This window comes from Triticum aestivum, chromosome 2A (genome assembly GCF_018294505.1).
Source record: "Triticum aestivum cultivar Chinese Spring chromosome 2A, IWGSC CS RefSeq v2.1, whole genome shotgun sequence".
In the NCBI taxonomy this organism is placed as follows: Eukaryota; Viridiplantae; Streptophyta; class Magnoliopsida; order Poales; family Poaceae; genus Triticum; species Triticum aestivum.
The window spans coordinates 331,785,163-331,857,251 of NC_057797.1; positions in this window are offsets into that span (position 1 = coordinate 331,785,163).

A 72,089-nucleotide genomic window follows, 5' to 3' on the forward strand; every position below is an offset into this window, starting at 1 on the left:
GAAGCAACACTAGATGGTTTATTATTAGGCTTCATTTGTTGCTCAAATTCTTTTGCCACAATCTGATTTTCACTCTTATTCGTCTCCTGTTTTGCTTTATTAGCTCTATTAATATCATCTTTCAAAACGGAATCAGGAGTCATAGGAAGCAAAGTAATATTTTTATCCTTATGAACAAGAGTATAGTGATTGTTTCTACCATGGTGTACAGAATTTTTATCAAATTGCCATGGTCTACCAAGTAATAAGGAACATGCTTGCATAGGTACCACATCACAATCAACATAATCAGCATATGTAGAGATACTAAAATGCACACGAACAGTACGTGTTACCTTAACCTTGCCGCTGTTGTTGAACCATTGGATGTAGTAAGGATGTGGATGTGGTCTTATGGTGAGAGAAAGCTTCTCCGCCATCTCCATGCTAGCCAAGTTGTTGCAGCTCCCTCCGTCTATGATGACGCGCACAGAACGTTCCTTCACAACTCCCTTGGTATGGAACAAATTGTGCCTCTGATTTTGCTCAGATTGTGTGATCTGCATACTCAAAACACGTTGAGCAACTAAACATTCATACCTGTCAGCGTCTTCAGGAGCCATGTATTGCGTCTCATGATCAGAATCATCTCCACCATGTTCTTCACATGTAATAAGAGCCAAAGTCTCCTCATCATAGTCACTAGCAGACTCATATCCACCATCCGCGGTAGCAATCATCACACGCGGAGATTTGCATTCTCTCGCATAATGACCTCCTCCCTTACAACGACGACAAATAATATCACTTGTGTGCCCTGTTGATGCTATGGAAGAAGAAGAACGCTGTGTAGGCCCCGCAGGTGCGCTCTTGGCAGATAATGGTGGTTGTGCCTGTTTTCTTGTATCACGGCTGGAGGTGGCACCTGATGGAAGTGCTGGTGCAGTTGAAGTAGAAGATGCACGTGGTGTCCATGATGAAGGTCGGCCTGCAGAAAAGTTAGTTCGCCCCAATGCTTGTCGATCCTGCACTTCACGTTCAGCTTTACAAGCAAGATGGAATAAACGAGTGATATTAGTATACTCCTTATAGTCTAGAATGGTCTGAATCTCTCTATTTAATCCACCCAGAAAACGTGCAAGCATAGCTTCATTCTCCTCAACAATACCACATCTAATCATGCCAGTTTGTAATTCCTGATAATATTCTTCTACAGAATTTTTCCCTTGTCTTAAACGCTGCAATTTTTGAAGCAATTCACGTTGATAATATGGTGGAACCCAACGCGTACGCATAGCAGTTTTCAAAGCAGCCCAAGTAGTTGGAATAGGATATAATCTACAATGTTCAGACCACCATACACATGCAAAACTAGTGAAAGCACAAATAGCAGCAGCAACTCGTCTCTCCTCAGGATATTGTAAACATGTAAATCGTTGTTCAGTTTCTAACTCCCAAGTAAGATATATATTAGGAACATATCTACCCTCAAATGGTGGAATATTCAATTTCAGTTTAGGAATATGGACATCATCTCGTACCTGAGGTGGTTGTGCAGGCCTACCATTACGAATATATACCTGAGGTCGACCTGCTGGTGGTGCTACAGGTGGCTGCACGTAGTGCTGATTTTGATCAACCTCATCCTCATAATCTCCCACATAATCATCCTCCTCCGCATCAGCAGCAGGAGCTACAGAAGTATCAATAGCAGCACCAACAGTTTGGCCAAACGCAAGAGGAACACGGCTTGCTCGGCGGAGGTCTGTTTCGCGACGTGGAGGTAGTCGTTGTTGTTGTTGTTGGAGAGGTGCGTTAGGTGCAGCGGGTGGTGGTGGTGGAAGACGCGCGAGCAATTCATTAAACTTGTTATCGAGCTTTGTTTCTAACGTCTTCTCAAGGCCAGTGATCTTCTCCATGGCCTCTTCAAAATTGTTCAGCACATCTTGCACCTGTTCAGTCATCATTTGCTGAAACTTATCATGAAGCTCCTTGTTCGATAAATTCTCCCAGTCAATCTCGTCGGCTTGTGATCCTGGCATGGTTAGCAGCAATAGAAACACACAAGAATATGATCCTACAGACTACGAACAAGTGGTGGTGGTGGGTGTCACAAATCCGTCAAGCAAAACTCAAATTCTTACCAGTTCTTACCCAGCAACAGGCGGTGATCGGCAACCGTTGTAGTCAAAACTCTCAAAGCTTGGATAGAGCGATTACCAGGGAGAGTCAAACGCACGACGTAGATGTATGTGGAGCTGGGAAGGCTTATAATATGGTAGCAAAAAGGGTCAGTAATAATCAATTCAGAGATGCAAAGTTGAAAAAACGCTCAACGACGGTACTGTGCTGGTCCTAGGCTAGACTGTGCTAGAGACGCGAGCCTAGAACACCAACAAAATCACGGCGCGGCACGTAAACAAGGGAGGAGCACACTCTGAATTTTTTTTTCTCTTTTTTTTGCACTTTTTTTCCTCTTTTTTTTTTTGCTCGGCAACAATTTTTTTTCGAAAAGTCTACAAATGGTCTAAAAACTGCCTAGCCAGAATTTTCCAGACTTAGTTTTTTTTTTGAAATTGGAACTATTTTTCTTCTGCGGATGGCTCGAAAGTTGGGGAGTCCTTCTCTGTCACGACTCAGAGTGTCGCGTGATCTGGAAATCGAGAACAATGCAACAATTACTGGACTCGGACTAGGACTGGTGGCGGAGATGAATCTGGTGGAACTCGGACTGGTGGTGGAGATGAATCTGGTGGAACACGGACAGGTGGCGGATATATGTTGCAGGTGAACTCAGATTGGCGTGATGGCGGCGGATATGTGGTGGCGTATATGGATTCGGATTGGCGGTGAATATGTGGTGGTGGTATATGGCAACAGCGACGATGATGATGCGGTGGTGATATATGGCAGCGGCGACGTGACAACCTGTGAACAGAACTCGAAACTCTAAAAGACTAGACGCTAAGACCAGCAACTGGACACGACGATGCAACCGCAAATTCAACAAAGCAAATACAGAAGAGATTATGCAAGGCTCAGATTGGTTCGGATGGGATGAACCAACCCTAATTTTTTTTGGCTTTTTCGTGGACTATAGGTATGAAGAACAGACTCGATCTAAACTACGAAAAACTGTAAAATCTCACCGAGCAACCTGGAAATCTGATACCACTTGATAGAGGCAAAGGTGTCCCGTCTTTCGATGAGATGATGGATATTGCTTTGGTGGAAGTCGACTTTGACGATCCGACTACGGACGTGCGAGGACGTCGCGCCTTAGCAATCGCTAAACCAACTCCGAGAGGTTATTGACCACGCCGGAGCACGATCAACCTGACCACGAGGGTCTGTTTCCTGCGAGCAAACGAAGAACAAGAAAGAAACTAAGATTGCAATCTGGATATTGCGAATATAAGATGAAAGCTTTATTGATCAAGGTGGGGTTCTGTGACGCCTTTGTCCGGTCGTTGAACACAAACGAAGTACGCGAAGTTGCAGCTATGGCGAACTTTTAATCTAAACAAAACCCAAAGTCTAAACGGTGCCCTAAGGGCTGTATATATGGAGGAAGAGAGGGGGAATTTCGTGGCCCTTGGTGGAGGGGTCCAAAATCAACCCTATCTCTTGTTTCCCCACACATACGGACTCTAAAAATAGCCTATACTTATGTATTTCGAAATTACATGGGCCTGGCCCAATAAAAAGGTGACGCAGCACCTATAATAGCCTCGGGACGAAATTTATGAAGTGGCATCTTGTATATTTCGTCCATGGCTTCATGCACCCATTATGGTGGCTTCAAAGTCCTGAAATCATCACTTGTAACTCCGTTCTTGTTCCCCTTGCGCATGCCATCATCTCCATGCTTGTTCTTGCTCCAATGTTCATCCTTCTCCAAGCTAGGCCCTTCATTTGTAAGCAAAACAAATGTATCCAATTTAGGCAGCATCATATTCTCATGAACATTAGAATCATTACCAAGAAACGAAAGTACCTGATAATTTAATTGGCGTGCGCGAGCTCTAGTAATTGGTCCCGTATATGTAGCAGTAGGGGCTGTGGGTGTAACAATGGTATTGATGTCCTCATCAACTTATTGGAGACTTCATATCTCTCAATCCGGGCATTTGCTTGAAATATTAACTTCAACTCCTGGAACATCTCATATGCTCCATGACGTTCAAAACGTCGTTGAAGTCCCGATTCTAAGCCGTAAAGCATGGCAGACTGAACTATCGAGTAGTCATCAGCTTTGCTCTGCCAGACGTTCATAACATCTGGTGTTGCTCTAGCAGCAGGCCTGGCACCCAGCGGTGCTTCCAGGACGTAATTCTTCTGTGCAGCAATGAGGATAATCCTCAAGTTACGGACCTAGTCCGTGTAATTGCTACCATCATCTTTCAACTTTGCTTTCTCAAGGAACGCATTAAAATTCAACAACAACAGCACGAGCCATCTATCTACAATCAAGCATAAACAAGCAAGATACTATCAGGTACTAAGTTTCATGATAAATTTAGGTTCAATTAATTTACTTAAAGAACTCCCACTGAGATAGACATCCCTCTAATCCTCTAAGTGATTATGTGATCCAAATCAACTAAACCATGTCCGATCATCACGTGAGATGGAGTAGTTTCATTGGTGAACATCACTATGTTGATCATATCTACTATATGATTCACGCTCGACCTTTCGGTCTCCGTGTTCCGAGGCCATATCTGTATATGCTTGGCTCGTCAAGTATAACCTGAGTATTCCGCGTGTGCAACTGTTTTGCACCTGTTGTATTTGAACGTAGAGCCTATCACACCTGATCATCACGTGGTGTCTCAGCACGAAGAACTTTCGCAACGGTGCATACTCAGGGAGAACACTTCTTGATAATTAGTGAGAGATCATCTTATAATGCTACCGTCAATCAAAGCAAGATAAGATGCATAAAAGATAAACATCACATGCAATCAATATAAGTGATATGATATGGCCATCATCATCTTGTGCTTGTGATCTCCATCTTCGAAGCACCGTCGTGATCACCATCGTCACTGGCGCGACACCTTGATCTCCATCGTAGCATCGTTGTCGTCTCGCCAATCTTATGCTTCCACGACTATCGCTACCGCTTAGTGATAAAGTAAAGCATTACAGCGCGATTGCATTGCACACAATAAAGCGACAACCATATGGCTCCTGCCAGTTGCCGATAACTCGGTTACAAAACATGATCATCTCATACAATAAAATTTAGCATCATGTCTTGACCATATCACATCACAACATGCCCTGCAAAAACAAGTTAGACGTTGATAGAGGCAAAGGTGTCCCGTCTTTCGATGAGATGATGGATATCGCTTTGGTGGAAGTCGACTTTGACGATCCGACTACGAACGTGCGAGGACGTCGCGCCTTAGCAATCGCTAAACCAACTCCGAGAGGTTATTGACCACGCCGGAGCACGATCAACCTGACCACGAGGGTCTGTTTCCTGCGAGCAAACGAAGAACAAGCAAGAAACTAAGATTGCAATCTGGATATTGCGAATGTAAGATGAAAGCTTTATTGATCAAGGTGGGGTTCTGTGACGCCTTTGTCTGGTCGTTGAACACAAACGAAGTACGCAAAGTTGCAGCTATGGCGAACTTTTAATCTAAACAAAACCCAAAGTCTAAACGATGCCCTAAGGGCTGTATATATGGAGGAAGAGGGGGGAATTTCGTGGCCCTTGGTGGAGGGGTCCGAAATCAACCCTATCTCTTGTTTCCCCACACATATGGACTCTAAAAATAGCCTATACTTATGTATTTCGAAATTACATGGCCCAATAATAAGGTGACGCAGCACCTAAAATAGCCTCGGGACGAAATTTATGAAGTGGCATCTTGTATATTTCGTCCAAGGCTTCATGCACCCATTATGGTGGCTTCAAAGTCCTGAAATCATCACTTGTAACTCCGTTCTTGTTCCCCTTGCGCATGGCATCATCTCCATGCTTGTTCTTGCTCCAATGTTCATCCTTCTCCAAGCTAGGCCCTTCATTTGTAAGCAAAACAAATGTATCCAATTTAGGCAGCATCATATTCTCATGAACATTAGAATCATTACCAAGAAATGAAAGTACCTGGTAATTTAATTGGCGTGCGCGAGCTCTAGTAATTGGTCCAGTATGTATAGCAGCAGGGGCTGTGGGTGTAACAATTGTATTGATGTCCTCATCAGACGTCCACTACTTTGTTTGTTGCAAGTTTTACGTGGCTGCTACGGGCTTAAGCAAGAACCAATCTTACCTACGCATCAAAACCACAACGATAGTTTGTCAAGTTGGTGCTGTTTTAACCTTCGCAAGGACCGGGCGTAGCCACACTCGGTTCAACTAAAGTTGGAGAAACTGTCACCCGCAAGCCACCTATGTGCAAAGCACATCGGGAGAACCGGTCTCGCGTAAGCGTACGCGTAATGTCGGTCCGGGCCGCTTCGTCCAACAATACCGCCGAACCAAAGTATGACATGCTGGTAAGCAGTATGACTTATATCGCCCACAACTCACTTGTGTTCTACTCGTGCATATAACATCAACATATAAAACCTAGGCTCGGATGCCACTGTTGGGGAACGTAGTAATTTCAAAAAAATTCCTACGCACACGCAAGATCATGGTGATGCATAGCAACGAGAGGAGGAGAGTGTGATCTACGTACCCTTGTAGATCGACAACAGAAGCGTTGACTTTGGTTGATGTAGTCGTACGTCTCCACGGCCCGATCGATCAAGCACCGAAACTATGGCACCTCCGAGTTTTAGCACACGTTCAGCTCGATGACGATCCCCGGACTCCGATCCAGCAAAGTGTCGGGGAAGAGTTCCGTCAGCATGACGGCGTGGTGACGATCTTGATGTACTATCGTCGCAGGGCTTCGCCTAAGCACTGCTACAATGTTATCGAGGATTATGGTGGAAGGGGCACGGCTAAGAATATGATCACGTGGATCAACTTGTGTGTCTAGGGGTGCCCCCTGCCTCCGTATATAAAGGATCCAAGGGGGGGTGCGGCCGGCCCTAGCAGGAGGCACGCAGGAGAGAAGGAAAAAGGGCCCCCCTCCCTTTCCTTGTCCAAGTAGGAGAGGGGGAAGGAGAGAAGGAAAAAGGGGGGGCGCCGCCCCTCCCTCCTTGTCCAATTCGGACTAGGGGGAGAGGGGGCGCGCGGCCTGCCCTGGCAGCCCCTCCTCTTCTCCACTTTAGGCCCATGAGGCCCATTAACCCCCCCCCGGGGGGGGGGGGGTTCGGTAACCCCCCGGGGCTCCGGTTTTATTCAAAACTTCCCCGGAACACTTCCGGTGTCCGAATATAGTCGTCCAATATATCAATCTTTATGCCTCAACCATTTCGAGACTCTTCGTCATGTCCGTGATCACATCCGGGACTTCAAACTAACTTCGGTACATCAAAACTCATAAACTCATAATATAACTGTCATCGAAACCTTAAGCGTGCGGACCCTACGGGTTCGAGAACAATGTAGACATGACCGAGACACGTCTCCGGTCAATAACCAATAGCGGAACCTGGATGCTCATATTGGCTCCTACATATTCTACGAAGATCTTTATCGGTCAGACCGCATAACAACATACGTTGTTCCCTTTGTCATCGGTATGTTACTTGCCCGAGATTCGATCGTCGGTATCTCAATACCTAGTTCAATCTCGTTACAGGCAAGTCTCTTTACTCGTTTCATAATACATCATCTTGCAACTAACTCATTAGTTGTAATGCTTGCAAGGCTTGTGTGATGTGCATTACCGAGAGGGCCCAGAGATACCTCTCCGACATTCGGAGTGACAAATCCTAATCTCGAAATACGCCAACCCAACATGTACTTTTGGAGACACCTGTAGAGCACCTTTATAATCACCCATTTACGTTGTGACGTTTGGTAGCACACAAAGTGTTCCTCCGGCAAACGGGAGTTGCATAATCTCATAGTCATAGGAACATGTATAAGTCATGAAGAAAGCAATAGCAACATACTAAACGATCGGGTGCTAAGCTAATGGAATGGGTCATGTCAATCAGATCATTCACCTAATGATGTGATCCCGTTAATCAAATAACAACTCTTTGTCCATGGTTAGGAAACATAACCATCTTTGATTAACGAGCTAGTCAAGTAGAGGCATACTAGTGACACTCTGTTTGTCTATGTATTCACACATGTATTATGTTTTCGGTTAATACAATTCTAGCATGAATAATAAACATTTATCATGATATAAGGAAATAAATAATAACTTTATTATTGCCTCTAGGGCATATTTCCTTCAGTAACATCATCAGTGGGCTGTATACACACAAGAAGAGGTGATCCATCAGAATTAGTTGCCAGGCACCACCGAGTATATGGGCGTTGCTCGTCCTCATGCTCGTGATCATCACCATCGTCATCTCCCCCTTGGTTATAATTTTTTTCAAGTATAGGTGGTGGGTTGTTCACAGGACCTTGGAAACACAAGAAGGTTAATTAGTAAAGGGAAACTTGCTAACCCACATGCATGTGGATGAAACAATTATAATTACGGTGGAAGACAAACGTATCGAAACTATGAGGATCCCATGCAAAAACAGTGCCACGAGTGGTGGCAGAAAACACAAGGCCCTCGTATTGAATTGCATCACAGTACTCATCCGTGTACAAAAACTGATTTTTGAGCAATATCCATCGAGTCAAGCCACCAAGGACGACAACAAGGTTGTCGAAGATAGCAACAACTTGATAGTTGTTGTAATTCCAAGAGTGGCTGGGAACTCGACAAATTGCTATCTTCCATAGAATACAATCACCATGATCGTATTTGAACGTGCGTACAATACCGGTGTGCTCAACCTCTGGGCAGTCTGCTGAGATTTTTGGAAGTGGAACCCGGTCACGAGTGTACACATTCACAAGTTCCCACTCGCAGTTGGACCCAATGTAAACAACCCAATCTCCATTTGCGCTCGCCCAAGCGTTGCCCTCAAGCGATGGCATCTTAACATCATACGTATCATTATCGAGCGGCATCAACTTGCACAAGGCGAGGCCTCCGTCATGCCGGCGCCAGTCATCAGGGTCACGGCGAAGAAGATAGGGGAGATCAAACCGCTCCTTGACTCTTGGGTTCTTTGTAATGATGTTATTAGTTGAGTCAAGAATGGGCTTGAACGAACCTGCCATCTTAGCTGAGGTGATGACATCGCACCGATCAATGAGTTCCTCCACCACGTCATCTTTCAGATCGGTGCAAGAATAACGGGGTCGTTTCCGGCCTGTTCCCTCCATGGAGAAGACGATCGAACAATGCTAGAAGAAAGGGCGAAGGGCTAAAGGAAAATGGAGGAGGGAGAGTGAGGGAGTCCTGGATTAGGGGGTCTCCGGACAGCCGGATTATATTCTTTGGCCGGACTATTAGACTATGAAAATACAAGATTGAAGACTTCGTCTCGTGTCTGGATGGGACTGTACTTGGCTTGGAAGGCAAGCTAGGCAATACGGATATGCTTATCTCCTCCTTTGTAACCGACCTTGTGTAACCCTAGCCCTCTCCGATGTCTATATAAACCGGAGGGTTTTAGTCCGTAGGACAACACACAATCATACCATAGGCTAGCTTCTGGGGTTTAGCCTCTCTGATCTCGTGGTAGATCTACTCTTGTACTACCCATATCATCAATATTAATCAAGCAAGACGTAAGGTTTTACCTCCATCAAGAGGGCCCGAACCTGGGTAAAACTTCATGTCCCCTACCTCCTATTACCATCCGCCTAGACGCACAGTTCGGGACCCCGTACCCGAGATCCGCCGGTTTTGACACCAACATTGGTGCTTTCATTGAGAGTTCCTCTGTGTCGTCGCCGTTAGGCTTGATGACTCCTATGATCATCGATAGCGATGTAGTCCACGGTGAGACTTTTTTCCCCGGACAGAATTTTGTTTTCGGTGGATTTGCAATGCGGGCCAATTCGCTTGGCCATCTGGAGCAGATTGAAAGCTACGCCCCTGGCCATCAGGTCAGGTTTGGAATCTTAAACTACACGTCTGATATCCGCAAAGACTTGCTCTTCGACGGATTCGAGCGTCTGCCTTGTGCGTCACGTGGTCATGATGAGTATGATTTAGCTCTACCATCAGACAGTGTTCAGGAGATCGCACCGGCAGCCGCTCCGACCCTCAATTTGGAGCCAGTTGCGCCGTCCATGGACGGGTGGATGGACCCCGCCACGGAGGCCTTACCCTCATCGGCGATTGAGCCAAACATCGACCTTACTCTGCACGAGAGCTGTGTTGACAAACTGCCGGATCTCTCTCCGGCCACGGACTCCGAACCGCCTGCGCCCGTTCCTAGCGAATCCGATTGGGCTCCGATCATGGAGTTTACCTCCGCAGATATTTTTCAGCGCTCACCCTTTGGCGACATACTGAACTCGTTAAGGTCTCTCTTCTTGTCAGGAGGATCCTGGCGAACTATGTCCGGCAGGATTGGGATGCGGATGACGAAGAAATTCGCGGCCCGCCCACCACCTACTTAGTAGCCACTGTTGATGACTTAACCGACATGCTCGACTTTGACTCCGAAGACATCAACTGTATGGACGACGATGCGGGAGACGAAGATGAACCACTGCCCACAGGGCACTGGACAGCTACCTCATTATACGATATATACATGGTGGACACACCCAAAGAAGGCAATGGCGACGAGACAGCGGAGGATGACCCCTCCAAGAAGCAACCCAGGCGCCGACGTCAGCGGCGCCGCTCTAAGTACGGCCAAAGCAAAAGTGGTGATACCAGCACAGGAGATAATAACACTCCAGATAGTGCCGAAGACAACAATAATCCCCTCCAGCAAGATTTAGAGCAGGAGGATGGAGGAGCCAGCCCTCCTGAGAGAGCGGCAGATGGAGAAGCGGAGGATGATAATTACATGCCCCTCCGAAGACGAGGCAAGCCTCGGCGATGACGAATTCGCCGTGCCAGAGGATCCCGTCGAACAAGAGCGCTTCAAGCACCGGCTTATAGCCACGGCAAATAGCCTTAAGAAAAAGCGGCAGCAGCTTCAAGCTGATCAAGATCTACTAGCTGACAGATGGACTGAAGTCTTCGCGAACGAGGAATATAAACCCGAGCGCCCCTCCAAGAGTTACCCAAAATGCAGGTTGCTACCCCGACTGGAGGAATAAGCGTATGTCGCGGCTGATCGGCCACCTCGTGGCCGTGATAGAGAGGCATTCCAGCCAAAAACTCAGCCTGCACTCCGACGCCATTCAAATAAAAAGGCATGGGGAAATACGCAGACCTACCAGACGTATTGGAGGACAAAGAAAAACATGCAAGATTGATCTACGGATCACGAGGGCGCGCCACTATGCAAGATGATAAACGTCACGCCGGATACAGTAAAAGTCAATCCGGCCGAGCCGAACATAGCGAGCAAGACCCATTCGAGCTGCATCGCGATATAGCCCAATACAGAGGCGCCGCACACCCCCTATGCTTCACAGACGAAGTAATGGATCATCAAATCCCAGAGGGTTTCAAACTCGTAAATATTGAATCATACGACGACACAACAGATCATGCGGTATAGATCGAGGATTTCCTCCTCCACATCCACATGGCCCGCAGCGATGATGATGAGGACATGACTACCTTGGATACGACCAAAAATATTGCATACATGCATATTTGTCAGGTGATTTCTAATGCAAACTATTTAATAGTCGATTTATGTTATCCAGAACAAAAATACTTCACACACTTTTGTGTTTTGTCTAATTGCAGGTGTATGGGACATTTGTACAATCCACATATGAAGATAAGGGAAAATGAGATGTTTAGGTTGTGTTCAAAAAGTCCTCTCACGTCACTTTTGGGCCAAGAAAAGATAGAGTCCAAGTCTCTCACGTTCTGGATTCAGATTCGGACTACACAGACATACCTGACTCGAAACGCCAACAACGTTTTCATACGGACTCCGAATTGGGTGATTCTTTTTCTGTTGGAAACTAGATTTCGTGCTCTTTCCATCCCAATTGGATTCACCTTCAAATTCGTTCGGAGCGTTGAGTTACGGATGAAACAATCTGACATTGCAGCAGAATCCGAGTGAAACTACAAGCCCAAAGGTGTTGCATCACCTCCACTTGGGCCCATGAGCCTTGTACGACCTAGGGTTAGTTTTAGGCTGCCTTGGGACGTGATGAGGACATCAATACAATTGTTACACCCATAGCCCCTGCTGCTATACATACTGGACCAATTACTAGAGCTCGTGCACGCCAACTAAAGTACCAGGTACTTTCGTTTCTTGGTAATGATTCTAATGTTCATGAGAATATGATGCTGCCTAAATTCGATACATTTGTTTTGCTTACAAATGAAGGGCCTAGCTTGGAGAAGGATGAACATTGGAGCAAGAACAAGCATGGAGATGATGGCATGCGCAAGGGGAACAAGAACGGAGTTACAAGTGATGATTTCAGGACTTTGAAGCCACCATAATGGGTGCATGAAGCCTTGGACGAAATATACAAGATGCCACTTCATAAATTTCGTCCCGAGGCTATTTTAGGTGCTGCGTTACCTTATTATTGGGCCAGGCCCATGTAATTTCGAAATACATAAGTATAGGCTATTTTTAGAGTCCGTATGTGTGGGGAAACAAGAGATAGGGTTGATTTCGGACCCCTCCACCAAGGGCCACGAAATTCCCCCCTCTTCCTCCATATATACAGCCCTTAGGGCATCGTTTAGACTTTGGGATTTGTTTAGTTAAAAGTTAGCCATTGCAACTTCGTGTACTTCGTTTGTGTCCAACGACCAGACCAAGACCGCTTCCGGATCCCCACCATTATCAATACCTCATATATATTTGCAATATTCAGATTGCTTTATCATATTCTTGCTTGTTCTTCGATTGCTTGCAGGAATAGACCTTCGTGGTCAGGTTGATTGTGCTCTGGCGTGGTCAATAACCTCTCGGAGTTGGTTTAGCGATTGCTAAGGCGCAACGTCGTGCACATTTGTAGTCGAATCGTCAAAGTCGTCTCCACCAAATCGATAGTTATCATCTCATCAAAAGATCGGGACACCCCCGCCTCTATCAAGTGGTATCAGTTTTCAGGTTGCTCGGTGAGAATTTCCAGTTTTCCTAGATTAGATTTATTTTCTTACCTATTGTCCAAGAAAAATCCACAAAAAAGAGTTAGATCTATTCATCCTTTGTCCAAGCCAGTCTGAGTCTTTACAATTTTCTTTTCATTGCTTGCATAGTTGAATTATCGGTTGCATCGTCGTGCCGAGTTGCTGGTCTTAGTGTCTAGGTCGTTTAGAGTTTCGAGTTCTGTTCAAATTAGTCACGTCGCCGCTACATCATTATCCCTTCCGCTGTCCACCACCCATCCATCAATTTCCTCCACGTGCTACCCACCGTTCATTGTCATAATCATAGTTGAGATCGTTCCCATCTTCGGTTGATCCAATCTACATCTTATCTAGTTTGTTTTGGAAAGAGGGAGAGAGAAAAAAAAGATAGAGAAAAAAAATGAGAGAAAAAAAAAGTAAAAAAAAAGTCAGAGAAAAAAAAAGAAAGGAAAAGAAAAAAAGTGTGAGAAAAAAAAGAGAGGAGAAAAAAAACAAAATTCGGATCTATCTAGACTCAATCTCGTAGTTGAATTCGGATTGGAATCTGTTTTGTGCACTGTTGAGTAAAACAGGCATAACTTCTTCATATGAAGTCTGTTTTGGCTCCGCGGGTACTCAAATGAAAGCTAGCGACGAGCCGCATCTAAATAGTTGCAGAAGCTAGTTCAGTATTTAGCACCTCAACATCATCTTCTAAATAGGTCTACTGCTATTGTGATCTTCACTTATATCTTGCTGTCCAGAGCTACTTCATATCCTTTATTGATGCTAGTTGTGCTACGACGTGACCTCATCAGTGTTCTAGGCTCGCGTCTCTAGTTTGGTCTAGCCTAGGACCAGCACAGTACCGTCGTTGAGCGTTTATTCAACATTGCATCTCTGAATTGATTATTGCTAATCTTTTGCTACCATATATAGCCAACCCAGCTCCACATATTTCTACACCGTGTATACGTACGTTCCCTTGGCAATCGTTTTACACAATCTTCGGAGTTATTTGACACCGCTGGTTGCCTGTCACCACCTGCCGCATGGTAAGAACTTGTAAGATATTGATATTTGCTTTACTGTGAGCACTTTACAACCACATCCTAGTAGTTCATAGGAACATTATTCTCGAATTTTGGTTCTTGTTTCTACTAATCATGACAGGTTCCAGAGATAGAAGTTCTTGGATGACGGACACATCTTCACCATCACGAGAGTTGGGACAACACACACAAGCATATGGCCAGGTTATCTCTTTACCATCATTTGAGGGTAGATTTAATCCTGCTATTTATCTAGCTTGGGAGCTTGAAGTAGAACAAGTTTTTAGTCACCATGATTTTTCTGAACTTGAGAGAGTACGAGCTACCATTAGAGCATTTACTAGTTTTGCTTCTGTTTGGTGGAGTGTACATTGTAAGAAAAACATTGATAACCAACCCACAACTTGGAAAGTTTTGAAAGCTGTAATGAGACAACAATTTTTTCCTCCTTACTATCGTCGTGAATTGCGTCGCAAATTGGAGCAATTAAAACAAGGAAGTAACACTGTTCATGCTTACTACCAAGAGTTCAAATCTTATATGCATCATTGTGACATAGAAGAATCTGAGGATGATACAATGAATAGATTTTTTGGTGGTTTGAAACATGATATTCAGGCAAGATTTCAGTATATTCCTCGTTGCATTACTGGTATGTATGTCCATGCTTGTACCTTTGAGAGACAAATACAGGAGGATGCATTGGGTGACTACAACAACTACTATTCCAGTTCATGCTCAGCACTGCTGGTTGGTTACTCCACTATTGCACCTACTAGAGCAGCCCTACCTCGGATTGTGAGCGCGATATCATCTCAAGAGTATGGTACATTGTCAACGTCCGTACCTACATCAGCTACATCTCTGCGAGGTAACAGTAAAGGTCTTGATGATATAACTTCACATGAGAATGAAGCATGCCTAGTTAACTTGAATGCATCATGTGTTGAGTTACCTATTGATTTGAGCACACCACCTATTTTAGAGACTCTTTTTACTGTCATGAATGCGTCATGTGATCAAACAACTGAAATATCAACAATTTTGAGTGCACCCATTGAATTAACTGTTGATGCAAAAGAACCAATGTTTAATCATTTTGATATGACCTCTAATCTTGATGATGATTCTATGTCCAATGACTTATTACATGTTTGCTTATTTAAGCATGTTGTAGCATGTAAATTTGATGCAAGTAAGGTTTATTCATCGAAGTTAGGATGGTTTAATGATGAACATTGCCAATCTTTTGAAGTGAATAAGAGCTTCACTTATATGTGCAAACTGAGTTGCAATATTTTCATGCCTTCTACTTCTTGTGATATTTTTTGGCTTTAGATTTTATGAACAATGAAAGTTACTCATGTATACATGTGACATATGTGCAAAAATCAAGGGAAGTTAAAATGGATGACATATACATATACAACATGTACACCTTGTCTCTTTTGTTAGCCACATTTCAGATTAAGCAATGCCGAGGACGGCTTTGTTTTCAAAAAGGGGAGGATGATGAGGACATGACTACCTTGTATACGACCAAAAATATTGCATACATGCATATTTGTCAGGTGATTTCTAATGCAAACTATTTAATAGTCTATTTATGTTATCCAGAACAAAAATACTTCACACACTTTTGTGTTTTGTCTAATTGCAGGTGTATGGGACATTTGTACAATCCACATATGAAGATAAGGGAAAATGAGATGTTTAGGTTGTGTTCAAAAAGTCCTCTCACGTCACGTTTGGGCCAAGAAAAGATAGAGTCCAAGTCTCTCACGTTCTGGATTCAGATTCGGACTGCACAGACATACCTGACTCAAAACGCCAACAACGTTTTCATACGGACTCCGAATTGGGTGATTCTTTTTCTGTTGGAAACTAGATTTCGTGCTCTTTCCATCCCAATTGGATTTACCTTCAAATTCGTTTGGAGCGTTGAGTTACGGACGAAACAATCTGACATTGTAGCAGAATCCGAGTCAAACTACAAGCCCAAAGGTGTTGCATCACCTCCACTTGGGCCCATGAGCCTTGTACGACCTAGGGTTAGTTTTAGGCTGCCTTGGGACGTCCTCCCACCTCCTTGGCCGCCACCCCTTGCTCCTATATAAGTAGTGATGAGGACATCAATACAATTGTTACACCCATAGCCCCTGCTGCTATACATACTGGACCAATTACTAGAGCTCGTGCACGCCAACTAAAGTACCAGGTACTTTCGTTTCTTGGTAATGATTCTAATGTTCATGAGAATATGATGCTGCCTAAATTCGATACATTTGTTTTGCTTACAAATGAAGGGCCTAGCTTGGAGAAGGATGAACATTGGAGCAAGAACAAGCATGGAGATGATGGCATGCGCAAGGGAAACAAGAACGGAGTTACAAGTGATGATTTCAGGACTTTGAAGCCACCATAATGGGTGCATGAAGCCTTGGACGAAATATACAAGATGCCACTTCATAAATTTCGTCCCGAGGCTATTTTAGGTGCTGCGTCACCTTATTATTGGGCCAGGCCCATGTAATTTCGAAATACATAAGTATAGGCTATTTTTAGAGTCCGTATGTGTGGGGAAACAAGAGATAGGGTTGATTTCGGACCCCTCCACCAAGGGCCACGAAATTCCCCCCTCTTCCTCCATATATACAGCCCTTAGGGCATCGTTTAGACTTTGGGATTTGTTTAGTTAAAAGTTAGCCATTGCAACTTCGTGTACTTCGTTTGTGTCCAACGACCAGACCAAGACCGCTTCCGGATCCCCACCATTATCAATACCTCATATATATTTGCAATATTCAGATTGCTTTATCATATTCTTGCTTGTTCTTCGATTGCTTGCAGGAATAGACCTTCGTGGTCAGGTTGATTGTGCTCTGGCGTGGTCAATAACCTCTCGGAGTTGGTTTAGCGATTGCTAAGGCGCAACGTCGTGCACGTTTGTAGTCGAATCGTCAAAGTCGTCTCCACCAAATCGATAGTTATCATCTCATCGAAAGATCGGGACACCCCCGCCTCTATCAGATGACTTACACGCCATCAAATACCTCCCACTAAAGCTCAAAGGACCAGCGCGACATTGGCTTAACAGCTTGCCAGCAGAGTCCATTAGCTGTTGGGAAGATCTGGAAGCCGCATTCCTCGACAACTTTCAGGGCACTTATGTGCGACCACCAGACGTCGATGACTTGAGCCACATAATTCAGTAGCCAGAAGAATCAGCCAGGCAATTCTGGACACGGTTCCTAACAAAGAAAAATCAAATCGTCGACTATCTGGATGCAGAGGCCCTAGCAGCTTTCAAGCATAACATCCGCGACGAGTGGCTTGCCTGGCACCTTGGACAGGAAAAGCCGAAATCTATGGCAGCCGTCACGACACTCATGACCCGCTTTTGTGCGGGAGAAGACTGCTGGCTGGCTCACAGTAATAACATATCAAAAAACCATGGTACTTCGGATACCAAGGACGGCAATAGTAGGTCACGTCGCAACAAGCATAAGCGCCGCATTAACAGCGATAATACTGAGGATACGGCAGTCAATGCCGGATTCAAAGGCTCTAATCCCGGTCAGCGAAAAAAGCCATTTAAAAGAAGCACTCCGGGCCCGTCCAATTTGGGCCGCATACTCGATCGCTCGTGTCAAATACACGGTATCCCTGACAAGCCAGCCAACCACACCAACAGGGAATGCTGGGTGTTCAAGCAGGCCGGCAAGTTAATTGCCGAAGATAAAGATAAGGGGTCACATAGTGATGACGAAGAGGAGCCCCGGCAGCGGAACATCGGAGGACAGAAGAGGTTCCCCCCACAAGTGCGGACGATGAACATGATATATGCAACCCACATCCCCAAGAGGGAGCGGAAGCGTGCGCTCAGGGACGTATATGCATTGGAGCCAGTTGCCCCAAAGTTCAACCCATGGTCCTCCTGCCCGATCACCTTCGATCACAGGGACCATCCCACTAGTATCTGTCACGGCGGATTCGCTGCACTGGTCTTAGACCCAATCATTGACGGATTTCACCTCACTCGAGTCCTTATGGATGGCGGCAGCAGCCTGAACCTGCTTTTCCAGGACACAATGCACAAAATGGGTATAGACCCCTCAAGGATCAAACCCACAAAAACGACCTTTAAAGGCATCATTCCAAGTGTAGAGGCCCATTGCATAGGCTCAATTACATTGGAAGTGGTCTTTGGATCCCCGGATAACTTCCGAAGCAAAGAATTAATCTTCGATATAGTCCCGTTCCGCAGTGGCTATCATGCACTACTCGGGCGAACCGCATTTGCGAGATTCAATGCGGTACCGCACTATGCATACCTCAAGCTCAAGATGCTAGGACCCCGAGGGGTCATCACAGTTAACGGAAACACAGAGCGCTCTCTCCGCACGGAGGAGCACACTGCGGCCCTCGCAGCAGAAGTGCAAAGCAGCCTTTCAAGGCAATCCACCAGTTCGGCGTTTCAAGACCCAGACACCTTCAAACGCGCTCAGAGTAATCGGCAACTAGACCGCCTGGCACGGCTTGAGCTCGCGTAGCAATGCGGCCCCCACCCCGGCCCAAGCCAAACGGCAAAATTCATGCCACACGTACATAGTTACGCATTAAAAATACCATGGGCACAAGTGGGGAGGGGGCACAACTACGACACGCTCCAAGACGCGGCCTAAACCGCACTAGGGGCTCCCCGCTTTGTTATTTTTCTCTTTCAGGACTTTAATCTCTAGAAACCTTGTCCGACAGCATGATTGCCGAACACATGATGCAGCAACCAAGAGAGGCAGAAAGCTACGTCACACCACGGAACTCCTAGGTGGATTACGACAACGAGTGAAATATTTGCTTTAATACTATTCCTCAGCTTGCCCTTGGAAAGGGCATAGTCCTACTTTTTGCTTATCGCACTATCTGTATCATTCTGCTTTAACCACCTCTTTGAATAAACAACGCATAACATTACGATTATTATTGCATTCTTGTCTTATATATATGTGTTCATTAATGACGCCTTGCAACCGTACACTTTGGTACAGCCAACACACTAGGGGCTTAAGTACCCCACAATATGGTGTGAGAAGTCCGAACACTTTCACAAGTGCGGCACCCCGAACTTATAGCATTATATGCATCAACGCCGAGTCATGTCTTTGGTCAAATGTTGGGTTTGCCCAGCTTCTATGTTTTGGTACCTTACGTTCCGCTCTATCGGCTAAGGTAGCGCTAGGAGAACTACTGCGATTGTGCCCCGGTTCTGCTGGGCTAAGCACCTCAGTAGAGAAAGCTAAAACTGACTACCATGATAAGGCGAGAGACTGGTCGCTGTTCAGCGAGGTTTCGAGTCCCTAAAGACTTGTGCCGCTTAGAGAGAGGAGCCGGTCCTTTCTGGCTTACAGGCGTGTATCGCGCCCTGAATTCGGCCTTCCGAATACCAGGGGCTTCGCCGAAATTTAAAATTATAGAACTCTATGGCTAAGTGAGAGTGATAAAGCATTATTAGTCCTATTGCCTTGTTTGCTGTGCTGAGCACCTCCCTCGAAGGACCCAAAAATGGGAACAAGAGTGCTCAGGTTTATCCCGAACACCCTAGCACTCGCGGCATGGGGGCAGAAGCCGAGGACTAGCCATCTCTCAGATTGGATAAACAGCCAAACAGAAGGTGATGAGGACATGACTACCTTGGATATGACCAAAAGTATTGCATATATGCGTATTTGTCAGGTGATTTCTAGTGCAAACTATTCAATAATCTATTTATGTTATCCAGAACAAAAATACTTCACACACTTTTGTGTTTTGTCTAATTGCAGGTGTATGGGACATTTGTACAATCCACATATGAAGATAAGGAAGAAAAAGATGTTTATTTGCTGTCCAAAAAGTTCTCTCACGTCACTTTTGGCCCAAGAGAAGATAGAGTCCAAGTCTCTCACGTTCTGGATTCAGATTCGGACTGCACAGACACACCTGACTCAAAACGCACACAAGTTTTTCATACGGACTCCGAATTGGGTGATTCTTTTTTTGTTGGAAACTAGATTTCGTGCACTTTCCAACCCAATTGGAATCACCTTCAAATTCGTCCGGAGCCTTGAGTTGTGGACGAAACAATCTGATGCTGCAGCAGAATCCGAGTCAAACTACAAGTCCAAAGGTGTTACATCACCTCCACTTGGGCCCATTGGCCTTGTACGACCTAGATTTAGTTTTAGGCTGCCTTGGGACATCCTCCCACCTCCTTGGCCGCCACCCCTTGCTCCTATATAAGTAGATCCATCTAGTAGCTTTTCCTTGGGATTTGTTTAGTTAAAAGTTAGCCATTGCAACTTCGTGTACTTCGTTTGTGTCCAACGACCAGACCAAGACCGCTTATGGATCCCCACTGATGAGGACATCAATACAATTGTTACACCCACAGCCCCTGCTGCTATACATACTGGACCAATTACTAGAGCCCGTGCACGCCAACTAAATTACCAGGTACTTTCGTTTCTTGGTAATGATTCTAATGTTCATGAGAATATGATGCTGCCTAAATTGGATACATTTGTTTTGCTTACAAATGAAGGGCCTAGCTTGGAGAAGGATGAACATTGGAGCAAGAACAAGCATGGAGATGATGGCATGCGCAAGGGAAACAAGAACGGAGTTACAAGTGATGATTTCAGGACTTTGAAGCCACCATAATGGGTGCATGAAGCCTTGGACGAAATATACAAGATGCCACTTCATAAATTTCGTCCCGAGGCTATTTTAGGTGCTGCGTCACCTTATTATTGGGCCAGGCCCATGTAATTTCGAAATACATAAGTATAGGCTATTTTTAGAGTCCGTATGAGTGGGGAAACAAGAGATAGGGTTGATTTCGGACCCCTCCACCAAGGGCCACGAAATTCCCCCCCTCTTCCTCCATATATACAGCCCTTAGGGCATCGTTTAGACTTTGGGTTTTGTTTAGATTAAAAGTTCGCCATAGCTGCAACTTCGCGTACTTCGTTTGTGTTCAACGACCAGACAAAGGCGTCACCGAACTCCACCTTGATCAATAAAGCTTTCATCTTATATTCGCAATATCCAGATTGCAATCTCAGTTTCTTGCTTGTTCTTCGTTTGCTCGCAGGAAACAGACCCTCGTGGTCAGGTTGATCGTGCTCCGGCGTGGTCAATAACCTCTCGGAGTTGGTTTAGCGATTGCTAAGGCGCGACGTCCTCGCACGTTCGTAGTCGGATCGTCAAAGTTGACTTCCACCAAAGCGATATCCATCATCTCATCGAAAGACGGGACACCTTTGCCTCTATCAAGTGGTATCAAATTTCCAGGTTGCTCGGTGAGATTTTACAGTTTTTCATAGTTTAGATCGAGTCTGTTCTTCATACCTACAGTCCACGAAAAAGCCACAAAAAAAATTAGGGTTAGTTCATCATATCCGAACCAATCTGAGCCTTTGCATAATCTTTTTAGGGTTTTGCTTTGTTGAATTTGCGGTTGCATCGTCGTGTCTAGTTGCTGGTTTTAGAGTCTAGTCTTTTAGAGTTTCGAGTTCTGGTCATAAGTTGTCACGCCGCCGCCGCACCATCATCATCGCCCCTGCCATCTACCACCACCGTTTATCCGCCACCGCTTCGAATCCGTATCCATATACCACCACAGCTGTCATATACCACCACCGCTGCCATCTACCACCATATATCCACCACCAATCCGAGTTCTTGTCATATTAGGTTTGTTTTCAAGATCCATCTAGATTCCGATTCGTGTTTCCTTGCCAGAGTAGGTTTCGGAAAAAAAGAGAGTCGGGTAGCCACGCTCCGTTTAGGCCCAAAATTTTTCGAAAACGCATTTTTCGAAAAATTTTCTGGTTATCCTATTTTTAGGTGTTTCTGAGTGTTTTGAGACAGGTGCCATTATAGGAAGTTTTTTTTGACCCGTTTCCAGTTTTTGGGTCCGGGCAGTCAAAAAAAAAAATTAGTCGAAAAAATTTCGTGCCCATCCTGTCAGTTTGAGCTAAGAAGAGTTTTGAGACACTCGCCATTATAGTGATTTTTCGCAAAAAAAAGCAGCGCAAAAAAAAGAGAGCGCAAAAAAAAGCAGCGCAAAAAAAAAAGAGCGCAAAAAAAAGAGCGAAAAAAAAATTCCAGAGTGTGCTTTTCCCTTGTTTACGTGCCGCGCCGTGATTTTGTTAGTGTTCTAGGCTCGCGTCTCTAGCACAGTCTAGCCTAGGACCAGCACAGTACCGTCGTTGAGCGTTTATTCAACTTTGCATCTCTGAATTGATTATTGCTGACCCTTTTTGCTACCATATTATAAGCCTTCCCAGCTCCACATACATCTACGTCGTGCGTTTGACTCTCCCTGGTAATCGCTCTATCCAAGCTTTGAGAGTTTTTGACTACAACGGTTGCCGATCACCGCCTGCTGCTGGGTAAGAACTGGTAAGAATTTGAGATTTGCTTGACGGATTTGTGACACCCACCACCACCACTTGTTCGTAGTCTGTAGGATCATATTCTTGTGTGTTTCTATTGCTGCTAACCATGCCAGGATCACAAGCCGACGAGATTGACTGGGAGAATTTATCGAACAAGGAGCTTCATGATAAGTTTCAGCAAATGATGACTGAACAGGTGCAAGATGTGCTGAACAATTTTGAAGAGGCCATGGAGAAGATCACTGGCCTTGAGAAGACGTTCGAAACAAAGCTCGATAACAAGTTTAATGAATTGCTCGCGCGTCTTCCACCACCACCACCCGCTGCACCTAACGCACCTCTCCAACAACAACAACAACGACTACCTCCACGTCGCGAAGCAGACCTCCGCCGAGCAAGCCGTGTTCCTCTTGCGTTTGGCCAAACTGTTGGTGCTGCTGTTGATACTTCTGTGGCTCCTGCTGCTGATGCGGAGGAGGATGATTATGTGGGAGATTATGAGGATGAGGTTGATCAAAATCAACACTACGTGCAGCCACCTGTACCACCACCAGCAGGTCGACCTCAGGTATATATTCGTAATGGTAGGCCTGCACCACCACCTCAGGTACGAGATGATGTCCATATTCCTAAACTGAAATTGAATATTCCACCATTTGAGGGTAGATATGTTCCTGATATATATCTTACTTGGGAGTTAGAAACTGAACAACGATTTACATGTTTACAATATCCTGAGGAGAGACGAGTTGCTGCTGCTGTTTGTGCTTTCACTAGTTTTGCATGTGTATGGTGGTCTGAACATTGTAGATTATATCCTATTCCAACTACTTGGGCTGCTTTGAAAACTGCTATGCGTACGCGTTGGGTTCCACCATATTATCAACGTGAATTGCTTCAAAAATTGCAGCGTTTAAGACAAGGAAAAAATTCTGTAGAAGAATATTATCAGGAATTACAAACTGGCATGATTAGATGTGGTATTGTTGAGGAGAATGAAGCTATGCTTGCACGTTTTCTGGGTGGATTAAATAGAGAGATTCAGACCATTCTAGACTATAAGGAGTATACTAATATCACTCGTTTATTCCATCTTGCTTGTAAAGCTGAACGTGAAGTGCAGGATCGACAAGCATTGGGGCGAACTAACTTTTCTGCAGGCCGACCTTCATCATGGACACCACGTGCATCTTCTACTTCAACTGCACCAGCACCTCCATCCGGTGCCACCTCCAGCCGTGATACAAGAAAACAGGCACAACCACCATTATCTGCCAAGAGCGCACCTGCGGGGCCTGCACAGCGTTCTTCTTCTTCCATGGCATCAACAGGGCACACAAGTGATATTATTTGTCGTCGTTGTAAGGGAGGAGGTCATTATGCGAGAGAATGCAAATCTCCGCGTGTGATGATTGCTACCGCGGATGGTGGATATGAGTCCGCTAGTGACTATGATGAGGAGACTTTGGCTCTTATTACACGTGAAGAACATGGTGGAGATGATTCTGATCATGAGACGCAATACATGGCTCCTGAAGACGCTGACAGGTATGAATGTTTAGTTGCTCAACGTGTTTTGAGTGTGCAGGTCACACAAGCTGAGCAAAATCAGAGGCACAATTTGTTCCATACCAAGGGAGTTGTGAAGGAACGTTCTGTGCGCGTCATAATAGACGGAGGGAGCTGCAACAACTTGGCTAGCATGGAGATGGTGGAGAAGCTTTCTCTCACCACAAGACCACATCCACATCCTTACTACATCCAATGGTTCAACAACAGCGGCAAGGTTAAGGTAACACGTACTGTTCGTGTGCATTTTAGTATCTCTACATATGCTGATTATGTTGATTGTGATGTGGTACCTATGCAAGCATGTTCCTTATTACTTGGTAGACCATGGCAATTTGATAAAAATTCTGTACACCATGGTAGAAACAATCACTATACTCTTGTTCATAAGGATAAAAATATTACTTTGCTTCCTATGACTCCTGATTCCATTTTGAAAGATGATATTAATAGAGCTAATAAAGCACAACAGGAGAAGAATAAGAGTGAAAATCAGATTGTGGCAAAAGAATTTGAGCAACAAATGAAGCCTAATAATAAACCATCTAGTGTTGCTTCTGAAATTAAATTGAAAAGTGCATGTTTATTTGCCACCAAATCTGATATTGATGAGCTAGATTTCAGCAAATCTGTTTGCTATGCTTTTGTGTGCAAAGAGGCATTATTTTCATTCGAGGACGTGCCTTCCTCTTTGCCTCCTGCTGTCACTAACATTTTGCAGGAGTTCGCTGACGTTTTTCCACAAGACGTGCCACCGGGATTACCGCCTATTCGAGGGATTGAGCATCAGATTGACTTAATTCCCGGTGCTTCACTGCCAAACCGTGCACCATACCGTACCAATCCAGAGGAGACGAAGGAGATTATGCGTCAAGTACAAGAGCTTCTCGACAAAGGTTATATACGCGAATCCCTTAGTCCTTGTGCTGTTCCTATTATTCTAGTGCCGAAAAAGGATGGTACATCACGTATGTGTGTTGATTGTAGAGGCATTAATAATATTACTATTCGTTATCGTCATCCTATTCCTAGGCTAGATGATATGCTTGATGAATTGAGTGGCTCTACAATATTCTCCAAAGTTGATTTGCGTAGTGGCTACCATCAAATTCGTATGAAATTGGGAGATGAATGGAAAACAGCATTTAAAACTAAGTTTGGATTATATGAGTGGTTAGTCATGCCTTTTGGGTTAACTAATGCACCTAGTACTTTCATGAGATTAATGAACGAAGTTTTACGTGCTTTCATTGGACGATTTGTGGTAGTTTACTTTGATGACATATTGATTTATAGCAGATCTTTGGAAGAACATTTGGAACATTTACGTGCTGTTTTTATTGCTCTACGTGATGCACGTTTGTTTGGTAACCTTGGGAAGTGCACCTTTTGCACCGACCGAGTATCTTTTCTTGGCTATGTTGTTACTCCACAGGGAATTGAAGTTGACAAAGCCAAGATTGAAGCTATTGAGAGTTGGCCGCAGCCCAAAACGGTCACACAAGTGAGGAGTTTTCTTGGCCTCGCTGGATTCTATAGGCGTTTTGTGAGAGATTTCAGCACCATTGCTGCACCTCTCAACGAGCTTACAAAGAAGGATGTGCCTTTTGTTTGGGGTACCGCACAGGAAGAAGCCTTCACGGTATTGAAAGATAAGTTGACACATGCTCCTTTACTCCAACTTCCTGATTTTAATAAGACTTTTGAGCTTGAATGTGATGCTAGTGGAATTGGATTAGGAGGTGTGTTATTACAAGATGGCAAACCTGTTGCATACTTTTCTGAAAAATTGAGTGGGCCTAGTCTGAATTATTCTACTTATGATAAAGAATTATATGCTCTTGTTCGGACTTTAGAAACATGGCAACATTATTTATGGCCCAAAGAATTTGTTATACATTCTGATCATGAATCTTTGAAACATATTAAAAGTCAAGCTAAACTGAATCGTAGACATGCTAAATGGGTTGAATTCATTGAGACTTTCCCTTATGTCATTAAACACAAGAAGGGAAAAGAAAATGTTATTGCTGATGCATTGTCTCGTCGCTATACTATGCTTTCACAACTTGACTTCAAAATATTTGGTTTGGAGACCATCAAAGATCAATATGTGCATGATGCTGATTTTAAAGATGTAATGCAGAATTGTAAAGAAGGAAGAATGTGGAACAAGTTTGTCGTTAACGATGGATTTGTGTTTCGTGCTAACAAGCTATGCATTCCAGCTAGCTCCGTTCGTCTTTTGTTGTTGCAGGAGGCGCATGGAGGAGGATTAATGGGACACTTTGGCGTGAAGAAGACGGAGGACGTACTTGCTACACATTTCTTTTGGCCAAAGATGAGACGGGATGTTGAGCGTTTTATTGCTCGATGCACTACATGTCAAAAAGCTAAGTCACGACTCAATCCTCATGGTTTATATATGCCTTTGCCTGTACCTAGTGTTCCTTGGGAGGATATATCTATGGACTTTGTTTTAGGTTTACCTCGAACAAAGAAGGGGAGGGATAGCATATTTGTTGTCGTGGATAGATTCTCGAAAATGGCACACTTTATACCATGTCATAAAAGCGATGATGCTGTTAATGTTGCTGATTTGTTCTTTCGTGAAATTATTCGCTTGCATGGTGTGCCAAATACTATTGTTTCAGATCGTGATACTAAATTTCTTAGCCACTTTTGGAGATGTTTATGGGCTAAGTTGGGGACTAAACTGCTTTTTAGTACTACTTGTCACCCCCAAACTGATGGACAAACTGAAGTAGTCAATAGAACGTTGTCTACTATGCTTAGGGCTGTTTTGAAGAATAATAAGAAAATGTGGGAGGAATGCTTGCCTCATATTGAATTTGCTTATAATCGTTCATTGCATTCTACTACTAAGATGTGCCCTTTTGAAGTTGTGTATGGTTTCCTACCTCGTGCACCTATTGATTTGTTGCCTCTTCCATCTTCGGAGAAGGTTAATTTTGATGCTAAACAACGTGCTGAATTGATTTTAAAAATGCATGAGTTAACTAAGGAAAACATTGAGCGTATGAATGCTAAATATAAACTTGCTGGAGATAAGGGTAGAAAACATGTTGTGTTTGCACCTGGAGATCTTGTTTGGTTACATTTGCGTAAGGATAGATTTCCTGATTTGCGCAAATCAAAGCTAATGCCACGTGCTGATGGTCCCTTTAAGGTGTTAGAGAAAATAAATGATAATGCATATAAACTTGAGCTGCCTGCAGATTTTGGGGTTAGTCCCACTTTTAACATTGCAGATTTGAAGCCTTATTTGGGTGAGGAAGATGAACTTCCGTCGAGGACGACTTCATTTCAAGAAGGGGAGGATGATGAGGACATCAATACAATTGTTACACCCACAGCCCCTGCTGCTATACATACTGGACCAATTACTAGAGCTCGTGCACGCCAACTAAATTACCAGGTACTTTCGTTTCTTGGTAATGATTCTAATGTTCATGAGAATATGATGCTGCCTAAATTGGATACATTTGTTTTGCTTACAAATGAAGGGCCTAGCTTGGAGAAGGATGAACATTGGAGCAAGAACAAGCATGGAGATGATGGCATGCGCAAGGGGAACAAGAACGGAGTTACAAGTGATGATTTCAGGACTTTGAAGCCACCATAATGGGTGCATGAAGCCTTGGACGAAATATACAAGATGCCACTTCATAAATTTCGTCCCGAGGCTATTTTAGGTGCTGCGTCACCTTATTATTGGGCCAGGCCCATGTAATTTCGAAATACATAAGTATAGGCTATTTTTAGAGTCCGTATGTGTGGGGAAACAAGAGATAGGGTTGATTTCGGACCCCTCCACCAAGGGCCACGAAATTCCCCCCCTCTTCCTCCATATATACAGCCCTTAGGGCATCGTTTAGACTTTGGGTTTTGTTTAGATTAAAAGTTCGCCATAGTTGCAACTTCGCGTACTTCGTTTGTGTTCAACGACCAGACAAAGGCGTCACAGAACCCCACCTTGATCAATAAAGCTTTCATCTTATATTCGCAATATCCAGATTGCAATCTCAGTTTCTTGCTTGTTCTTCGTTTGCTCGCAGGAAACAGACCCTCGTGGTCAGGTTGATCGTGCTCCGGCGTGGTCAATAACCTCTCGGAGTTGGTTTAGCGATTGCTAAGGCGCGACGTCCTCGCACGTTCGTAGTCGGATCGTCAAAGTCGACTTCCACCAAAGCGATATCCATCATCTCATCGAAAGACGGGACACCTTTGCCTCTATCACCCACCTTTATCGATACTTCATATATACTCGCAATATTCAGATTGCTTTTATCATATTCTTGCTTGTTCTTCGATTGCTTGCAGGAATAGACCTTCGTGGTCAGGTTGATTGTGCTCCAGCGTGGTCAATAACCTCTCGGAGTTGGTTTAGCGATTGCTAAGGTGCAACGTCGTGCATGTTTGTAGTCGGATCGTCAAAGTCATCTTCACCAAATCGATAGTTATCATCTCATCGAAAGATCGGGACACCCCGCCTCTATCAAGTGGTATCAGTTTTCAGGTTGCTCGGTGAGAATTTCCAGTTTTCCTAGATTAGATTTATTTTCTTACCTATTGTCCAAGAAAAATCCACAAAAAAGAGTTAGATCTATTCATCCTTTGTCCAAGCCAGTCTGAGCCTTTGCAATTTTCTGTTCATTGCTTGCATAGTTGAATTATCGGTTGCATCGTCGTGTCGTGTTGCTGGTCTTAGCGTCTAGTCTTTTAGAGTTTCGAGTTCTGTTCACATTAGTCACGCCACTGCTGCATCATTATCTCTTCCGCTGTCCACCACCCATCCATCAATTTCCACCACGTGCTACCGACCATTCATTGTCATAATAATAGTTGAGATCGTTCACATCTTCACTTGATCCAATCTGCATCTTATCTAGTTTGTTTTGGAAAGAGGGAGAAAAAAAGAGAAAAAAAACGAGAGAAAAAAAAGGAGAAAAAAAAGTCAGAAAAGAAGGAGAGAAAGAAAAAAAAAGTGTGAGGAAAAAAGAGAGAGAAGAAAAAAAACAAAAAAATTGTCTCAAACTTTTCAAGAGGAAAGTTGGAGAGAGAGTTGTTGTATATCCTGCTTGGCAGTTGTTTTTCATCATTATCTTCACTGCCGTTGTGATCTTCACTTATATCTTGCTGTCAAGAGCTACTTAGTATCCTTCATTGATGCTAGTTGTGCTACGCCGTGACCTCATTAGTGTTCTAGGATCGCGTCTCTAGTCCGGTCTAGCCTAGGACCAGCACAGTACCGTCATTGAGCGTTTATTCAACATTGCATCTTTGAAATGATTATTGCTAATCTTTTGCTACCATATATAGCCAACCCAGCTCCACATATTTCTACACCGTGTATACGTACGCTCCCCTGGCAATCGCTTTACTCAATATTCGGAGTTACTTGACATCGCTGGTTGCCGATCACCGCCTGCTGCATGGTAAGAACTTGTAAGACATTGATATTTGCTTTACTGTGAGCGTTTTACCACCACATCCTAGTAGTTATAGGAACATTATTTTTGGGTTTTGTTTCTTGTTCTACTAATCATGACAGGATCCAGAGTCAATTCATGGGCTTTGTCGATCGCGGGAGACGTGCCACCACCTTTGCAAATACCACAACCGTCACGAGAGGTGCACAAACATCCAAATGCACATGATCAGGTTAATGTATCTATACCACCATTTAATGGCCGTTTTAAACCTGCTTTATATATTGAATGGGAGTTCGACATAAAAAATATATTTGCTTCCCATAATTTCGATGAACATAAAAAGGTTAAGGTTGCGGTTGGCTCTTTCACTGGTTATGCTTTGGTTTGGTGGAGTGAATATTGTCGGTTACACCCTGATTATATACCTACTACTTGGGATGATTTGAAACTTGCCATGCGACATACTTTCGTCCCTGCTTATTATACTCGTGACATGATTAAGAAATTGCAACACTTAAAACAAGGTAGTGAAACTGTAACAAAATATTATGATGATTTACAAACTACCTTGTTGCATTCCTCTTTAGAAGAAAGTGAAGATGATTTTATGGATAGATTTTGGGGAGGATTAAACCGTGATATTCAAGAGATACTAATTCATGAAGAGTGTTATCCTATGGACCATTTGTTTCATCTTGCTTGCAAAGCTGAACAGGAAATAAAACGACGTGTTGGCCACGAGGAGAACAAGCGCACGGTGCACATTCCAAGAGTTGATATGATTGTTCCTTCAACTACTAGGCATACTATGACAACCACATCCATTGTTGTCAGGACTACATCACCTCCACCATGTGACACATCGCCCCTGAGAGTGGCTACATCATCTGAGTTGATCATAAGAGGTAATGACAAAGGTACTGATCTTCCATCTCTACATGAGAATGATGAATGCCTTGTCAATTTGAATGCACCATCTGATGAGCTACCCACTACTTTGATCACACCACCTATTTTAGAGGACAATGTTGATAATTTGACTTTGCCATGTGATCAAACAACTGAAATACCAACAATTTTGAGTGCACCCATTGAATTAACTATTGATGCAAAAGAACCAATGTTTAATCATTTTGATATGACCTCTAATCTTGGTGATGATTCTGTGTTGAATGACTTATTGCATGTTTGCTTATTTAAGCATGTTGCAGCATGTAAATTTGATGCAAGTAAGGTTTATTCACCAATGTTGGGATGGTTTAATGATGAACATTGTCAATCTTTTGAAATGAATAAGAGCTTCACTTATATGTGCAAACTGAGTTGCAATATTTTCATGCCTTCTACTTCTTGTGCTAATTTTTTGGCTTTAGATTTTATGAGCTATGCAAGTTACTCATCTATTCATGTGTCATATATGCAAAAATCAAGGGAAGTAAAAATGGATGACATATACATACACAACATGTACACCTTGTCTCTTTTGTTAGCCACATTTCAGATTAAGCAACGCCGAGGACGGCTTTATTTTCAAGAAGGGGAGGATGATGAGGACATGACTACCTTGGATATGACCAAAAGTATTGCATATATGCATATTTGTCAGGTGATTTCTAGTGCAAACTATTCAATAATCTATTTATGTAATCCAGAACAAAAATACTTCACACACTTTTGTGTTTTGTCTAATAGCAGGTGTATGGGACATTTGTACAATCCACATATGAAGATAAGGAAGAAAGAGATGTTTATTTGCTGTCCAAAAAGTTCTCTCACGTCACTTTTGGCCCAAGAGAAGATAGAGTCCAAGTCTCTCACGTTCTGGATTCACATTCGGACTGCACAGACACACCTGACTCAAAACACACACAAGTTTTTCATACGGACTCCGAATTGGGTGATTCTTTTTTTGTTGGAAACTAGATTTCATGCAATTTCCAACCCAATTGGAATCACCTTCAAATACGTCCGGAGCGTTGAGTTGTGGACGAAACAATCTGATGCTGCAGCAGAATCCGAGTCAAACTACAAGTCCAAAGGTGTTACATCACCTCCACTTGGGCCCATTGGCCTTGTACAACCTAGATTTAGTTTTAGGCTGCCTTGGGACGTCCTCCCACCTCCTTGGCCGCCACCCCTTGCTCCTATATAAGTAGATCCATCTAGTAGCTTTTCCTTGGGATTTGTTTAGTTAAAAGTTAGCCATTGCAACTTCGTGTACTTCGTTTGTGTCCAACGACCAGACCAAGACCGCTTACGGATCCCCACCTTTATCGATACTTCATATATACTCGCAATATTCAGATTGCTTTTATCATATTCTTGCTTGTTCTTCGATTGCTTGCAGGAATAGACCTTCGTGGTCAGGTTGATTGTGCTCCAGCGTGGTCAATAACCTCTCGGAGTTGGTTTAGCGATTGCTAAGGCGCAACATCGTGCATGTTTGTAGTCGGATCGTCAAAGTCATCTTCCCCAAATCGATAGTTATCATCTCATCGAAAGATCGGGACACCCCGCCTCTATCAGAAGGTAATATTTTAAATTCAAACAAGCGTTGCATAGCGCATATGAAACAAGTTTTCATCATATGGGATCACACGAGCACGTTTACTCAAATATTACATCCTTTGAACATTTTTTCCGGTACAAGACGTGATACAGAGCATCCCAAGGTAATCCCCATGGACCTACCATCGTCTCATCAAGTGCCTAGTGGGCCCATGACTCGATCACGTGCAAGAGCTCTTGAAACCGAGGTGACATCTCTCCTCTCACAATTCCACTTCGATGCACATGAAGCATGGCTACTACCTCATATGGATACTTTGTGCATACTCAGGTATAATGGAGAAGCTAAGGAGCAAGGACAAGAAGAAGAGGAAGATGGACGAGAAGACGGAGAAGAAGGAGGGCTGAAGGAAAAGTCCCAGCCACTGGACGACCGGCCGGGACCGGACGTCCGGCGCCTGAAGCGTCAGCCGAGCCCCAGCGAGCGAACGTCCGGTCCAGACCAGATGACCGGTGCCCCTGCACCCGAGGCCAATGAGCGGACGTCCGGCCCCGACTGGACGACCGACGCGACCGCACCCGAGCCAACATCAGCGGAAGTCCGGAGCCTCCGGACGTCCGGCACCCCCTTCACAGAACGGAACCAAAGGATGACCGGAGGACACCGGACGTCCGGCAGCTCCTGAGACACCAGACGACCGGTCCCCAGCGGACGTCCGGTACCTGTCTGCGCACAGTGTTCGGGCCCGAGGCCCATGTACCCCTTCACTTCGCCCCCATTTGCACTTAGACTATAAATAGACCCCCCATTCATCCTAGCTAGGGTTAGCAAATGTTTAGCTCATATTTGTGAGAGAGAGCTTTGGTCATCCACTTGGTTACCTTCTCCTCGGAGATTCGAGCCTCCACCGGAGAAGATCCCCCAAGCGGATTCAAGACCTCCTTGTGGAGAAGAACATCAAGACCCCCTCTTGGGCGGCCCCATCAAGACCTCCTCACAGAGAATTACCGGTTACCGTGTATCATCCCTAGTTGTCCGTAGATTCGTGTATCGTTCTATGTACTCGAGGATCTAGCCCATGTGTGACTTATTCATGTCGGTTTAGTGATTTCCTCTTGTGTTTTCCTTCCGTTCTTCCCCGTGTTCTTCGTGATTTCCTCGGGATCCGCTCCTTTCGTGAAAGATTGGGCGATTAGGGTCTCTACCCTACATCATCTTGGTATCTAGAGCAAGGTTGATCATGATTTCGGAGCGCCCTCTTCTTTTTCTAGCTTGATTTTGTTGTTTTTCGTCCTAATCCAAAAATCCCCACAAAAATAGCCCCAAAAAATTTTCTTGTGTTTTGTGAGTTTTGATGATGTTTTGTTGGTTTTGATCCATGAATTTGTTGTGTAGCAAGTGGATCTAGCCTTCCCCCACCATCTCCACCTCGAAATCCCTCCCAAAATCCCCATATTCTGTCGAAAACCGCCTCCCGGATCTGAAATTTCGCGTTGACCCCGACCCATCGGACGACCGTCTGATGAGGACATCAATACGAGCAATTACTAGAGCTCGTGCACGCCAACTAAATTACCAGGTACTTTCATTTCTTGGTAATGATTCTAATGTTCATGAGAATATGATGCTGCCTAAATTGGATACATTTGTTTTGCTTACAAATGAAGGGCCTAGCTTGGAGAAGGATGAACATTGGAGCAAGAACAAGCATGGAGATGATGGCATGCGCAAGGGGAACAAGAACGGAGTTACAAGTGATGATTTCAGGACTTTGAAGCCACCATAATGGGTGCATGAAGCCTTGGACGAAATATACAAGATGCCACTTCATAAATTTCATCCCGAGGCTATTTTAGGTGCTGCGTCACCTTATTATTGGGCCAGGCCCATGTAATTTCAAAATACATAAGTATAGGCTATTTTTAGAGTCCGTATGTGTGGGGAAACAAGAGATAGGGTTGATTTTGGACCCCTCCACCAAGGGCCACGAAATTTCCCCCTCTTCCTCCATATATACAGCCCTTAGGGCATCGTTTAGACTTTGGGTTTTGTTTAGATTAAAAGTTCGCCATAGCTGCAACTTCGCGTACTTTGTTTGTGTTCAACGACCAGACAAAGGCGTCACACAACCCCACCTTGATCAATAAAGCTTTCATCTTATATTCGCAATATCCAGATTGCAATCACAGTTTCTTGCTTGTTCTTCGTTTGCTCGCAGGAAACAGACCCTCGTGGTCAGGTTGATCGTGCTCCGGCGTGGTTAATAACCTCTCAGAGTTGGTTTAGCGATTGCTAAGGCGCGACGTCCTCGCACGTTCGTCGTCGGATCGTCAAAGTCGACTGCCGTCAAAGTCGACTGCCACCAAAGGCAAAGGTGTCCCGTCTTTCGATGAGATGATGGATATCGCTTTGGTGGCAGTCAACTTTGACGATCCAACTACGATCGTGCGAGGACGTCGCGCCTTAGCAATCGCTAAACCAACTCCGAGAGGTTATTGACCACGCCGGAGCACGATCAACCTGACCACGAGGGTCTGTTTCCTGCGAGCAAACGAAGAACAAGCAAGAAACTTAGATTGCAATCTGGATATTGCGAATATAAGATGAAAGCTATATTGATCAAGGTGGGGTTCTGTGACGCCTTTGTCTGGTCGTTGAACACAAACGAAGTACGCGAAGTTGCAGCTATGGCGAACTTTTAATCTAAACAAAACCCAAAGTCTAAACGATGCCCTAAGGGCAGTATATATGGAGGAAGAGGGGGGGAATTTCGTGGCCCTTGGTGGAGGGGTCCGAAATCAACCCTATCTCTTGTTTCCCCACACATACGTACTCTAAAAATAGCCAATACTTATGTATTTCGAAATTACATGGGCCTAGCCCAATAATTGGGTGACGCAGCACCTAAAATAGCCTCGGGACGAAATTTATGAAGTGGCACCTTGTATATTTCGTCCAAGTCTTCATGCACCCATTATGGTGGCTTCAAAGTCTTGAAATCATCACTTGTAACTCCGTTCTTGTTCCCCTTGCGCATGCCATCATCTCCATGCTTGTTCTTGCTCCAATGTTCATCCTTCTCCAAGCTAGGCCCTTCATTTGTAAGCAAAACAAATGTATCCAATTTAGGCAGCATCATATTGTCATGAACATTAGAATCATTACCAAGAAACGAAAGTACCTGGTAATTTAGTTGGCGTGCACGGGCTGTGGGTGTAACAATTGTATTGATGTCCTCATCATCCTCCCCTTCTTGAAATGAAGTCATCCTCGACGGAAGTTCATCTTCCTCACCCAAATAAGGTTTCAAATCTGCAATGTTAAAAGTGGGACTAACCCCAAAATCTGCAGGCAGCTCAAGTTTATATGCATTATCATTTATTTTCTCTAACACCTTAAAGGGACCATCAACACGTGGCATTAACTTTGATTTGCGCAAATCAGGAAATCTATCCTTACGCAAATGTAACCAAACAAGATCTCCAGGTGCAAACACAACATGTTTTCTACCCTTATCTCCAGCAAGTTTATATTTAGCATTCATACGCTCAATGTTTTCCTTAGTTAACTCATGCATTTTTAAAATCAATTCAGCACGTTGTTTAGCATCAAAATTAACCTTCTCCGAAGATGGAAGAGGCAACAAATCAATAGGTGCACGAGGTAGGAAACCATACACAACTTCAAAAGGGCACATCTTAGTAGTAGAATGCAATGAACGATTATAAGCAAATTCAATATGAGGCAAGCATTCCTCCCACATTTTCTTATTATTCTTCAAAACAGCCCTAAGCATAGTAGACAACGTTCTATTGACTACTTCAGTTTGTCCATCAGTTTGGGGGTGACAAGTAGTACTAAAAAGCAGTTTAGTCCCCAACTTAGCCCATAAACATCTCCAAAAGTGGCTAAGAAATTTAGTATCACGATCTGAAACAATAGTATTTGGCACACCATGCAAGCGAATAATTTCACGAAAGAACAAATCAGCAACATTAACAGCATCATCGCTTTTATGACATGGTATAAAGTGTGCCATTTTCGAGAATCTATCCACGACAACAAATATGCTATCCCTCCCCTTCTTTGTTCGAGGTAAACCTAAAACAAAGTCCATAGATATATCCTCCCAAGGAACACTAGGTACAGGCAAAGGCATATATAAACCATGAGGATTGAGTCGTGACTTAGCTTTTTGACATGTAGTGCAGCGAGCAATAAAACGCTCAACATCCCGTCTCATCTTTGGCCAAAAGAAATGTGTAGCAAGTACGTCCTCCGTCTTCTTCACGCCAAAGTGTCCCATTAATCCTCCTCCATGCGCCTCCTGCAACAACAAAAGACGAACGGAGCTAGCTGGAATGCATAGCTTGTTAGCACGAAACACAAATCCATCGTTAACGACGAACTTGTTCCACATTCTTCCTTCTTTACAATTCTGCATTACATCTTTAAAATCAGCATCATGCACATATTGATCTTTGATGGTCTCCAAACCAAATATTTTGAAGTCAAGTTGTGAAAGCATAGTATAGCGGCGAGACAATGCATCAGCAATAACATTTTCTTTTCCCTTCTTGTGTTTAATGACATAAGGAAAAGTCTCAATGAATTCAACCCATTTAGCATGTCTACGATTCAGTTTAGCTTGACTTTTAATATGTTTCAAAGATTCATGATCAGAATGTATAACAAATTCTTTGGGCCATAAATAATGTTGCCATGTTTCTAAAGTCCGAACAAGAGCATATAATTCTTTATCATAAGTAGAATAATTCAGACTAGGCCCACTCAATTTTTCAGAAAAGTATGCAACAGGTTTGCCATCTTGTAATAACACACCGCCTAATCCAATTCCACTAGCATCACATTCAAGCTCAAAAGTCTTATTAAAATCAGGAAGTTGGAGTAAAGGAGCATGTGTCAACTTATCTTTCAATACCGAGAAGGCTTCTTCCTGTGCGGTACCCCAAAGAAAAGGCACATCTTTCTTTGTAAGCTCATTGAGAGGTGCAGCAATGGTGCTGAAATCTCTCACAAAACGCCTATAGAATCCAGCGAGGCCAAGAAAACTCCTCACTTGTGTGACCGTTTTGGGCTGCGGCCAACTCTCAATAGCTTCAATCTTGGCTTTATCAACTTCAATTCCCTGTGGAGTAACAACATAGCCAAGAAAAGATACTCGGTCGGTGCAAAAGGTGCACTTCCCAAGGTTACCAAACAAACGTGCATCACGTAGAGCAATAAAAACAGCACGTAAATGTTCCAAATGTTCTTCCAAAGATCTGCTATAAATCAATATGTCATCAAAGTAAACTACCACAAATCGTCCAATGAAAGCACGTAAAACTTCGTTCATTAATCTCATGAAAGTACTAGGTGCATTAGTTAACCCAAAAGGCATGACTAACCACTCATATAATCCAAACTTAGTTTTAAATGCTGTTTTCCATTCATCTCCCAATTTCATACGAATTTGATGGTATCCACTACGCAAATCAACTTTGGAGAATATTGTAGAGCCACTCAATTCATCAAGCATATCATCGAGCCTAGGAATAGGATGACGATAACGAATAGTAATATTATTAATGCCTCTACAATCAACACACATACGTGATGTACCATCCTTTTTCGGCACTAGAATAATAGGAACAGCACAAGGACTAAGGGATTCGCGTATATAACCTTTGTCGAGAAGCTCTTGTACTTGACGCATAATCTCCTTCGTCTCCTCTGGATTGGTACGGTATGGTGCACGGTTTGGCAGTGAAGCACCGGGAATTAAGTCAATCTGATGCTCAATCCCTCGAATAGGCGGTAATCCCGGTGGCACGTCTTGTGGAAAGACGTCAGCGAACTCCTGCAAAATGTTAGTGACAGCAGGAGGCAAAGAGGAAGGCACGTCCTCGAATGAAAATAATGCCTCTTTGCACACAAAAGCATAGCAAACAGATTTGCTGAAATCTAGCTCATCAATATCAGATTTGGTGGCAAATAAACATGCACTTTTCAATTTAATTTCAGAAGCAACACTAGATGGTTTATTATTAGGCTTCATTTGTTGCTCAAATTCTTTTGCCACAATCTGATTTTCACTCTTATTCTTCTCCTGTTTTGCTTTATTAGCTCTATTAATATCATCTTTCAAAATGGAATCAGGAGTCATAGGAAGCAAAGTAATATTTTTATCCTTATGAACAAGAGTATAGTGATTGTTTCTACCATGGTGTACAGAGTTTTTATCAAATTGCCATGGTCTACCAAGTAATAAGGAACATGCTTGCATAGGTACCACATCACAATCAACATAATCAGCATATGTAGAGATACTAAAATGCACACGAACAGTACGTGTTACCTTAACCTTGCCGCTGTTGTTGAACCATTGGATGTAGTAAGGATGTGGATGTGGTCTTGTGGTGAGAGAAAGCTTCTCCACCATCTCCATGCTAGCCAAGTTGTTGCAGCTCCCTCCGTCTATTATGACGCGCACAGAACGTTCCTTCACAACTCCCTTGGTATGGAACAAATTGTGCCTCTGATTTTGCTCAGCTTGTGTGACCTGCACACTCAAAACACGTTGAGCAACTAAACATTCATACCTGTCAGCGTCTTCAGGAGCCATGTATTGCGTCTCATGATCAGAATCATCTCCACCATGTTCTTCACGTGTAATAAGAGCCAAAGTCTCCTCATCATAGTCACTAGCGGACTCATATCCACCATCTGCGGTAGCAATCATCACACGCGGAGATTTGCATTCTCTCGCATAATGACCTCCTCCCTTACAACGACGACAAATAATATCACTTGTGTGCCCTGTTGATGCCATGGAAGAAGAAGAACTCTGTGCAGGCCCAGCAGGTGCGCTCTTGGCAGATAATGGTGGTTGTGCCTGTTTTCTTGTATCACGACTGGAGGAGGCACCTGATTGAGGTGCTGGTGCAGTTGAAGTAGAAGATGCACGCGGTGTCCATGATGAAGGTCGGCCTGCAGAAAAGTTAGATCGCGCCAATGCTTGTCGATCCTGCACTTCACGTTCAGCTTTACAAGCAAGATGGAATAAACGAGTGATATTAGTATACTCCTTATAGTCTAGAATGGTCTGAATCTCTCTATTTAATCCACCCAGAAAACGTGCAAGCATAGCTTCATTCTCCTCAACAATACCACATCTAATCATGCCAGTTTGTAATTCCTGATAATATTCTTCTACAGAATTTTTCCCTTGTCTTAAACGCTGCAATTTTTGAAGCAATTCACGTTGATAATATGGTGGAACCCAACGCGTACGCATAGCAGTTTTCAAAGCAGCCCAAGTAGTTGGAATAGGATATAATCTACAATGTTCAGACCACCATACACATGCAAAACTAGTGAAAGCACAAACAGCAGCAGCAACCCGTCTCTCCTCGGGATATTGTAAACATGTAAAACGTTGTTCAGTTTCTAACTCCCAAGTAAGATATATATCAGGAACATATCTACCCTCAAATGGTGGAATATTCAATTTCAGTTTAGGAATATGCACATCATCTCGTACCTGAGGTGGTGGTGCAGGCCTACCATTACGAATATATACCTGAGGTCGACCTGCTGGTGGTGGTGCTGGTGGGTGCACGTAGTTCTGATTTTGATCAACCTCATCCTCATAATCGCCCGCATACTCATCATCCTCCTGGGTACCAGCAGCAGCAGTAGCAGGAGCCAAAGAAGCATCAATAACAGGAACAGCAGCACCAGAAGTTTGGCCATCCTCAATAGGAACACGCTTCGCTCGTCCATACTGATTCGGAAGGATGCGTTGTTGTTGGTGTTGCAGAGGTGCGATAGGTGCAGCCGGCGGTGGTGGTGGTAAACGCGCGAGCAATTCATTAAACTTGCTATCAAGCTTTGTTTCGAACGTCTTCTCCATGCCATCTATCTTCTCCATGGCCTCGTCAAATCTGTTTAGCACATCTTGCACCTGTCCACTCATCATTTGCTGAAATTTATCATGTAGCTGTTTGTTCGTCAGGTTCTCCCAATCAGTCTCATCGGCTTGTGATCCTACCATGGTTAGCAGCAAATAGAAACACACAAGAATATGATCCTACAGACTACTAAGAAGTGGTGGTGGTGTATCACAAACCCGTCAAGCAAAACTCAAATTCTTACCAGTTCTTACCCAGCAGCAGGCGGTGATCGGCAACCGTTGTAGTCAAAACTCTCAAAGCTTGGATAGAGCGATTACCAGGGAGAGTCAAACGCACGACGTAGATGTATGTGGAGCTGGGAAGGCTTATAATATGGTAGCAAAAAGGGTCAGCAATAATCAATTCAGAGATGCAAAGTTGAATAAACGCCTAACGACGGTACTGTGCTGGTCCTAGGCTAGACCGTGCTAGAGACGCGAGCCTAGAACACTAACAAAATCATGGCGCTGCACGTAAACAAGGAAAAAGCACACTCTGGAATTTTGTTTTGCTTTTTTTTTGCGCTGCTTTTTTTTGCGAAAAATCACTATAATGGCGAGTGTCTCAAAACTCTTCCTAGGTCAAACTGACAGGATGGGCACGAAATTTTTTCGACCAAATTTTTTTTTCGTTTTTTCGACTGCCTGGACCTAAAAACTGGAAACGGGTCAAAAACAACTTCCTATAATGGCACCTGTCTCAAAACACTCAGAAACACCTAAAAATAGGATAGCCAGAATTTTTTTCGAAAAATGCGTTTTCGAAAAATTTTGGGCCTAAACGGAGGGTGGTTTCCGGACTCTTTTTTTTTCCCGAAACCTACTCCGGCAAGGAAACACGAATCGGAATCTAGATGGATCTCAAAAACACACCTAATATGCAAGGAACTCGGATTGGTGGTGGATATATGGTGGTGGTATATGGCAGCGGTGGTGGTATATGGCAGCGGTGGTAATATATGGATATGGATCGGTGGTGGTATATGGATACGGATTGGTGGTGGTATATGGATACGGATTCGGAGCGGTGGTGGTAGGTGACAGGGGCGATGATGATGGTGCGGTGGCGGCGTGACAACTTATGACCAGAACTCGAAACTCTAAAAGACTAACGCTAAGACCAGCAACTAGACACGACGATGCAACCGCAAATTCAACAAAGCAAAACCCTAAAAAGATTATGCAAAGGCTCAGATTGGTTCGGATATGATGAACTAACCCTAATTTTTTTTGGCTTTTTCGTGGACTGTAGGTATGAAGAACAGACTCGATCTAAACTACGAAAAACTGTAAAATCTCACCGAGCAACCTGGAAATCTGATACCACTTGATAGAGGCAAAGGTGTCCCGTCTTTCGATGAGATGATGGATATCGCTTTGGTGGAGTCGACTTGACGATCCGACTACGAACGTGCGAGGACGTCGCGCCTTAGCAATCGCTAAACCAACTCCGAGAGGTTATTGACCACGCCGGAGCACGATCAACCTGACCACGAGGGTCTGTTTCCTGCGAGCAAACGAAGAACAAGCAAGAAACTGAGATTGCAATCTGGATATTGCGAATATAACATGAAAGCTTTATTGATCAAGGTGGGGTTCTGTGACGCCTTTGTCTGGTCGTTGAACACAAACGAAGTACGCGAAGTTGCAGCTATGGCGAACTTTTAATCTAAACAAAACCCGAAGTCTAAACGATGCCCTAAGGGCTGTATATATGGAGGAAGAGGGGGGGAATTTCGTGGCCCTTGGTGGAGGGGTCCGAAATCAACCCTATCTCTTGTTTCCCCACACATACGTACTCTAAAAATAGCCTATACATTTGTATTTCGAAATTACATGGGCCTGGCCCAATAATAGGGTGACGCAGCACCTAAAATAGCCTCGGGACGAAATTTATGACGTGGCATCTTGTATATTTCGTCCAAGGCTTCATGCACCCATTATGGTGGCTTCAAAGTCCTGAAATCATCACTTGTAACTCCGTTCTTGTTCCCCTTGCGCATGCCATCATCTCCATGCTTGTTCTTGCTCCAATGTTCATCCTTCTCCAAGCTAGTCCCTTCATTTGTAAGCAAAACAAATGTATCCAGTTTAGGCAGCATCATATTCTCATGAACATTAGAATCATTACCAAGAAACGAAAGTACCTGGTAATTTAGTTGGCGTGCACGAGCTCTAGTAATTGGTCCAGTATGTATAGCAGCAGGGGCTGTGGGTGTAACAATTGTATTGATGTCCTCATCATAGGCCAAGTACTTCTACCAACCCACTCTTCATGGAGCAAGACGACAACATGAACTCCTTCATCACCAAGAGTCACATCTTTGGTGCACAACATGCTTTGCATCAAGAGCAACAAGCTATGAGTGAACGCATCGACAACCTTGCCGCCGACTTGCGACTTTCCGAGCAACATACAAGGGACTACTTCGACCACAAGATCGACGATCACAAGCAAGAGAATGACACAAGGATGGACGAGATTCACGCTTTGTTGCTCAACCGCTCTTCTTCCACTTCAAGAAGGAGCCGTTCAAGTCGCCATTCCGACTTTACCCTCTCCGGATAAAGCACACCGACATCGAACACTCTTCGTCGAGCCACGCGCATTGACCGTCTAGCAAACCTCAATCCACTTCGGGACACCGACTCTCAAGAGCGCCAATGACGTCAAGCCGAAGAAGCCTTTGCACTAGCTCGAGAACAACAACAACAACGCCACCATGAAGAGGAAGAACGCGCGTGTCTACACCAAAATGCACAAGATGCCGAGGCTCAACGTCAAGAACAACAACTCCGTGACACTCAAGCACTTGAGGCGCAACAAGCTCTACGCGATGCGAGTCGAGCCGTTGCCGACCGAGGCCGACAAGCCCGTGAAAAAGAGGAAGCACTTCTCGACGAAATTCACAAATGACGATTTCAAGGTCGCATGCATCGTCTAGTTCCTCCTCGAGCTCTACGCGCTCCTCCACAAGCTCGCCAAGACCATCAAGTTCATCAAGAGCATGAAGACAATGGGAGCCCTCCGCGACAAGAGCAACACGAGGTTGACAACCCTCCGCGTCAAGAACACCACGAGTTGAACAATCATCTACAACATGGGCGTCATCATCCCCGACCCCAACACAAGGAAGAAAAACTCTACGGCAAGCTCAAGTTCTGATGAGGACATCAATACAATTGTTACACCCACAGCCCCTGCTGCTATAAATACTGGACCAATTACTAGAGCTCGTGCACGCCAACTAAATTACCAGGTACTTTCGTTTCTTGGTAATGATTCTAATGTTCATGAGAATATGATGCTGCCTAAATTGGATACATTTGTTTTGCTTACAAATGAAGGGCCTAGCTTGGAGAAGGATGAATTGGATTAAGAACAAGCATGGAGATGATGGCATGCGCAAGGGGAACAAGAACGGAGTTACAAGTGATGATTTCAGGACTTTGAAGCCACCATAATGGGTGCATGAAGCCTTGGACGAAATATACAAGATGCCACTTCATAAATTTCGTCCCGAGGCTATTATAGGTGCTGCGTCACCTTATTATTGGGCCAGGCCCATGTAATTTCGAAATACATAAGTATAGGCTATTTTTAGAGTCCGTATGTGTGGGGAAACAAGAGATAGGGTTGATTTCGGACCCCTCCACCAAGGGCCACGAAATTCCCCCCTCTTCCTCCATATATACAGGCCTTAGGGCATCATTTAGACTTTGGGTTTTGTTTAGATTAAAAGTTCGCCATAGCTGCAACTTCGCGTACTTCATTTGTGTTCAACGACCAGACAAAGGCGTCACAGAACCCCACCTTGATCAATAAAGCTTTCATCTTATATTCGCAATATCCAGATTGCAATCTCAGTTTCTTGCTTGTTCTTCGTTTGCTCGCAGGAAACAGACCCTCGTGGTCAGGTTGATCGTGCTCCGGCGTGGTCAATAACCTCTCGGAGTTGGTTTAGCGATTGCTAAGGCGCGACGTCCTCGCACGTTCGTAGTCGGATCGTCAAAGTCGACTGCCACCAAAGCGATATCCATCATCTCATCGAAAGACAGGACACCTTTGCCTCTATCAAGTGGTATCAGATTTCCAGGTTGCTCGGTGAGATTTTACAGTTTTTCGTAGTTTAGATCGAGTCTGTTCTTCATACCTACAGTCCACGAAAAAGCCACAAAAAAATTAGGGTTAGTGCATCATATCCGAACCAATCTGAGCCTTTGCATAATCTTTTTAGGGTTTTGCTTTGTTGAATTTGCGGTTGCATCGTCGTGTCTAGTTGCTGGTCTTAGAGTCTAGTCTTTTAGAGTTTCAAGTTCTGGTCATAAGTTGTCACGCCGCCGCCGCACCATCATCATCGCCCCTGCCATCTACCACCGCCGCTTATCCGCCACCGCTTCGAATCCGTATCCATATACCACCACCGCTGTCATATACCACCACCGCTGCCATCTACTACCATATATCCACCACCAATCCGAGTTCTTGTCATTTTAGGTTTGTTTTTGAGATCCATCTAGATTCCGATTCGTGTTTCCTTGCTGGAGTAGGTTTCGGAAAAAAAAGAGAGTCCGGAAACCACCCTCCGTTTAGGCCCAAAATTTTTTGAAAACGCATTTTTCGAAAACATTTCTGGCTATCCTATTTTTAGGTGTTTCTGAGTGTTTTGAGACAGGTGCCATTATAGGAAGTTTTTTTTGACCCGTTTTCAGTTTTTGGGTCCGGGCAGTCGAAAAAAAAATTTGGTCGAAAAAATTTCGTGCCCATCCTGTCAGTTTGACCTAGGAAGAGTTTTGAGACACTCGCCATTATAGTGATTTTTCGCAAAAAAAAGCAGCGCAAAAAAAAACAGCGCAAAAAAAAGAGCGAAAAAAAAATTCAGAGTGTGCTTTTCCCTTGTTTACGTGCCGCGCCGTGATTTTGTTGGTGTTCTAGGCTCGCGTCTCTAGCACGGTCTAGCCTAGGACCAACATGGTACCGTCGTTGAGCGTTTATTCAACTTTGCATCTCTGAATTGATTATTGCTGACCCTTTTTGCTACCATATTATAAGCCTTCCCAGCTCCACATACATCTACGTCGTGCGTTTGACTCTCCCTGGTAATCGCTCTATCCAAGCTTTGAGAGCTTTTGACTACAACGGTTGCCGATCACCGCCTGCTGCTGGGTAAGAACTGGTAAGAATTTGAGATTTGCTTGACGGATTTGTGACACCCACCACCACCTCTTGTTAGTAGTCTGTAGGATCATATTCTTGTGTGTTTCTATTGCTACTAACCATGCCAGGATCACAAGCTGACGAGACTGACTGGGTGAACATGACGAATAAGGATTTGCATGATAAGTTTCAGCAAATGATGAGTGGACAGGTGCAAGATGTGCTAAACAGATTTGAAGAGGCCATGGAGAAGATAGATGGCATGGAGAAGACGTTCGAAACAAAGCTCGATAACAAGTTTAATGAATTGCTCGCGCGTCTTCCACCACCACCACCCGCTGCACCTAACGCACCTCTCCAACAACCACAACAACGACTACCTCCACGTCGCGAAACAGATCTCTGCCGAGCGAGCCGTGTTCCTCTTGCGTTTGGCCAAACTGTTGGTGCTGCTGTTGATACTTCTGTGGCTCCTGCTGTTGATGCGGAGGAGGATGATTATGTGGGAGATTACGAGGATCGGGTTGCTCAAAATCAGAACTACGTGCAACCACCTGCACCACAACCACCAGGTCGTCCACATGCAAATAATCACAATGGTAGGGCTTTCCCTCAGGTACGAGATCATGACCATCTTCCTAAACTGAAATTGAATATTCCACCTTTCGAGGGTAGATATGTTCCTGATATATATCTTACTTGGGAGTTAGAAACTGAACAACGATTTACATGTTTACAATATCCCGAGGAGAGACGGGTTGCCGCTGCTGTCTGTGCTTTCACTAGTTTTGCATGTGTATGGTGGTCTGAACATTGTAGATTATATCCTATTCCAACTACTTGGGCTGCTTTGAAAACTGCTATGCGTACTCGTTGGGTTCCACCATATTATCGACGTGAATTGCTTTAGAAATTACAGCGCTTAAGACAAGGAAAAAATTCTGTAGAAGAATATTATCAGGAATTACAAACTGGCATGATTAGATGTGGTATTGTTGAGGAGAATGAAGCTATGCTTGCACGTTTTCTGGGTGGATTAAATAGAGAGATTCAGACCATTCTAGACTATAAGGAGTATACTAATATCACTCGTTTATTCCATCTTGCTTGTAAAGTTGAACGTGAAGTGCAGGATCGACAAGCATTGGCGCGAACTAACTTTTCTGCAGGCCGACCTTCATCATGGACACTGCGTGCATCTTCTACTTCAACTGCACCAGCACCTCAATCAGGTGTCTCCTCCAGTCGTGATACAAGAAAACAGGCACAACCACCATTATCTGCCAAGAGCGCACCTGCTGGGCCTGCACAGAGTTCTGCTTCTTCCATGGCATCAACAGGGCACACAAGTGATATTATTTGTCGTCGTTGTAAGGGAGGAGGTCATTATGCGAGAGAATGCAAATCTCCGCGTGTGATGATTGCTACCGCGGATGGTGGATATGAGTCCGCTAGTGACTATGATGAGGAGACTTTGGCTCTTATTACACGTGAAGAACATGGTGGAGATGATTCTGATCATGAGACGCAATACATGGCTCCTGAAGACGCTGACAGGTATGAATTTTTAGTTGCTCAACGTGTTTTGAGTGTGCAGGTCACACAAGCTGAGCAAAATCAGAGGCACAATTTGTTCCATACCAAGGGAGTTGTGGAAGAACGTTCTGTGCGCGTCATCATAGATGGAGGGAGCTGCAACAACTTGGCTAGCATGGAGATGGTGGAGAAGCTTTCTCTCACCACAAGACCACATCCACATCCTTACTACATCCAATGGTTCAACAACAGCGGCAAGGTTAAGGTAACACGTACTGTTCGTGTGCATTTTAGTATCTCTACATATGCTGATTATGTTGATTGTGATGTGGTACCTATGCAAGCATGTTCCTTATTACTTGGTAGACCATGGCAATTTGATAAAAATTCTGTACACCATGGTAGAAACAATCACTATACTCTTGTTCATAAGGATAAAAATATTACTTTGCTTCCTATGACTCCTGATTCCATTTTGAAAGATGATATTTAATAGAGCTAATAAAGCAAAACAGGAGACGAATAAGAGTGAAAATCAGATTGTGGCAAAAGAATTTGAGCAACAAATGAAGCCTAATAATAAACCATCTAGTGTTGCTTCTGAAATTAAATTGAAAAGTGCATGTTTATTTGCCACCAAATCTGATATTGATGAGCTAGATTTCAGCAAATCTGTTTGCTATGCTTTTGTGTGCAAAGAGGCATTATTTTCATTCGAGGACGTGCCTTCCTCTTTGCCTCCTGCTGTCACTAACATTTTGCAGGAGTTCGCTGACGTCTTTCCACAAGACGTGCCACCGGGATTACCGCCTATTCGAGGGATTGAGCATCAGATTGACTTAATTCCCGGTGCTTCACTGCCAAACCGTGCACCATACCGTACCAATCCAGAGGAGACGAAGGAGATTATGCGTCAAGTACAAGAGCTTCTCGACAAAGGTTATATACGCGAATCCCTTAGTCCTTGTGCTGTTCCTATTATTCTAGTGCCGAAAAAGGATGGTACATCACGTATGTGTGTTGATTGTAGAGGCATTAATAATATTACTATTCGTTATCGTCATCCTATTCCTAGGCTAGATGATATGCTTGATGAATTGAGTGGCTCTACAATATTCTCCAAAGTTGATTTGCGTAGTGGATACCATCAAATTCGTATGAAATTGGGAGATGAATGGAAAACAGCATTCAAAACTAAGTTTGGATTATATGAGTGGTTAGTCATGCCTTTTGGGTTAACTAATGCACCTAGTACTTTCATGAGATTAATGAACGAAGTTTTACGTGCTTTCATTGGACGATTTGTGGTAGTTTACTTTGATGACATATTGATTTATAGCAGATCTTTGGAAGAACATTTGGAACATTCACGTGCTGTTTTTAATGCTCTACGTGATGCACGTTTGTTTGGTAACCTTGGGAAGTGCACCTTTTGCACCGACCGAGTATCTTTTCTTGGCTATGTTGTTACTCCACAGGGAATTGAAGTTGATAAAGCCAAGATTGAAGCTATTGAGAGTTGGCCGCAACCCAAAACGGTCACACAAGTGAGGAGTTTTCTTGGCCTCGCTGGATTCTATAGGCGTTTTGTGAGAGATTTCAGCACCATTGCTGCACCTCACAATGAGCTTACAAAGAAAGATGTGCCTTTTCTTTGGGGTATCGCACAGGAAGAAGCCTTCTTGGTATTGAAATATAAGTTGACACATGCTCCTTTACTCCAACTTCCTGATTTTAATAAGACTTTTGAGCTTGAATGTGATGCTAGTGGAATTGGATTAGGCGGTGTGTTATTACAAGATGGCAAACCTGTTGCATACTTTTCTGAAAAATTGAGTGGGCCTAGTCTGAATTATTCTACTTATGATAAAGAATTATATGCTCTTGTTCAGACTTTAGAAACATGGCAACATTATTTATGGCCCAAAGAATTTGTTATACATTCTGATCATGAATCTTTGAAACATATTAAAAGTCAAGCTAAACTGAATCGTAGACATGCTAAATGGGTTGAATGCATTGAGACTTTTCCTTATGTCATTAAACACAAGAAGGGAAAAGAAAATGTTATTGCTGATGCATTGTCTCGCCGCTATACTATGCTTTCACAACTTGACTTCAAAATATTTGGTTTGGAGACCATCAAAGATCAATATGTGCATGATGCTGATTTTAAAGATGTAATGCAGAATTGTAAAGAAGGAAGAATGTGGAACAAGTTCGTCGTTAACGATGGATTTGTGTTTTGTGCTAACAAGCTATGCATTCCAGCTAGCTCCGTTCGTCTTTTGTTGTTGCAGGAGGCGCATCGAGGAGGATTAATGGGACACTTTGGCGTGAAGAAGACGGAGGACGTACTTGCTACACATTTCTTTTGGCCAAAGATGAGATGGGATGTTGAGCGTTTTATTGCTCGCTGCACTACATGTCAAAAAGCTAAGTCACGACTCAATCCTCATGGTTTATATATGCCTTTGCCTGTACCTAGTGTTCCTTGGGAGGATATATCTATGGACTTTGTTTTAGGTTTACCTCGAACAAAGAAGGGGAGGGATAGCATATTTGTTGTCGTGGATAGATTCTCGAAAATGGCACACTTTATACCATGTCATAAAAGTGATGATGCTGTTAATGTTGCTGATTTGTTCTTTCATGAAATTATTCGCTTGCATGGTGTGCCAAATACTATTGTTTCAGATTGTGATACTAAATTTCTTAGCCACTTTTGGAGATGTTTATGGGCTAAGTTGGGGACTAAACTGCTTTTTAGTACTACTTGTCACCCCCAAACTGATGGACAAACTGAAGTAGTCAATAAAACATTGTCTACTATGCTTAGGGCTGTTTTGAAGAATAATAAGAAAATGTGGGAGGAATGCTTGCCTCATATTGAATTTGCTTATAATCGTTCATTGCATTCTACTACTAAGATGTGCCCTTTTGAAGTTCTGTATGGTTTCCTACCTCGTGCACCTATTGATTTGTTGCCTCTTCCATCTTCGGAGAAGGTTAATTTTGATGCTAAACAACGTGCTGAATTGATTTTAAAAATGCACGAGTTAACTAAGGAAAACATTGAGCGTATGAATGCTAAATATAAACTTGCTGGAGATAAGGGTAGAAAACATGTTTTGTTTGCACCTGGAGATCTTGTTTGGTTACATTTGCATAAGGATATATTTCTGGATTTGCGCAAATCAAAGTTAATGCCACGTGCTGATGATCCCTTTATGGTGTTAGAGAAAATAAATGATAATGCATACAAACTTGAGCTTCCTGCAGATTTTGGAGTTAGTCCCACTTTTAACATTGCAGATTTGAAGCCTTATTTGGGTGAGGAAGATGAACTTCCGTCGAGGACGACTTTATTTCAAGAAGGGGAGGATGATGAGGACATCAATACAATTGTTACACCCACAGCCCCTGCTGCTATAAATACTGGACCAATTACTAGAGCTCGTGCACGCAAACTAAATTACCAGGTACTTTCGTTTCTTGGTAATGATTCTAATGTTCATGAGAATATGATGCTGCCTAAATTGGATACATTTGTTTTGCTTACAAATGAAGGGCCTAGCTTGGAGAAGGATGAACATTGGATTAAGAACAAGCATGGAGATGATGGCATGCGCAAGGGGAACAAGAACGGAGTTACAAGTGATGATTTCAGGACTTTGAAGCCACCATAATGGGTGCATGAAGCCTTGGACGAAATATACAAGATGCCACTTCATAAATTTTGTCCCGAGGCTATTATAGGTGCTGCGTCACCTTATTATTGGGCCAGGCCCATGTAATTTCGAAATACATAAGTATAGGCTATTTTTAGAGTCCGTATGTGTGGGGAAACAAGAGATAGGGTTGATTTCGGACCCCTCCACCAAGGGTCACGAAATTCCCCCCTCTTCCTCCATATATACAGCCCTTAGGGCATCATTTAGACTTTGAGTTTTGTTTAGATTAAAAGTTCACCATAGCTGCAACTTCGCGTACTTCGTTTGTGTTCAACGACCAGACAAAGGCGTCACAGAACCCCACCTTGATCAATAAAGCTTTCATCTTATATTCGCAATATCCAGATTGCAATCTCAGTTTCTTGCTTGTTCTTCGTTTGCTCGCAGGAAACAGACCCTCGTGGTCAGGTTGATCGTGCTCCGGCGTGGTCAATAACCTCTCGGAGTTGGTTAGCGATTGCTAAGGTGCGACGTCCTCGCACGTTCGTAGTCGGATCGTCAAAGTCGACTGCCACCAAAACGATATCCATCATCTCATCGAAAGACGGGACACCTTTGCCTCTATCAAGTTCACCATGCCCAAGTTCAACGGAAGCAATGATCCCGAAGAATACCTTTCATGGGCATTGAAAGTTGACAAGATCTTCCGTTTGCACAATTATGAAGAAGATAAGAAGATCACGATGGCATCCCTTGAGTTCCAAGACTATGTCCTCATTTGGTGGGAACAAATCATAGAGCGCTGCGAGGCAAGAGGTGAACCACCCATCACTACTTGGGCACAAATGAAGGATGTCATGAGAGCACGCTTCGTGCCTACCTACTACAACCGCGACCTCTTCAAGAAACTCCAACAACTCAAGCAAGGAACCAAGAGCGTTGAAGAATACTACAAGGAGATGGAGATTGCAATGGTAAGAGCCAATGTGACGGAAGATGATGAGCAAACAATGGCACGTTTCTTGAATGGACTCAATCATCCTATCAAGAAGATCGCCGACTTCCAACCATACTCAAATCTCATCGAGCTCATGCACCAAGCTACCAAAGCGGAACGCCAAGTGCAAGATGACTTCAAGTATGCCAAGTTCTCATCCAAGTCCTACGGTTTGTCCAATAACCAAGCTTCAACGACTCCAACACCGACTACAAGACCTTCTACTTCCAACATCGACAAGTCGACGTCGAAGAAAGCTTCAACAACTACGAGAAATCCTAATACGAGCAACTTCAAGCCGAGAGCTTCATCATCATCAACCCCTACCGATGAGACCGTCAAGACGAGTTCCCTCAAGTGTTTCACTTGCGGCGGCCGAGGCCACAAGTCCTATGAGTGCACCAACAAGCGCACCATGATCTTCAACGACGATGGCACTTATGATTCCATGAGCGAAGGAGAAATGGAAGCCCTTGAGAAAGTCGCCATGCACCGCCAAGTGAACAATGAAGAAGAACAAGTCTTTTGTGATGAAGACTCAAGTCCCGCACTTGTTGTCTCCAAAGTCTTGACTCTACAACATCCCCAAGAAGAAGACCAACGATGCCACATATTCCACACCAAGGCCGGCATCAATGGACGATCCGTCAAGGTCATCATCAATGGAGGGAGTTGTCACAATCTCGCAAGTGAAGAACTTTGCTCCAAGCTCCAATTGCCCAAGACGAAGCATCCACATCCATACAAAGTGCAATGGCTTAGTGACTCCGGTACCATCCAAGTCGAGCACCGAGTGCAAGTCTCCTTCAAGATCGGCGCCTACGAAGACACCTTGGAGTGCGACGTCATCCCAATGACCGTTTGTCATCTTCTCCTTGGACGGCCATGGCAATTTGATAGAGAAGTCGTCCACAATGGGCGTACAAACCACTATAGCTTTAAGATGAAAGGAAAGGAGTTTGTGTTACGACCTATGTTTCCAAGCCAAGTGATCGCCGATAAGCAAGCCACCCATCGTGGAGAGAATGGTGAGAGAGTGAGCCACCAAAAAGAGAGTGAGCGCCAGAAGCCCAAATTGAGTGCCTCCACGATGAGTGAAAACAAGAACCTAGTTCTATTTGCCACCAAACGTGAGATGAGAGAAGTGTGTGAGAACCCATCTAGTGTCCTACACTACGTCCTCGTGTGCAAGGACAATGCACCACAAACTAACACTTCTCACACTCTTCCTCTAGTGTTGTCTTCTCTTTTGCTGGAATTTCAAGATTTTTTCCCCGATGAGCTACCTCCGGGACTACCTCCACTACGAGGCATTGAGCACCGCATCGACCTCATCCCCGGAGCACCGCTTCCGAACAAAGCTCCATACCGCGTCAACCCCGAAGAAACCAAAGAAATTCAAAGGCAAGTAAAGCATCTCATAGACCATGGTCATGTGCGTGAAAGTTTGAGCCCTTGTGCCGTACCGGTCATTCTTGTGCCAAAACGTGATGGTAGCTTTCACATGTGCTCCGATTGTAGACCTATCAATGCTATCACCGTTCGCTATAGGTACCCCATTCCACGCCTAGATGATATGCTAGATGAGCTTAGTGGTGCCACTATATTTTCCAAAATTGATCTTAAGAGTGGTTACTATCAAATCCACATACAAGAGGGCGATGAATGGAAAACCGCCTTCAAAACCAAGTTTGGTTTGTATGAGTGGTTAGTCATGCCTATGGGTCTCTCGGAAGCACCGGGCACTTTTATGCGCCTTATGAATCAGGTCTTTCGCCCTTACATTGGTATATTTGTTGTGGTTTACTTCGATGACATTCTTGTGTTTAGCAAATCTATCAAAGAGCATGTCACCCATGTCCGCACCGTTTTGCAAACTCTTCGAAAAGAGTGACTCTATGCTAATATTGAGAAATGCCTTTTTGGTGTTGATAAGCTCGTTTTCTTGGGTTTTGTTGTCACTTCTAAGGGTGTTCATGTAGATGAGTCCAAGATCAATGCTATTAAGACTTGGCCACAACCAACCAACTTACATCAAGTGCGTAGTTTCCTTGGTCTTGCGGGTTTCTATCGTTGCTTTGTGAAGGACTTTAGCACTATTGCTGCGCCTTTACATGCTTTGAGTAAGAAGAATGCGCCTTTTGTTTGGGGACCATGATAGAGGCTAAGGTGTCCCAATGTTTTGATGAGATGGTGGCTATCTTTTTCTGTGGGAGTCGACCTTGACGATCCGACTACGAACGTGCGAGACGTCGCGCCTTAGCAATCGCTAAACCAACTTCCGAGGGCTATTGACCACGCCGGAGCACGATCAACCTGACCACGAGGGTCTGTTTCCTGCGAGCAAACGAAGAACAAGCAAGAAACTGAGATTGCAATCGGGATATTGCGAATATAAGATGAAAGCTTTATTGATCAAGGTGGGGTTCTGTGACGTCTTGGTCTGGTCGTTGGACACAAACGAAGTACGCGAAGTTGCAGCTATGGCGAACTTTTAATCTAAACAAAACCCAAAGTCTAAACGACGCCCTAAGGGCTGTATATATGGAGGAAGAGGGGGGAATTTCGTGGCCCTTGAGGGTGGGGTCCGAAACCAACCCTAACTCTTGTTTCCCCACACATACGGACTCTAAAAATAGCCTATACTTAAGTATTTCGAAATTACATGGGCCTGGCCCATTAATAAGGTGACGCAGCACCTAGAATAGCCTATGGACGAATATTATGAAGTGGCATCTTGTATATTTCGTCCAAGGCTTCATGCACTCCTTATGGCGGCTTCAAAGTCCTGAAATCATCACTTGTAACTCCGTTCTTGATCCCCTTGCGCATGCCATCAACTCCATGCGTGTTCTTGCTCCAATGTTCATCCTTCTCCAAGCTAGGCCCTTCATTTGTAAGCAAAACAAATGTATCCAATTTAGGCAGCATCATAATCTCATGAACATTAGAATCATTACCAAGAAATGAAAGTACCTGGTAATTTAATTGGCGTGCGCGAGCTCTAGTAATTGGTCCAGTATATGTAACAGTAGGGGCTGTGGGTGTAACAATGGTATTGATGTCCTCATCATCCTCCCCTTCTTGAAATGAAGTCGTCCTCGACGGAAGCGCATCTTCCTCACCCAAATAAGGCTTCAAATCCGCAATGTTAAAAGTGGGACTAACCCCAAAATCTACAGGTAGCTCAAGTTTATTTGCATTATCATTTATTTTCTCTAACACCTTAAAAGGACCATCAGCACGTGGCATTAGCTTTGATTTGCGCAGATTAGGAAATCTATCTTTACGCAAATGTAACCAAACAAGATCTCCAGGCGCAAACACAACATGTTTTCTACCCTTATCTCCAGCAAGTTTATATTTAGCATTCATACGCTCAATGTTTTCCTTAGTTAACTCATGCATTTTTAAAATCAATTCAGAACGTTCTTTAGCATCAAAATTAACCTGTTCTGAAGATGGAAGAGGCAACAAATCAATAGGTGCACGAGGTAGGAAACCATACACAATTTCAAAAGGGCACATCTTAGTAGTAGAATGCAATGAACGATTATAAGCAAATTCAATATGAGGCAAGCATTCTTCCCACATTTTCTTGTTATTCTTCAAAACAGCCCTAAGCATAGTAGACAATGTTCTATTGACTACTTCAGTTTGTCCATCAGTTTGGGGGTGACAAGTAGTACTAAAAAGCAGCTTAGTCCCCAACTTAGCCCATAAACATCTCCAAAAGTGGCTAAGAAATTTAGTATCACGATCTGAAACAATAGTATTTGGCACACCATGTAAGCGAATAATTTCACGAAAGAACAAATCAGCAACATTAACAGCATCATCGCTTTTATGACATGGTATAAAGTGTGCCATTTTCGAGAACCTATCCACGACAACAAATATGCTATCCCTCCCCTTCTTTGTTCGAGGTAAACCTAAAACAAAGTCCATAGATATATCCTCCCAGGGAACACTAGGTACAGGCAAAGGCATATATAAACCATGAGGATTGAGTCGTGACTTAGCTCTTTGACATGTAGTGCAGCGAGCAACAAAACGCTCAACATCCCGTCTCATCTTTGGCCAAAAGAAATGTGTAGCAAGTATATCCTCCGTCTTCTTGACGCCAAAGTGTCCCATTAATCCTCCTCCATGCGCCTCCTGCAACAACAAAAGACGAACGGAGCTAGCTGGAATGCATAGCTTGTTAGCACGAAACACAAATCCATCGTTAAGAACGAACTTGTTCCAAGTTCTCCCTTCCTTACAATTCTGCAATACATCTTTAAATTCAGCATCATGAACATATTGATCTTTGATGGTCTCCAAACCAAATATTTTAAAGTCAAGTTGTGAAAGCATAGTATAACGACGAGACAAGGCATCAGCAATAACATTTTCTTTACCCTTCTTGTGTTTAATGACATAAGGGAAAGTCTCAATGAATTCAACCCATTTAGCATGTCTACGGTTCAGTTTTGCTTGACTTTTAATGTGTTTCAAAGATTCATGATCAGAATGTATAACAAATTCCTTGGGCCATAAATAATGTTGCCATGTTTCTAAGGTCCGAACAAGAGTATATAATTCTTTATCATAAGTAGAATAGTTCAGACTAGGCCCACTCAATTTTTCAGAAAAGTATGCAACAGGTTTTCCATCTTGTAATAACACACCTCCTAATCCAATTCCACTAGCATCACATTCAAGCTCAAAAGTCTTATTGAAATTAGGAAGTTGGAGTAAAGGAGCATGTGTCAACTTATCTTTCAATACCGTGAAGGCTTCTTCCTGTGCGATACCCCCAAACAAAAGGCACATCTTCTTTGTAAGCTCGTTGAGAGGTGCAGCAATGGTGCTGAAATCTCTCACAAAACGCCTATAGAAACCAGCGAGGCCAAGGAAACTCCTCACTTGTGTGACCGTTTTGGGCTGCGGCCAACTCTCAATAGCTTCAATCCTGGCTTTATCAACTTCGATTCCCTGTGGAGTAACAACATAGCCAAGAAAAGATACTCGGTCGGTGCAAAAGGTGCACTTTCCAAGGTTTCCAAACAAACGTGCATCACGTAGAGCAATAAAAACAGCACGTAAATGTTCCAAATGTTCCTCCAAAGATTTGCTATAAATCAATATGTCATCAAAGTAAACTACCACAAATCGTCCAATGAAAGCACGTAAAACTTCGTTCATTAACCTCATGAAAGTACTAGGTGCATTAGTTAACCCAAAAGGCATGACTAACCACTCATATAATCCAAACTTAGTTTTAAATGTTGTTTTCCATTCATCACCCAATTTCATCAAGCATATCATCTAGCCTAGGAATAGGATGATGATAACGAATAGTAATATTATTAATGCCTCTACAATCAACGCACATACGCGACGTACCATCCTTTTTCGGCACTAAAATGATAGGAACAGCACAAGGACTAAGGGATTCGTGTATATAACCTTTGAGCAGTTCTTGTACTTGACGCATAATCTCCTTCGTCTCCTCTGGATTGGTACGATATGGTGCACGGTTGGGTAGCGAAGCACAGGGAATTAAGTCAATTTGATGCTCAATCCCTCGAATAGGTGGTAATCCCGGTGGCACGTCTTGTGGAAAGACGTCAGCGAACTCCTGCAAAATGTTAGTGACAGCAGGGGGCAAAGAGGAAGGCACGTCCTCGAATGAAAATAATGCCTCTTTGCACAGAAAAGCATAGCAAACAGATTTGCTAAAATCTAGCTCATCAATATCAGATTTGGTGGCAAGTAAACATGCACTTTTCAATTTAATTTCAGAAACAACAGTAGATGGTTTATTATTAGGCTTCATTTGGTGCTCAAATTCTTTTGCCACAATCTGATTTTCACTCTTATTTGTCTCCTGTTTTGCTTTATTAGCTCTATTAATATCATCTTTCAAAATGGAATCAGGAGTCATAGGAAGCAAAGTAATATTTTTATCGTTATGAACAAGAGTATACTGATTGTTTCTACCATGGTGTACAGAATTTTTATCAAATTGCCATGGTCTACCAAGTAATAAGGAACATGCTTGCATAGGTACCACATCACAATCAACATAATCAGCATATGTAGAGATACTAAAATGCACACGAACAGTACGTGTTACCTTAACCTTGCCGCTGTTGTTGAACCATTGGATGTAGTAAGGATGTGGATGTGGTCTTGTGGTGAGAGATAGCTTCTCCACCATCTCCATGCTAGCCAAGTTATTGAAGCTCCCTCCATCTATGATCACGCGAACAGAACGTTCCTTCACAACTCCCTTTGTATGGAACAAATTATGCCTCTGATTTTGCTCAGCTTGTGTAACATGCACACACAAAACACGTTGAGCAACTAAACATTCATACATGTCAACATCTTCAGGAGCCATGTATTGCGTCTCATGATCAGAATCGTCTCCACCGTGTTCTTCACATGTAATAAGAGCCAAGGTCTCCTCATCATAGTCACTAGCGGACTCATACCCACCATCCTCAGTAACAATCATCACACGCTTAGATGGGCATTCTCTCGCATAATGACCTCCACCCTTGCAACATCGACAAATAATATCATGTGTTTGCCCTGTTGATGCCATGGATGAAGAAGAGCTCTTTGCAGGCCCAGAAGGTGTGCTCTTGGCAGATAGTGGTGATTGTGCCTGCTTTATTGTATCAAGGTTGGAGGTGGCAGCCGACGGAGGCGCCGGTGTAGCAGAACGTGTGGAAGTAGATGATGCACGTGGTGTCCATGATGAAGGTCGACCTGCAGAAAAGTTAGTCTGCGCCAATGCCTGTCGATCCTGCACTTCACGTTCAGCTTTACAAGCAAGATGGAATAAACGAGTGATATTAGTATACTCCTTATACTCTAGAATCGTCTGAATCTCTCTATTTAATCCACCCATAAAACGTGCAAGCATAGCTTCATTCTCCTCAACAATACCACATCTAATCATGCCAGTTTGTAATTCCTGATAATATTCTTCTACAGAATTTTTTCCCTGTCTTAAGCGCTGCAATTTTTGAAGTAATTCACGTTGATAATATGGTGGAACCCAACGTGTACGCATAGCAGTTTTCAAAGCAGCCCAAGTAGCCGGAATAGGATATAATCTACAATGCTCAGACCACCAAACACATGCAAAACTAGTGAATGCACAAACAGCAGCAGGAACACGTCTCTCCTCGGGATATTGTAAACATGTAAATCGTTGTTCAGTTTCTAACTCCCAAGTAAGATATATATCAGGAACATATCTACCCTCAAATGGTGGAATATTCAATTTTAGTTTAGGGAGATGGTCATGATCTCGTACCTGAGGGTGAGCCCTACCATTGCCATTATTTGCATGTGGACGACCTGGTGGTTGATGTGCTAGTGGTGGCACGTAGTTCTGATTTTGATCAACCTCATCCTCATAATCTCCCACACAATCATCCTCCTCCACATCAGCAGTAGGAGCCACAGAAGTATCAACAGCAGCACCAGCAGTTTGGCCCGACTGAAGAGGGACACGACTCGCTAGGCGGAGGGCTGTTTCCCGACATGGAGGTAGTCGATGTTGTTGCTGTTGTTGCAGAGGTGCGGCAGGAGCAGCCGGTGGTGGTGGTGGAAAACGCGAAAGCAATTCAGCAAACTTGTTATCGAGCTTTGTTTCAAATGTCTTCTCCATGCCATCTATCTTCTCCATGGCCTCTTCAAATCTATTTATCACATCTTGCACCTGTCCACTCATCATTTGCTGAAACGTATCATGAAGCTCCTTGTTCGTCAAGTTCTCCTAGTCAGTCTCGTCGGCTTGTGATCCTGGCATGGTTAGCAGCAATAGAAACACACAAGAATATGATCCTACAGACTACTAACAAGTGGTGGTGGTGGCGGGTGTCACAAATCCGTCAAGCAAATCTCAAATTCTTACCAGTTCTTACCCAGCAGCAGGCGGTGATCGGCAACCGTTGTAGTCAAAACTCTCAAAAGCTTGGATAGAGCGATTGCCAGGGAGAGTCAAACGCACGACGTAGATGTATGTGGAGCTGGGAAGGCTTATAGTATGGTAGCAAAAAGGGTCAGCAATAATCAATTCAGAGATGCAAAGTTGAATAAACGCTCAACGACGGTACTATGTTGGTCCTAGGCTAGACCGTGCTAGAGACGCGAGCCTAGAACACTAACAAAATCACGGCGCTGCACGTAAATAAGGGAAAAGCACACTCTGGAACTCTTTTTTTTCGCCCTTTTTTTGCGCTCCTTTTTTTTGCGCTCCTCTTTTTTTTGCGAAAAATCACTATAATGGCGAGTGTCTCAAAACTCTTCCCTCGTCAAACTGATAGGATGGGCACGAAATTTTTTTTTCACTTTTTTTTCGGAAACCAGGGCAGCGACGACGAAAAAGTGCGACAAAAAAATCACTATGATGGCACGTGTGATAGAGGCAAAGGTGTCCCGTCTTTCGATGAGATGATGGATATCGCTTTGGTGGCAGTCGACTTTGACGATCCGACTACGAACGTGCGAGGACGTCGCGCCTAAGCAATCGCTAAACCAACTCCGAGAGGTTATTGACCACGCCGGAGCTCGATCAACCTGACCACGAGGGTCTGTTTCCTGCGAGCAAACGAAGAACAAGCAAGAAACTGAGATTGCAATCTGGATATTGCGAATATAAGATGAAAGCTTTATTGATCAAGGTGGGGTTCTGTGACGCCTTTGTGTGGTCGTTGAACACAAACGAAGTACGCGAAGTTGCAGCTATGGCGAACTTTTAATCAAAGCAAAACCCAAAATCTAAACGATGCCCTAAGGGCTGTATATATGGAGGAAGAGGGGGGGAATTTCGTGGCCCTTGGTGGAGGGGTCCGAAATCAACCCTATCTCTTGTTTCCCCACACATACGTACTATAAAAATAGCCTATACTTATGTATTTCGAAATTACATGGGCATGGTCCAATAATAAGGTGACGCAGCACCTAAAATAGCCTCGGGACGAAATGTGTGGTGAAATACATTTTTATTGGGCCAGGCCCATGTAATTTCGAAATACATAAGTATAGGCTATTTTTAGAGTCCGTATGTGTGGTGAAACAAGAGATAGGGTTGATTTCGGACCCCTCCACCAAGGGCCACGAAATTCCCCCTCTCTTCCTCCATATATACAGCCCTTAGGGCACCGTTTAGACTTTGGGTTTTGTTTAGATTAAAAGTTCGCCATAGCTGCAACTTCGCGTACTTCGATTGTGTTCAACGACCAGACAAAGGCGTCACAAAACCCCACCTTGATCAATAAAGCTTTCATCTTATATTCGCAATATCCAGATTGCAATCTTAGTTTCTTGCTTGTTCTTCGTTTGCTCGCAGGAAACAGACCCTCGTGGTCAGGTTGATCGTGCTCCGGCGTGGTCAATAACCTCTCGGAGTTGGTTTAGCGATTGCTAAGGCGCGACGTCCTCGCACGTTCGTAGTCGGATCGTCAAAGTCGACTTCCACCAAAGCGATATCCATCATCTCATCGAAAGACGGGACACCGTTGCCTCTATCAAGTGGTATCAGATTTCCAGGTTGCTCGGTGAGATTTTACAGTTTTTCGTAGTTTAGATCGAGTCTGTTCTTCATACCTACAGTCCACGAAAAAGCCACAAAAAAATTAGGGTTAGTTCATCATATACGAACCAATCTGAGCCTTTGCATAATCTTTTTAGGTTTTTGCTTTGTTGAATTTGCGGTTGCATCGTCGGTCTAGTTGCTGGTCTTAGAGTCTAGTCTTTTAGAGTTTCAAGTTCTGGTCATAAGTTGTCACGCCGCCGCCGCACCATCATCATCGCCCCTGCCATCTACCACCACCGCTCCGAATCCGTGTCCATATACCACCACCAATCCATGTCCATATACCACCACCGATCCATATCCATATACTACCACCGCTACCACCACCGCTGCCATATACCACCACCATATATCCACCACCAATCCGAGTTCCTTGCTTATTAGGTTTGTTTTCGGGATCCATCTAGTTTCCGATTCGTGTTTCCTTGCCGGAGTAGGTTTCGAAAAAAAAAGAGTCCGGAAACCACCCTCCGTTTAGGCCCAAAATTTTCCGAAAACGCACTTGTCGAAAAATTTTCTGGCTATCCTATTTTTAGGTGTTTCTAAGCGTATTGAGACAGTCGCCGTTATAGAATGTTTTTTTGACCCGTTTCCAGTTTTTGGGTCCGGGCAGCTGAAAAAAAAAATTGGTCAAAAAAAAAAATTCGTGCCCATCCTGTCAGTTTGACCTAGGAAGAGTTTTGAGACACTCGCCACTATAGTGATTTTTGGCAAAAAAAAAGAGCAGCGCAAACAAAAAGAGCGAATTTTTTTTTCCAGAGTGGGCTTTTTCCTTGTTTACGTGCAGCGCCTTGATTTTGTTAGTGTTCTAGGCTCGCGTCTCTAGCACGGTCTAGCCTAGGACCAGCACCGTACCGTCGTTGAGCGTTTATTCAACTTTGCATCTCTGAATTGATTATTGCTGACCCTTTTTGCTACCATATTATAAGCCTTCCCAGCTCCACATACATCTACGTCGTGCGTTTGACTCTCCCTGGTAATCGCTCTATCCAAGCTTTGAGAGTTTTTGACTACAACGGTTGCCGATCACCGCCTGCTGCTGGGTAAGAACTGGTAAGAATTTGAGATTTGCTTGACGGATTTTTGACACCCACCACCACCTCTTGTTAGTAGTCTGTCGGATCATATTCTTGTGTGTTTCTATTGCTGCTAACCATGCCAGGATCACAAGCCGACGAGACTGACTGGGAGAACATGACGAATAAGGATTTGCATGATAAATTTCAGTAAATGATGACTGGACAGGTGCAAGATGTGCTAAACAGATTTGAAGAGGCCATGGAGAAGATAGATGGCATGGAGAAGACGTTCGAAACAAAGCTCGATAACAAGTTTAATGAATTGCTCGCGCGTCTTCCACCACCACCACCCGCTGCACCTAACGCACCTCTCCAACAACAACAACAACGACTACCTCCACGTCGCGAAACAGACCTTCGCCGAGCGAGCCGTGTTCCTCTTGTGTTTGGCCAAACTGTTGGTGCTGCTGTTGATACTTCTGTGGCTCCTGCTGCTGATGCGGAGGAGGATGATTATGTGGGAGATTATGAGGATGAGGTTGATCAAAATCAGCACTACGTGCAGCCTACCTGCACCACCACCACCAGATCGACCTCAGGTATATATTCGTAATGGTAGGCCTGCACCACCACCTCAGGTATGACATGATGTCCATATTCCTAAATTGAAATTGAATATTCCACCATTTGAGGGTAGATATGTTCCTGATATATATCTTACTTGGGAGTTAGAAACTGAACAACGATTTACATGTTTACAATATCCTGAGGAGAGACGAGTTGCTGCTGCTGTTTGTGCTTTCACTAGTTTTGCATGTGTATGGTGGTCTGAACATTGTAGATTATATCCTATTCCAACTACTTGGGCTGCTTTGAAAACTGCTATGCGTACTCGTTGGGTTCCACCATATTATCAACGTGAATTGCTTCAAAAATTATAGCGCTTAAGACAAGGAAAAAATTCTGTAGAAGAATATTATCAGGAATTACAAACTGGCATGATTAGATGTGGTATTATTGAGGAGAATGAAGCTATGCTTGCACGTTTTCTGGGTGGATTAAATAGAGAGATTCAGACCATTCTAGACTATAAGGAGTATACTAATATCACTCGTTTATTCCATCTTGCTTGTAAAGCTGAACGTGAAGTGCAGGATCGACAAGCATTGGCGCGAACTAACTTTTCTGCAGGCCGACCTTCATCATGGACACCGCGTGCATCTTCTACTTCAACTGCACCAGCACCTCAATCACGTGCCTCCTCCAGTCATGATACAAGAAAACAGGCACAACCACCATTATCTGCCGAGAGCGCACCTGCTGGGCCTGCACAGAGTTCTTCTTCCATGGCATCAACAGGGCACACAAGTGATATTATTTGTCGTCGTTGTAAGGGAGGAGGTCATTATGCGAGAGAATGCAAATCTCCGCGTGTGATGATTGCTACCGCGGATGGTGGATATGAGTCCGCTAGTGACTATGATGAGGAGACTTTGGCTCTTATTACACGTGAAGAACATGGTGGAGATGATTCTGATCATGAGACGCAATACATGGCTCCTGAAGATGCTGACAGGTATGAATGTTTAGTTTCTCAACGTGTTTTGAGTGTGCAGGTCACACAAGCTGAGCAAAATCAGAGGCACAATTTGTTCCATACCAAGGGAGTTGTGAAAGAACGTTCTGTGCGTGTCATCATAGATGGAGGGAGCTGCAACAACTTGGCTAGCATGGAGATGGTGGAGAAGCTTTCTCTCACCACAAGACCACATCCACATCCTTACTACATCCAATGGTTCAACAACAACGGCAAGGTTAAGGTAACACGTACTGTTCGTGTGCATTTTAGTATATCTACATATGCTGATTATGTTGATTGTGATGTGGTACCTATGCAAGCATGTTCCTTATTACTTGGTAGACCATGGCAATTTGATAAAAATTCTGTACACCATGGTAAAAACAATCAGTATACTCTTGTTCATAAGGATAAAAATATTACTTTGCTTCCTATGACTCCTGATTCTATTTTGAAAGATGATATTAATAGAGCTAATAAAGCAAAACAAGAGAAGAATAAGAGTGAAAATCAGATTGTGGCAAAAGAATTTGAGCAACAAATGAAGCCTAATAATAAACCATCTAGTGTTGCTTCTGAAATTAAATTGAAAAGTGCATGTTTATTTGCCACCAAATCTGATATTGATGAGCTTGATTTCAGCAAATCTGTTTGCTATGCTTTTGTGTGCAAAGAGGCATTATTTTCATTCGAGGACGTGCCTTCCTCTTTGCCTCCTGCTATCACTAACATTTTGCAGGAGTTCGCTGACGTCTTTCCACAAGACGTGCCACCGGGATTACCACCTATTCGAGGGATTGAGCATCAGATCGACTTAATTCCCGGTGCTTCACTGCCAAACCGTGCGCCATACCGTACCAATCCAGAGGAGACGAAGGAGATTATGCGTCAAGTACAAGAGCTTCTCGACAAAGGTTATATACGCGAATCCCTTAGTCCTTGTGCTGTTCCTATTATTCTAGTGCCGAAAAAGGATGGTACATCGCGTATGTGTGTTGATTGTAGAGGCATTAATAATATTACTATTCGTTATCGTCATCCTATTCCTAGGCTAGATGATATGCTTGATGAATTGAGTGGCTCTACAATATTCTCCAAAGTTGATTTGCGTAGTGGATACCATCAAATTCGTATGAAATTGGGGGATGAATGGAAAACAGCATTTAAAACTAAGTTTGGATTATATGAGTGGTTAGTCATGCCTTTTGGGTTAACTAATGCGCCTAGTACTTTCATGAGACTAATGAACCAAGTTTTACGTGCTTTCATTGGACGATTTGTGGTAGTCTATTTTGATGATATACTGATTTATAGCAGATCTTTGGAAGAACATTTGGAACATTTACGTGCTGTTTTTATTGCTCTACGTGATGCACGTTTGTTTGGTAACCTTGGGAAGTGCACCTTTTGCACCGACCGAGTATCTTTTCTTGGCTATGTTGTTACTCCACAGGGTATTGAAGTTGATAAAGCCAAGATTGAAGCTATTGAGAGTTGGCCGCAGCCCAAAACGGTCACACAAGTGAGGAGTTTTCTTGGCCTCGCTGGATTCTATAGGCGTTTTGTGAGAGATTTCAGCACCATTGCTGCACCTCTCAATGAGCTTACAAAGAAAGATGTGCCTTTTCTTTGGGGTACCGCACAGGAAGAAGCCTTCTCGGTATTGAAAGATAAGTTGACACATGCTCCTTTACTCCAACTTCCTGATTTTAATAAGACTTTTGAGCTTGAATGTGATGCTAGTGGAATTGGATTAGGAGGTGTGTTATTACAAGATGGCAAACCTGTTGCATACTTTTCTGAAAAATTGAGTGGGCCTAGTCTGAATTATTCTACTTATGATAAAGAATTATATGCTCTTGTTCGGACTTTAGAAACATGGCAACATTATTTATGGCCCAAAGAATTTGTTATACATTCTGATCATGAATCTTTGAAACATATTAAAAGTCAAGCTAAACTGAATCGTAGACATGCTAAATGGGTTGAATTCATTGAGACTTTCCCTTATGTCATTAAACACAAGAAGGGAAAGAAAATGTTATTGCTGATGCATTGTCTCGTCGCTATACTATGCTTTCACAACTTGACTTCAAAATATTTGGTTTGGAGACCATCAAAGATCAATATGTGCATGATGCTGATTTTAAAGATGAAATGCAGAATTGTAAAGAAGGAAGAATGTGTAACAAGTTTGTCGTTAACGATGGATTTGTGTTTCGTGCTAACAAGCTATGCATTCCAGCTAGCTCCGTTCGTCTTTTGTTGTTGCAGGAGGCACATGGAGGAGGATTAATGGGACACTTTGGCGTGAAGAAGACGGAGGACGTACTTGCTACACATTTCCAAAGATGAGACGGGATGTTGAGCGTTTTATTGCTCGCTGCACTACATGTCAAAAAGCTAAGTCACGACTCAATCCTCATGGTTTATATATGCCTTTGCCTGTACCTAGAGTTCCTTGGGAGGATATATCTATGGACTTTGTTTTAGGTTTACCTCGAACAAAGAAGGGGAGGGATAGCATATTTGTTGTCCTGGATAGATTCTCGAAAATGGCACACTTTATACCATGTCATAAAAGCGATGATGTTGTTAATGTTGCTGATTTGTTCTTTCATGAAATTATTCGCTTGCATGGTGTGCCAAATACTATTGTTTCAGATCGTGATACTAAATTTCTTAGCCACTTTTGGAGATGTTTATGGGCCAAGTTGGGGACTAAACTGCTTTTTAGTACTACTTGTCACCCCCAAACTGATGGACAAACTGAAGTAGTCAATAGAACATTGTCTACTATGCTTAGGGCTGTTTTGAAGAATAATAAGAAAATGTGGGAGGAATGCTTGCCTCATATTGAATTTGCTTATAATCGTTCATTGCATTCTACTACTAAGATGTGCCCTTTTGAAGTTGTGTATGGTTTCCTACCTCGTGCACCTATTGATTTGTTGCCTCTTCCATCTTCGGAGAAGGTTAATTTTGATGCTAAACAACGTGCTGAATTGATTTTAAAAATGCATGAGTTAACTAAGGAATACATTGAGCGTATGAATGCTAAATATAAACTTGCTGGAGATAAGGGTAGAAAACATGTTGTGTTTGCACCTGGAGATCTTGTTTGGTTACATTTGCGTAAGGATAGATTTCGTGATTTGCGCAAATCAAAGCTAATGCCACGTGCTGATGGTCCCTTTAAGGTGTTAGAGAAAATAAATGATAATGCATATAAACTTGAGCTGCCTGCAGATTTTGGGGTTAGTCCCACTTTTAACATTGCAGATTTGAAGCCTTATTTGGGTGAGGAAGATGAACTTCCGTCGAGGACGACTTCATTTCAACAAGGGGAGGATGATGAGGACATCAATACCATTGTTACACCCACAGCCCCTACTGCTACATATACGGGACCAATTACTAGAGCTCGCGCACGCCAATTAAATTATCAGGTACTTTCGTTTCTTGGTAATGATTCTAATGTTCATGAGAATATGATGCTGCCTAAATTGGATACATTTGTTTTGCTTACAAATGAAGGGCCTAGCTTGGAGAAGGATGAACATTGGAGCAAGAACAAGCATGGAGATGATGCCATGCGCAAGGGGAACAAGAATGGAGTTACAAGTGATGATTTCAGGACTTTGAAGCCACCATAATGGGTGCATGAAGCCTTGGACGAAATATACAAGATGCCAGTTCATAAATTTCGTCCCGAGGCTATTATAGGTGCTGCGTCACCTTTTTATTGGGCCAGGCCCATGTAATTTCGAAATACATAAGTATAGGCTATTTTTAGAGTCCGTATGTGTGGGGAAACAAGAGATAGGGTTGATTTCGGACCCCTCCACCAAGGGCCACGAAATTCCCCCCTCTCTTCCTCCATATATACAGCCCTTAGGGCACCGTTTAGACTTTGGGTTTTGTTTAGATTAAAAGTTCGCCATAGCTGCAACTTCGCGTACTTCGTTTGTGTTCAACGACCAGACAAAGGCGTCACAGAACCCCACCTTGATCAATAAAGCTTTCATCTTATATTCGCAATATCCAGATTGCAATCTTAGTTTCTTGCTTGTTCTTCGTTTGCTCGCAGGAAACAGACCCTCGTGGTCAGGTTGATCGTGCTCCGGCATGGTCAATAACCTCTCGGAGTTGGTTTAGCGATTGCTAAGGCGCGACGTCCTCGCACGTTTGTAGTCGGATCGTCAAAGTCGACTTCCACCAAAGCGATATCCATCATCTGATCGAAAGACGGGACACCGTTGCCTCTATCAGAAAAAGCCAAAAAACAAAAGTTAGATCTATTCATCCTTTGTCCTAGCCAGACTGAGCCTTTGCAATTTCCTTTTCATTGTTTGCATTATTGAATTATCGGTTGCATCGCCGTGTCGAGTTGCTGGTCTTAGTGTCTAGTTCCTTTAGAGTATCAAGTTCTGTTCACATTAGTCTCGCTGCCGCTGCATCATTATCCCATCCGCTGTCCACCATCTCATCCACCAATTTCCACCACGTGCTACGCATTGTTCATTGTCATAATCATAGTTGAGGTCACTCACATCTTCGCCTGATCCAATCTGCATCTTATCTAGTTTGTCTTGGAAAGAGGGAGAAAAAGAAGATAGAGAAAAAAAAGAGAGAGAAAAAAGGAAATAAAAAAAAGGAAAAGAGAGAGAAGAAAAAGGAAAAAAAGCGTGAGAAAAAAAAAGAAAAAAAACGGATCTATCTAGAATCAATCTCGTACCTAAATTCGGATTGGAATCTATTTTGCGCACTGTTTAGTAAAATAGGTGTATCTTCCTCATACGAAGTCCGTTTTGGCTCTGTGAGTACTCAAATTGAAGCTAGCGACGAGCCGCATCTAAATAGTTGCAGAAGCTACCTAAATTCGGATTGGAATCTATTTTGCGCACTGTTTAGTAAAATAGGTGTATCTTCCTCATACGAAGTCCGTTTTGGCTCCGTGAGTACTCAAATTGAAGCTAGCGACGAGCCGCATCTAAATAGTTGCAGAAGCTAGTTCAATATTTGACACCTCATAATCGGCTTCTAAATAGGTCTTTTTGCCCTCCGAAGTTGATGAACACAACTTGTTCCAATTTTTCAGGCCAGTTTTAGAATTCTTTGACTCCTCATATCAACTCGGAATTGAGTGATTCTTTTTGCATTGGAAAGCTTAAGTTAGTAGCATTCTTTGAAAGAATTTATCAGAAAATTGGCTCAAACTTTTCAAGAGGAAAGTTGAAGAGAGAGTTGTTCTATATCCTGCTTGGCAGTTGTTTTTCATCATTATCTTCACTACCGTTGTGATCTTCACTTATATCTTGCTGTCAAGAGCTACTTAGTATCCTTCATTGATGCTAGTTGTGCTACGCCGTGACCTCATTAGTGTTCTAGGCTCGCGTCTCTAGTCCGGTCTAGCCTAGGACCAGCACAGTACCGTCGTTGAGCGTTTATTCAACATTGCATCTCTGAATTGATTATTGCTAATCTTTTGCTACCATATATAGCCAACCCAGCTCCACATATTTCTACACCGTGTATACGTACGTTCCCCTGGCAATCGCTTTACACAATCTTCGGAGTTATTTGACATCGTTGGTTGCCTGTCACCACCTGCCGCATGGTAAGAACTTGTAAGATATTGATATTTGCTTTACTGTGAGCACTTTACAACCACATCCTAGTAGTTCATAGGAACATTATTCTCGAATTTTGTTTCTTGTTTCTACTAATCATGACAGGTTCCGGGGATAGAAGTTCTTGGACGACGGACACATCTTCACCATCACGAGAGTTGGGACAACACACACAAGTACACGGTCAGGTTATCTCTTTACCGTCATTTGAGGGTAGATTTAATCCTGCTATTTATCTAGCTTGGGAGTTTGAAGTAGAACAAGTTTTTAGTAACCATGACTTTTCTGAACTTGAGCGAGTACGAGCTGCCACTAGAGCATTTACTGGCTTTGCTTCTGTTTGGTGGAGTGTGCATTGTAAGAAAAATATTGATAACCAACCCACAACTTGGAAAGATTTGAAACATGTAATGAGACAACAATTTTTCCCTCCTTACTATCGTCGTGAATTGCTTCGCAAATTTGAACAATTTAAACAAGGCAATAACATTGTTCATGCTTACTACCAAGAGTTCAAATCTTATATGCATCATTGTGACATAGAAGAATCTGAGGATGATACAATGAATAGATTTTTTGGTGGTTTGAACCATGATATTCAAGCAAGATTTAGGTATATTCCTCATTGCATTACTGGTATGTATGTTCGTGCTTGTACCTTTGAGAGACAGTTACAGGAGGATGCATTGGGTGACTACAACAACTACTATTCCAATTCATGCTCACTACCATCGGTTGATTCCTCCACCGTTGCACCTACTAGAGCAGCCACACCTCAGATTGTGAGTGCGAGATCATCTCAAGTGTATGGTACATTGTCATTGTCCATACCGACATCAGCTACATCTTTGTGACAAGGTAATAGTAAAGGTATTGATGATATAACTTCACATGAGAATGATGCATCCCTAATTAACTTAAATACATCATGTGTTGAGTTACCTGTTGATTTGAGCACGCCACCTATTTAGAGAATCATGTTACTATCATGAATGCATCATGTGATCAAACAACTGAAATACCAACAATTTTGAGTGCACCCATTGAGTTAACTATTGATGCAAAAGAACCAATGTTTAATCATTTTGATATGACCTCTAATCTTGGTGATGATTCTATGTCCAATGACTTACTGCATGTTTGCTTATTTAAGAATGTTGTAGCATGTAAATTTGATGCAAGTAAGGTTTATTCACCAATATTGGGATGGTTTAATGATGAATATTGTCAATCATTTGATAGGAATAAGAGCTTCACTTATATGTGCAAACTGAGTTGCAATATTTTCATGCCTTCTACTTATGATAATATTTTGCCTTTATATTTTATGATATATGAAAGTTACTCATGTATACACGTGTTATATGTGCAAAAATCAAGGGAAGTAAAAATGGATGACATATACATATACAACATGTATACCTTGTCTCTTTTCTTAGCCACATTTCAGATTAAGCAACGCCGAGGACGGCTTTGTTTTCAAAAAGGGGAGGATGATGAGGACATGACTACCTTGGATACGACCAAAAATATTGTATACATGCATATTTGTCAGGTGATTTCTAGTGCAAACTATTCAATAATCTATTTATCTTATCCAGAACAAAAATACTTCACACATTTTTGTGTTTTGTCTAATTACAGGTGTATGGGATATTTATACAATTCACATATGAAGATAAGGGAGAAAGAGATGTTTAAGTGCTGCTCAAAAAGTTCTCTCACGTCACTTTTGGGCCAAGAGAAGATAGAGTCCAAGTCTCTCACGTTCTGGATTTAGATTCGGACTGCACAGACATACCTGACTCAAAACGCCAACAACTTTTTCATACGGACTCCGAATTGGGTGATTCTTTTTTTGTTGGATTCTAGATTTTGTCCTCTTTCCATCACAATTGGATTCACCTTCAAATTCGTCCGGAGCGTTGAGATATAGACGAAACAGTCAGACGCTGCAGCAGAATCCGAGTCAAACAACAAGTCCAAAGGTGTTGCATCACCTCCACTTGGGCCCATTGGCCTTGTACGACCTAGGGTTAGTTTTAGGCTGCCTTGGGATGTCCTCCCACCTCCTTGGCCGCCACCCCTTGCTCCTATATAAGTAGATCCATCTAGTAGCTTTTCCCTTGGGATTTGTTTAGTTAAATGTTAGCCATTGCAACTTCGTGTACTTTGTTTGTGTCCAATGACCAGACCAAGACCGCTTACGGATCCCCACCTTTATCAATACTTCATCTATATTCGCAATATTCAGATTGCTTTATCATATTCTTGATTGTTCTTCGATTGCTTGCAGGAATAGACCTTCATGGTCAGGTTGATTGTGCTTCGGCGTGGTCAATAACCTCTCGGAGTTGGTTTAGCGATTGCTAAGGCGCAACGTCTTGCACGTTTGTAGTCGGATCGTCAAAGTCATCTTCACCAAATTGATAGTTATCATCTCATCGAAAGATCGGGACACCCCGCCTCTATCACGATCTGACTACGAACGTGCGAGACGTCGCGCCTTAGCAAACGGCGAACTTTGAATCTAAACAAAACCCAAAGTCTAAACGGTGCCCTAAGGGCTGTATATATGGAGGAAGAGGGGGGAATTTCGTGGCCCTTGAGGGTGGGGTCCGAAACCAACCCTAACTCTTGTTTCCCCGCACATACGGACTCTAAAAATAGCCTATACTTAAGTATTTCGAAATTACATGGGCCCGGCCCATTAATAAGGTGACGCAGCACCTAGAATAGCCTATGGACGAATATTATGAAGTG